The sequence below is a fragment of the Callionymus lyra genome, chromosome 6 (assembly GCF_982586985.1).
Source record: "Callionymus lyra chromosome 6, fCalLyr1.hap1.1, whole genome shotgun sequence".
Taxonomy (NCBI): Eukaryota; Metazoa; Chordata; class Actinopteri; order Syngnathiformes; family Callionymidae; genus Callionymus; species Callionymus lyra.
In genome coordinates, this window is record NC_141823.1 from 22630704 (window position 1) to 22702792 (window position 72089).

General features: G+C 39.0%; 2 protein-coding genes across 2 annotated transcripts; both read left to right on the plus strand.

Annotated features, from left to right (window-relative positions):
• The first annotated feature begins 2468 nt into the window (after nucleotides 1-2468).
• On the plus strand, nucleotides 2469-42499 carry glceb (glucuronic acid epimerase b). The gene is made up of 6 exons (XM_087794308.1): nucleotides 2469-2606; nucleotides 23511-23620; nucleotides 25641-26170; nucleotides 29566-29811; nucleotides 38269-38561; nucleotides 39696-42499. The coding sequence occupies exons 3-6, from the start codon at nucleotides 25654-25656 to the stop codon at nucleotides 40425-40427; spliced, it is 1788 nt and encodes a 595-aa protein (XP_087650434.1). The 5' UTR covers nucleotides 2469-2606; nucleotides 23511-23620; nucleotides 25641-25653; the 3' UTR covers nucleotides 40428-42499.
• A 7746-nt stretch (nucleotides 42500-50245) lies between these two features.
• Nucleotides 50246-58661, plus strand: paqr5b (progestin and adipoQ receptor family member Vb). The gene is made up of 8 exons (XM_087794301.1): nucleotides 50246-50499; nucleotides 51432-51559; nucleotides 53423-53628; nucleotides 53742-53868; nucleotides 55391-55435; nucleotides 55533-55629; nucleotides 56307-56451; nucleotides 57483-58661. Exons 1-8 carry the CDS (start codon nucleotides 50446-50448, stop codon nucleotides 57737-57739), a joined length of 1059 nt encoding a protein of 352 aa, XP_087650427.1. The 5' UTR covers nucleotides 50246-50445; the 3' UTR covers nucleotides 57740-58661.
• The last annotated feature ends 13428 nt before the right edge of the window (nucleotides 58662-72089 follow it).

Consider the following 72089-nt stretch of genomic DNA (forward strand, 5'->3'; position numbering starts at 1 on the left):
ACATCATCATGATGAGAGACTTACTGCATATTGGAGAGGAAGACTTCAACATTTGAAAGTTTGACATTTGTTGCCCCACATTGGAATGAATCAGAAAATGTCTGAAAACCACAGGGGTACCTTTTATTTCCTCCTTGCCAAATTACACAAGCGATTTTTTTCCTTATTTTAAGGACATCGAAGCGTAAAAGAAATGTATAGACATGTTTAAAAGTTGTTGAAAAAAATGTGAAATTATTTCCTGTAATGATTAAAACGTATTGAAATTTTCTTATGAACCACTAACTAACTCCAAATAAGACATTGACTTTTAACAGCCATGGTGGTAACATGCTGCTTCCATTATAAAATGTGTTTTTGAAAGAAAGTAGTCCATCCCAGTCCTGAGGCATGTCCACGTCTCTGCTAAAACATCTGAAGAAGAATCCATCTTAAGATAAAAAATAAAAAACAGATATCATTTTTCATGTCTAGAGGCTCATACATTCTTTCACACACACACACACACACACACACACACACACACACACACACACACACACACACACACACACACACACACACACACACACACACACACACACACACACACACACACACACACACACACACACACACACACACACACACACACACACACACACACACACACACACACACACTGATTGAAACAATCTCTGTGTCAGTGTAATTCCTATTCTGTGATTCTGTGTTAATCTCATACAGAATGTGGTGTCTTCAGGTTGTGCCTCTCCTTTTCCAAAGGCCACAAGAGAAACTGATGCTGAATACAAATAACTGTGAGTCAAATAACTGTTGATTTGAGGTTCTTATCTCACACGGTCCGTCTGGAGACAAGACCACGACCTGGACGATAACCTGACAGAGATCTAGTCAGCTGATGGAAAATGGCTCTTCACATGTTTGTTGTGGCTTAAAAAAAAAAAGCATTCACTGGATTTTTTTTCTTCTTCTCTTTCCTGCTTTATCTGTAAAACTTCTGTCAACAAGCCAACAACCAGCCACATATTGGACAAAATTTGATTTGAGGTATTTATTCCACTAATCCTTAAATGCTTCCGCAGACTCTCTGGGACGATTTCTGACAGGTATTAAAAGTAAAACGGGTGTCTGAAGTTCTTTTTAAACATCTTTGCTAAGCCCACATTTTCTATTTTAAGCTGAGCAGATCTGGAGAGAGTCTGAGCTACAAAAACGACAGAAATGCTACCCAGCTGTGCCGAGTCCAATCAGTCTTTGAGAGGAAATGTTTAAAGGAGCCTCTAATTTCCATAAAATTGTACTTTTTCCCTGGCAAGAGAGATGTGATGGAGACGGTTGCTGCTGCTTGTCAGAAATGTGATAAGGTTTGGAAATACTCTGTGTGGATTATGATATCTCTGAGGCTTTCTTTTTGAGAATGTAGTTCGACAGGTGGATCATAAAACGTCAGAAATAAGAATTGATTTGAATTTATTGAACTTTTAAAATTAATCTATCCCAACACACTTTAGGTATTATATTATGATATTTATTATCCCACCACTTCCACAATATATATTTAAAAAATAAAATTAATTTCTTCCTTAAGATACAATTGAAGAAGGAAACAAATCCGATTTTTTTTAATGAATATAATATACGAATAAAAATGGAAGGAATGCAAAACACCTTCAGGACCAGACTTATGCTCTGGGGCTGTAGGAAGGAGAGATTCTGTCGCTATTTATGAAACAATATAATGTTACCGTTAAATGATCCCCTTTCCCTCCCAATTACTCGTGTGTGCACTGTACTACTGTTTATTGTTATATTGTTATCATTATTTGATGTATTATTTTGTTTATTTTATATTATAGTCATGTTATGTTTTATTTGAGCGTTATTCATTATTCATTATCATCATTATTTATCATTATTGTAAATGTGTTTCTAAATATTTTTCATTTATTATTAGTTTTTTTTTTTTTTAATATGTGTGCTGTATTTCTCAATATACTTTTCTTAATAACTTTTTTTGACTTGACTACTTAAATGTACACAAAGTGGGAATAATAAAGGTGTATCAAACAGTTAATATTCATGACTGCTGTCCTTATATATGATTACTATTGTGTGGCTTTAAGGTGTATTTTTAAATAAATTAAAACATACAAATTGAGATAAGAACCTCAAATAAAATTATTTTTATAACGCATTCCTGAAACATCTGTAAAAGATAACCTTGAGTCTTATCGTCAAAGCGTATTTATTTTACTTCTCTCATAATCGTTTGATTTTATTTTATTTGTAAAGGCGCTTTAAAAATAACCATAACGTACTTACTACTTACTTACTAACCAGCTCAGACACGGGAGAAAGCAAATACTCCTCGCCCTCTGATTGGCTCTCGGAAGTCTCGCCCTCTCTCGCGAGGCGTGACGGAGTCCTCCTGTGAGCAGCAGCTCTGCCTTCAGTCGCTGTTGTGTCAGAGAGAGACACACACTTCTCCGGCTGACCATCGTTCAACCTGCTCATGCCGAACTTGGTTTCTTTTTTAAACTGACCCCCCGAGAGACTCCATCTTCCGCCGCCTTTCTCACCCCAGCTCCCCGCGCTCCTGACAGGTAAGGCTGCAGACAAACCGTCTTATTTTGAGCCAAGAATCAGTGCTAGCGAGCTGTGATATATATTTACCAACATCCCTGGCGCTCACTTCTTCTTCCACTGAGCTGTGTTTCCTGCTGTGGCTCCTAACTAGTTAAACTAACTAGTTCTTGGATCTCTTAGTTGTTATGCGGGAACTTCAAAGACGACTGTCTTAAACCGCTTTAGCTTGCATGCTAACGACTCTACTAGAGTGTAAACTAACAGCAATCTGCGGATTTAAACCACCCCCGAGAAACACTGAATATATTCCAATATGTTGGCTCTTTACTCCAGCAGAGTTGTTTTTTTAAACCAACATATCTAGGATTCTCAAGGGGATTCTTAACTTTTCGCTGTTGCTTTTTTTTGTTCTTGAAGTATAGATCGTGAATGTAATTGTTTGTTTAGGGAACGTTAAGCAAACATTTATTGCTCGGAAAAAAATATCCACCCACTAGTTGTCTTCGTTCCCACAGCTGTCATCCGATGATAACCAGGAGGCAAACAGTCTGTTATCCCACAGTGTGTCATGAGATACAGACCTCTAGGTTTTTAATAAAGTGTTAACATTTAATGTCCACCTTCAATCTTAGCACTCGATGCTAAAATTCAGATTGTAAAAACTCCCTGACTGACTAAAAAGAAACATTCAAACATTACTGTTTATTTCCTTTAATTTAGTATACTACAAACAGTGTTCATTTTAAAAATCATGACATTTTCTTTTACTGTCATTTCAAAACAAATGAAAATGAAAGTATGTTCATCCCTTTTTAATCTTTTAAATATGTAGTTTAACAGTTGTTTTTTAAGACTAATGTCGTTGTCTAGGTTACCTGGAATGGCATGAATACATACACTATTGTTGGAAGTTAACTTTCATCTGTTAAATATCTAATGACACCAGCTAAACTATATCTTTTTAAAGTGAAACAAATTGTCATGTTTGTGCATTACCACCATTTTTCTTCAAACAATAAAAGATAACACTTACAATTTATTATTTGACATTTTTATGAAGTTTTTTCGAAAAAATGTATTAATGTAATTTTATTTTAAGTTTTACAATATATGAAATATGCAATTTCTTTGGAATCTCACAATAAAAAAACAACAACACACAAGTCAATTAACTCTAAAGCTTATTTAATGATATCCTTTTATTTATTTATTTTTATAGGGTTGCACATCATATTAAAAATCTTTATGTGTCTTTTTTTCTTTTGGCTTGACGGTCCCTTATAACAGTCACAGTATATGATGTTGCTCTTGAAGAAATGTATTTGGCCACCCCTGCTTTAGTTGATACTATTAAAAGTGCAACTAATGTGTTGATTTAAGTGTGTATTAAATGGATGTTGGACTCTTTGTTTATATGCAGCAACAGACTGTTTTGGTATTGAGCAACTTTTACATCTACCAGTGTCTTGATGAATTCTGCAGTTCTTGTTCCATCTGTCGATCTGCTATCTTTTTGAGGGTGTGGAGGGGTGAAGAGGGGTTCATCATCCAATCTTCCCCGCAGGCTTTACAAGATGACTGGCTGACATACAAAATCTGTTTAATATTTAACAGTTGTGCGAGAGAACTAGCTGAAGCATGTTTAAATCTTCCCCGAATTCCGTCTCACTGAGCATGTGCCGTCCTTTTGTGCAAGACTGGGTAATCATATTTAAGATAAGGAATGTATAAGAATTATAATGTGAATGTGAAAAAAAGTGATTTAGATTACGATCTTTTAAAATAGATTACCAAAAGCTTTTGAAGCGGAAGGATGGCATGAAGACAGTTTTCATATCGACAGTTTCATATTACTTATCTGAGGATTAGGTAAGATTTTAACGGACCAAAGCACAAAAACAACTAGTGGTTGAAAAGAAAAGTTATCATCTAAAACCAGTCGTCTTTGGAGAGTTTGCCCAACACAACATCTGACAATTAAAATGACTAAACCATATTCCAGGTGCTGGTAAAAGCAGTTAATAATTTTCTTTCTTTTTTAAAAGAATTTATAATAATAAACAGGAAACTTAAACATGTCAATGAGTATATTCCTCAGTACTGAACTGCATCTTTTGAATCTGAGGATTTCCATTAAATATAAATTGAATTACCCTTTTAATAATCCCTGGGTAAGTGGAATAGGGTTGAATGTGTCTGTAGCATGTGGCAGTTCATGCTGTGACCTGTTGTGATAATATCAACTGCCGGCATTTCCTCGGCCTCCCTCTACGCGCTTAAAAAGGGTCGGAAGATGAACGAATGTCTAGATGATGAAACCCGGTGTAACGGTGTCTACATTTAATTTCCTTTCACAATATGCAGCTTTCTCGGAAATAAAAAAATACACTTATGTATGTTTTTTTAAATCACTGATGCTCTATCGTCTTCGTTTTATAGAGACATTTTGGATTTAAAATTGTTCTTTATATGTAGGTATAAATGTATGAATAGATAAGTCTAAGTGTATTGAGTCCAATTAAAGTTTGGTCAGTATTTCTCCAGTCGATATATATACAGTTACTTTGCATTTAGAGGACATGATTATCCGTTCATTTCTACCCGACATCTCCGGTGCCGCCTGCTTGCTCTGCAGTTGGGTGTCGTTTGTGTCTGGTCTCCTCTGGTGCTCAGGAATTTATGCTTCAGCTGCAACGCCAATGGAGTGAAGCCGATGTTGAGCTCATCCTATTGAAGAAAATGGGGCGGAAAACAAACGTGTTTTGGAGGTGAGGTCACAGGATCTCACCGAGTTTAGTTTGCACTTTAAAGTCGTCATTGGGGTTGTTTTCTGTTTTAAAATGTCTGTTATTATTAATTTGATAACGTTTTCCTATAGAGGAACATATTCCATGTCTCTGCTTCAGATATGCTCTGTGAAAATCCTTGATAGAAAGTTCAAGGTATTGGGTGTGTGTGTGTACAAGACAGGGAAGAAAGTCTGCTCAGATAGCCAGACATTGACTGATCACCTGTTGCAAGGGGAAAAATGTAATATATTTCCCCAAGGCTAAGTATGACATATAACATGCTTAAAGTTAGCGAAGCAGATTGACACTGGATCAATAATGGTTTATGTGACATACGTACTTCTATGACATATGTAGCCTTGATCATAATAGCTGTAATTTTGATGCCTTGGCTTATTTTACGTAACTTAAAAAAAAAAATTAAGTCGTTGATGTATAGATTAAAAAATTGTTTCATAGTAATGCATTTTGAATTTTGAAATGTTTTTTCTTGCACTGTCTTGGTTCCCATTCAACTCTTGTGATCTTGTGAAACTATTTCTAATCATAGATCAATAGCTTGATGTCTTAATTAATAAAGACTATAACATTTTCTTAACTTTGTAGAAAGTCATGATGATAACATGAAGCTAAGGTGCATGAGCATGATTATAGTTTAATCAAGTCAGAAATTAACATGTCAATTGTCTGGATATAAAAAAAATACGATTCGTTTTCATTTCTGTAACTTAATTATACATTATTATGGTGTCTCCCTCACTTTTTTTGCCTGATAATTGCTACTTGGTTTTGAGGAAAAATACATTTGCCTTCCTAATTGTTAGTGTGTGTATGATGGAAATGTGAGGAGCAAATTGCACAGAAACGATACTCTCGGTCGTGTTGCATTGTCTTACATCAGCAATAAAGTGGATTTTATGTACAGTCTAGTGCAGGGGTCAGTGCGTAGAGGGACTGAGGTGCCCTGCGGGACTGTGACAGTAGCCTGCAGGCTTGATCCATGAATACATTGTTTTAAATGAACCCTCCAATAATATGTGATTTAATGTTGCCTATCGGATAAAATCATTGTGAATTTTTGTAGGAAATATCTATATCATTTAGCAATACTAATATGTTGGATAACAACATTTATTCCTTGCGTATATCAAACTTGTAGTAGTCTTTTAAGATCACTATTTTTGTATATGTCTTCTTGAAGTAGTGGATATGTTCTGCTTAATATTTGTTTTCATTTTGGTCAAATGATAACATTGTTTGTATGTGAATCTTTCAAAGCGAATTGATTATAAATGTCTTTCACTTGACCTTAATAAAATGTACGACAGATTGTCAAACACTCGAGACATCAGAGCTCGATTAAGACGTTACCTTTTCCTAAATCGGACCAGCAGGGAAGTCCTTAATCCCGATGCTTGCTCTTTCAGGTCCTCTATTGATTAGCTTGTACTGATTAGCCCGCTGTGTTTGGTTCGGATAAAAGTGGGTAGTTTAACATCCGCCACACACGCCGCAGAGTTTTCCCTCTCCCGGCGAGCGTCCTGGTTCGCCATACACTCTTTAACCCTGATGCCTGAGGACATCCAAAGAGGTTTATAATTGCAAAGGAGATTGTACCAAATGTGGTCGTGGCAACCATCTGGTTTCTGCAGCGTTCATCTTGGAGTTAATGATTCTATCTGTGGGAGGTAAAGCTTACAATACCTTCGAGTTTAACGGAAACCTAGTTAACCAAGTTGAGCTAATGAAGACAAATATATTGAAACACAACTTAATGGGTCACGTTTGTATTTGGTTTAGTTTCTTTTGAAGCGGGATTTCAGAAGGTTTGAGTACCGTACTGCGATACTGTAGAAACTAGTATATATTTGTCATTTTCACAAAGTACTATCCTCTGTTTTGCAAAATCGACAGACCACATGACTCTTGAGTCGTAACTGCTTTGATTTTTAAACCCAAAATATGAACAAACATCAGCATTAAAAGCTGCTGGAGTCAACTGTATCCTCTAATCCTCAGGCACCGTTGGGATCTTGCGGGATTTCCATGTTCCTTTAGCTGTGGAGGACATAATGACTGCTACCATCTAGCGGTCGGAAGTGTAATTGCAAACCAAAAATTAAAATGGCGTGAAAATGTGCATGTTAATTGTAATTTAAAAAAGTATATCTACGCACACAAACCATAAAATAACTGAAAAATGAAAAAATAAAAAGACAATATAGTGCCCTTTTTATAGCGATACAATCTTTCGTGGAAAAAAACATTGCGATAAATCAATATTTTCTAACACCCTAATATAGCTGCTGCACAATGGCTGCCTTGGTCTTTCAATTGTGTATTTTGTGTGTATCCTCTCGTAAGAAGATTTTCAAATAATAGGCGGGGTCGGTTGTTGATCTTCAGGTGTTCCTGTATCCTTAAATTACCCGCTGGCGTGTCCTGCCGGAGGTACTGATCATTTGACATAATGAATGACTTGTTGGGTTTTCTAAAGAAGTTACTCTGTCTCAACTAATAGTAGGTGTGTGAATAAAAGGCTGCTTTGTTTAGTACCTTAAACTGTTTCTTCCATCTTCAGCCATAATGCTCAATTTTTTTCATTCAGGAAAATTTAAAGAGTCGTTTCATTATAAAGTTGTCTCTTTTGCTAGAGACACTTTTTTTCCTTCAATGTTGTCGTTCTTGAATGCCAAGATGTAAAGGAAAGTGGATAAGAAAAATGGATAAGAACTGCTCTCTTCTATGGTATTTAACTATTTGCTAAAATAGATTCATTCATTGCAACGTTTGCCAATGTCGGCATCAGTGAAGTTCATTGAGAATCATTAACACGTTACGAGCCTCATTCACTTTTATCAGTCTGTAAAACAAATGCCTGCCTCTTTGTTTCGTGAATCCAGATTCTCGGTGTTGAGATAACAATAAAATGAAATCCAGAGGACGGCAACCCATGCAGCGACTGTGAGCTAACTTTGAGTGGCAACCCTCCCCCATTGCCATTCCTTCAAGCCTCTCCTGTTCTAAATAACTTACCACCGCCCGTCGTAACAAAAGAATCTGACCCCAATCTCCCTACAGGCCTTCACACAAAACACTCAAGAGAGCATGTCTTTTATTCGGCGACTTTGATATGGTGCGACTATTTTAAACCGCAAGACGTTGGAAATTGATCCTGTTTTCCTCCTAGAAACTGAAGTTGTTTAGCTTTGTTTTGTCTTAACATTAGCACTGACTCTAACAATGTAGTGTCTAAATACACTAATAAGTTTATTTTACCAACTAATTATCGTAGCTTTAAAGTACTACAACTATTGATTATGCTTGACAATAATTTAGTTTTACAATCATACCACAAGTGATGATTAAATGTTGTTCATAAAACCCAAATCTAAACACTAAGCCTGTATTTCACCCACTTTCTTGTAACTTCTTTTCAGTGTTTTTTCTTGCTGTAAAAGCAGATTCCTTTCATCGGCTTACTGATTGAAGGACGTACAGACTGAGACACATTATGCAGTAAAATCTCCCTCGGCTGCTGTTTGGCTTCCTCTTCCTAAAGTCATTCACTTAAGCCAGGGTGAATAAAGAATGTCTCAGTTAATTGTTTTAATAGCCGTCTTTACAACTCCACAGGCTTCCAGCGTTGAAAAAACACTCTCTTAAGCGCCCTCATCTTGCCTGAGCGAAAACCGAGCCCCTCGTGACCCCCTTCCCACCCGTGCCACTTTGACATTCAAACGTGATTAGGTTTGCAAATGAAGTATTCCGGCTTTTGAGGTACACGGCGCGACCTTGGCCCCAGAGACGGGTTAAGTCTTTATTGGATTGGATGGCCATAATAAGCTGGTGAATGGCTCTGCAGTGATGTGGAGTAACCGATACAACTGCTTCATCAGCATTCGCTTCGACTCTTCATCATTACCACATCTGCGCTTTAATGACAACGCAATCTGAGTTTATCCTCGGAGAAGTGCTTTGTTTACGTTGTACTTTGGGATTCAAACACCATGCAGCTTGAGGGAAACGCAGAAGTGCATTCTTTATAGTCTTTTTAATAGCCCCCCGTTTCCTGAGTAGTATAGTAGCAAGCTAGTATCTTTAAGTTTGCAGGTATTGGCATTACTTGACTGAGCTATCTGGATGGGTTTTCAGGTGTTTGAAGTTTAAAGGGTCATTCCAGCCTCTTTAAGTACACTGTAAGTCCACAGATGTTGCATTTAGCCAATCTTTTATTTTCCCTTCGATGGTTGTTACGGTACCAAAATCAGACCGCAGAAGGAACTGGGGCAGCCATTGTTGATATTTCATGGTGGTGCTTGGTGACTGGCAGGCTTGCGTTCTGTATGGCAGTCAACGAAATGGGGGGCGGTCAGGAGGGTCAGAATGTGAACTTATAAAACTCAACCCACGAAGTTGCAAGTCGTAAATCACAATTTGGGAGTCGGTGATAGGTGCTACTTAAGTATGACCTGAGTCCCCATATCTGGTAAAAACACCTTCACCAACAATTGTTTACCAAATGAACCAGCAGGGAAGAATAATTAAACAAATGTCATTATCTATCTTACAAGACTGAATGTTTGGTTTTAGCAGTGCATATTAGGTGTTGTATGGACTAGTCGGCTTCACGTGCTGCACAATGATATTTAGCTTGATATTTACTTGGACATCTAGAGGCGTGACTGGAGCTAGCTATCGATTGAACATTTTCCATGCTGGTACCAATACAGATGCCTCACTCCGACACCGGTTCCTAAAAAAGACTGGCTAAGGATACCATAAGATCAATTCTGACATTAAACATAGCACAAATCTCGAGTTAAATTCTTGAGATTTGGTACATTTCCAGTCTAAACTATTTTTTTAACAGAGAAAATAATAGTAAAGTAAGTAAATTCCAGTGCAAAAAACACTTTCTAACAAGTGACAACTCAACCTTTTGTTCACTGCCTTTGTCACGTATCAGCTTTTTCTTCAGAAAAAGCTACACATGATCAAGTTCTGATCATTCGTACTGAAACATGGCACCGAAAGATAAAGCATATTTCGATACTTGGTACTACAGAAGCATTTCAAAGAACCACAGTTCGATAACACCAGCTCTAGGCAGGCCCTGCCTTCAGCAACAGGTGAGTTAAGAAACTCTAGTTCAATGAGATTAACTAAAATCATGTTATTATTGCCCTTAAAGGAATCTGAAGGTCATGGACATGGAGTCTTTAAACAAATATAAATATTTTGGTTGGAACTAAATGGTACATTTCAAATAAACAGCAAACGTGTTGAGGTAGGGTGACGTCTGCTGCGGGTCTTTTACCTTTGAGAAGGAATGTGTTAACCTTTTGTGATTTTGCTTTTGCTTCGTGAATGCGTTTCCTCTGTGTGACTCCCTTTATTCTCCGTGTCCAAAGGTCATATGTCTGATTAGTGATTTGAGAAGGATCCAGAGGTCTAAATACTTCTAGACAACGCAGACTTTATCAAAACCTTTAATGTAAAGATTGTGTCAAGCTATGAAATAATGCTTTACCAGTCGAAGACTGCTGTGCTCTTTTAATAAATGCTTATATTTAGCAGCACATTTGACTTGTATATATGATTTATGTTGTAAAGCAACAGCTCTGAAACCATCTAAGCAACACTGTAAGATTGAAGATTGAACATATTTGTTCATCACGTTTTAGATCGGTGTTCTTACAGTAGAAAATATGTAAACACACAATCTTAAAAAAAGTTTAAATGTTACGTAGTGTGGCTTTAATGTCTGTCTACTTTAAGCATATGGAAACTTTTTTTTTTGCCTGTTCCACATCCAGTCTGTTAAGTTCTGAACTCTGAAAGGGAGAAAAAAAAAAGTGTCAAAAGTAATAATATTTCAAAGTACCAGGGACTTGGCAGGCCTTAACCCGGTTGTGCCCAAAAATTTCCTTTGGGGAAAGATGAGTTTGGAATAAGAAAAAGAAAAAGAAAAAAAAGCTGAAACTCGTCTTATCTAAGCAGGAGGTATTTCCAACTCTGCAGTCTTGTTTCTCGATCAATAAAAGTATGTGATGAATTATTTGAAAATAATTCATAAAGTTAAAATTATGCAAACTTTTTTTTTTTTTCAAAAGATGACGCTCTCCGTTCCGCATGCAAGTTTTATTGCCAACATTTCTTCCATCAATGGAAGAAGTAGTTGTGTGACCTCAATGGAACACATTATTGAGAAGGGTTTTAAAGAAAATGAAGCTAAAAAGTTAGCTTTTTCTGCTTTTAGTGCTTCTTGTGTTTATTATTATAAGCCCTAGTTTGACCAGCACTACTGGTTTGGAGGTTTTTCTGTCCAATCTGGTTCTCTACGAGTAGATGGAAGTTGGTTCTGCTTGATCACGTCATGAAGTATTGAGGCGAGATGCAGCATTATTGGCTTTTATGATTTACAAACGGGAAAATCTGTTTTATATCGCTTGGATTGAGGTCACTGCAACGGTGGCGTGCTGAAGCAAGCTGTATCATGTATTGACCTGCAGGCTCTGTGCCAAAGGGCATGATTCAACATGTTTTTTTTTTATAAAATTACATCACTGCGGAATTAAAGTGACATTCCTTTTTCTTGTCTGAATAAAATTGTTCGTATTTTTTGTAGAGTGTATCTTAATTTAAAACTTATTTAACTGTTAATGCTAATGTGACCATATATGGTACACTGTAGGTTAATAAATTGCCATAAAGTGCACTTGCTAGTAGGGCTAGGGTGTATTGGCAAGAATCTGGCGATACTATAGTAAATGTGTGACGATACAATATATTGCGATACTGTAGGAACAACTATATATTGTTTCTTTAAAAACAAACCAAAAAAAAAACACTTTTCCTGGCTTTTACAACAAAGAAATGAGCGTATTCTTTCTCTAATCGACTGTGAAAGTGCTTCACAAAATGTATATATAAGTGCATCAACAGTCCCAAATAACTTGGGGCAATATCCAGTATCTGTCAGTGTTTAATTGTTTAACTTCAAACTTTGTTTTAAAGCCAAAATGAGTCCAAACATCAGCTTTAAAAGCTCCTGGAGCCTGGTGTATCCTTTTTCAGTCATCGCTGCCATTTCGCCAGTTTTCTTGTTACTTTGGTGAGGAGGAAATCATGAATGTTGCCAACTAGTGGCCAGAGGTTTAATTGCACCACATCAATGAATAAACACTGTTAATATTGTCTTTTATACACACACTATTGAAATATAAACCATAAAGCAACTTTAAATTAAAATAAAATGTTATTTCAAAGGTTAAAAAAACAGTTTTTAAAAATATCGATACAGTATCGGGAATATAAATATTGCGATACATCGTTATATATTGATATTTTTTTCTACCACTAGTAGGGTGTGTTTTGAAGGGATTTATTACTCGAATGCATCACCATCGGCATAACGTCTGCTGCACAACATGTTGGTTTTTGCTCATTTAAAAAATGTACTTAAACTGGTCTAAATATTTGATGACACTAATGTTATGTTACCTTTGTTTTTGAGTACACATAGTCAGAGTCATGAAGTGTTATCTGGTTTTATCTTTGTATATATAAAATACGTAAAAATGTCTGAAAATATGGCCGCAATTTGCAAAGGATGTGGGATTTGTTGGGAAGTTGCAGCCTCAGCCCTATTTTAGTCCTTGTCTCTACCAGTTTTAATACTGTTTTTTTTGTCACTTTCATTTGCATAAAAAAAAAGCCTCTTTCAAGAATTTTATCTTAAACCAGGCTCAGATGTTTCTGCTGTAAAAAAGGGGAAACTGACATTTAATTTTCATGATATTTATCTCAGGGGAGATACCAACATGTGTCGGGGGATACACTTAATTTTTGGAAAGATATGATTTAAAGTCTATGAAAGCTGGAAACCAGTGACCAGATGGACCCTGCAGGCACATTAACTCAGCACATTCATCGACCACATACATTTTGGGATTCTCGTGACTTAGCAAGGTGCTTTACACATCGATTTATTTTTACCTAACATCTCTTAAAATTCAAAAGCTTATTTGAAATGCTGACTTCAGTTGTCTCTGAGCTCTTGTGGTGCAGACTGACAGAAAAAAGGAGGGAATTTGCTCTCTTGCGAGGGATTCTCACATGAGGAAGTTGAGCTGAATTTATAGGCTTAACTACCCGTTCCATCAAGAAGCAAACATGTCTTCCCTCTGCTGCTTTTCAGATTGCCCTGTCTTTCACATTCTTGTAGCATGTATAGCTTATTTGCTATTCAGCTCAGCTCTGACAGCGCCGTTAGCCGTGATGAATCCGATGGGCCAGGCCTCCTTCCTTGTCGTATCGTCCTCCCTCTTCATCTCAGTTTCACATTAGTTGTAACTACCAACATGTTAAGTCATCATCTCGCTCTCATCAAAGCAGGGATTTTATACTTGGATGATTTTTATTGGTTTTGAGTGGTGTTATGCACGGGTGTGTAAAGGTGGAGGAGGCTGATACCTTTCTTGCAATGATTTCAGGGTAGAAAATAATGGTAAATGAAACATTAAGAAAAAATAGCCAATGTAGTTCATCATTAATTATTTTTTCTGACTCTTTTTCTTATAAATGTGGTTATTGAAATAAATAATAGGCTTAGTGCTTCTTTGAAATATGAAGGCTATGACCAATTTTTACGTTTAAATGTGGATAATGGTCATAGCAGAACGTTCCATCAGGGTATTATTTATAAATGTAACCATCCTTTGCCAGATTATTACTGCAGATATACTTGTAGCAATTGAATTACCAAACTAATCAAATCAAGCGTTCAGGTGTGATACTAAATTTTAAACCCTAACTAAATCGACTTTTTTAGTTCATTATCTTTCAAACCTAATTTGTTGACCAGAAAAAGAAAAAAAAAGTCTATAACTGGTACTGTTGTAACAGTAGACATGCAAGTAAACAGGATAATACTTTTATCACTTTGTTTTTTTGTGGATAGGTTTGCATTTACATTCTCAAATTGTACTTGTACCACCATAGTGACAGTGACACGTAACAGGAGATGGATGCATTGAACTGCTTCCCGCAGTATTTTTTATGAGCTCACAGGACAAATCTTTATTTTGTAATTACAATTTTTGCATACTGTTTTTGCACCTAATAGAAAATAAGTAGCAATACACATAATTAAAAGTATAGTTAAAAGTAAGCGGGAAAAAATGACTCTGACTTTGGCACCTGAAGAAGATCTAAGGCTTGTTAGAATATATATTTATATATGTGTATATATATGTATATATATATATATATAAACTTGATTATGAAATCATATTCTATGTGATACCACAGTTTTTTATGGTTTATAGTTCATTAATGTGTGTGTAAAATAATTATATTGTTTTTAAAATGTTAATACAAATATTCCATATCATATTGTCGCACCAGTATCGTAGTTTGTATCGCATTACCAGATTCTTGCCAATACACACCCCTAGTTGACTCGCCTCAATAACTGCAACCTCTAGGATTGTTAACAATGTCAAGCTCTGAGGAGTGAAGGCATCTGAGCAAGTATCTCGGCCGTTTTTTGTAGACAAAGGTCACTAAAAACAGTGATCTTATTATTACTTTACCAATGAGTACAGCCCTTTTTTTTCTTGTTGAGTTTTCTCTTGAACCCGTCAAACCAACTTGAGCAAAAGTAATATTTTTGTAATGCTCCTTTGTCGTTATTCTAAATCCATTTGCAACTATAATAAACTAGCAGTTTCTTTTTTTCCGGATCGAGTTTCGCAGAAACCTTCTATAACAGAACGGTTTCTCAGAAGAGGAAGACTGGCAGACCTCCACTCCATGGCCAGAGCTCCTAATTTGTTCTGTTCGACTGAAGGTAACGTAGAGAATGAACAGAACTACTAAGTGAGTGAAGCAAAGGCAGAAACCCATGTTGTCAATCAAAAGCTCTTTAAACAGAAAAAAAGCTTTTCACTCTGTAAAACTCTATCTCTATCACACCTCGCATTTTTGCCCTTTTCAGTTGATGCTATCTGGACAAACTTGTTTTTCTTGCAGAAATTATCTCAGGCTATTTATTTCAACTTAGGTCATTTATTTAAAATAATTCACCATTGGGAAGGCTATAGAAATAAGGAAATATTGTTATTTATTTCCACCATTTTTAATCATTACTTTACTTAAATACTATCTCACTTTGTATAAAAAAATCATTACAGCCATTTTTTAGACGTTCAAAATAATAAAAATTAATTCATATCCACCACCTCAAAATGGACACGATGCATCGACTAATTTCAATTTAAAAATGAGATATGGAGCAGTATGAGGTGGTAAATGCTGGCACCAAAGCCAACACTTTTAAACTAGCTAATCCAGCAGTTACATTAATTAGTTTGACATAATTGTTTCTCTCATTTAAATAAATGATGTCTTTGTTAGAGCCAGAACATTTGAGCGCTTTGTGATTGTGTAAAAAAAAATGCAGAACGCAAATCCTGATTGATTAAGAAATAATACTTTTCTAAACATAGAAAATACTGTCAAAAGTGTAATTTGAACAATAGAATTGATGAAAGTTTGGCTAAAATCTTAGATGTTATTTGATATAATCCATCTCTTTTAATAGATATTTATAAATTCGGACAAAGGTTGAATCAAATCAATATTTTTTTTTGGTTATTGAAATAAATACAATGCTTTCGGGGAATATGAAGCCCATGACCAAGGGTTGCGTGTGAATGGGGATTATTGTCATGGCCAGAATGTTGAACTCCATCAGGGGATTATTTATAAATATAACCAGATTATTGTCTTTACAAAAAGCTCCATAGCCAAATATATAAGGCAGATATAAATGTTGATTTACCAAACCAATCAAATCAAGTATTCTGGTTTAGTTTTAGATTTTAAACCCTAAATAACTAAAAACATGTATATATCCTTTGTTGTGTATTGGGTAAATAAATAAAAAATCTACTAGAGTTCACCTAGATTGTGTTTTAGGAAACGATACACTATTAGAATTAACAGAAGTCTGCATGGAAGTCACCATTTTTATAGTTTGGATCGTCACACATTTACTTCTCCTACTTCAGTGAGCATTAAAAACACAATATGATGTTGTTGTTTTTTACCAACTAGCTTTATATTTTTGTCTCTAGATACATGATGTTTTCCCAGTGTTCACTTCTTGCCTGAAACTGATTTGAAACATCATTTTAATTCAAATGTAATAATAATGAACTAATGTGGCTTGCCTGAAGCTGATTTGAAATATCATTTTAATTCAAATGTAATAATAATGAACTAGTGTTGCTTATTTAAAAGTGTAATAATGATCAAAAGAGCTGAAACACTTTTATACATGAATAATTTAAAAAAGAATGCATAGCTTGTATTGGTATTACATCGTCCTGGAGAGTAATGAGGCTCAAATCTTTCAGAAGGAATTAGTTTGAAGCTCCTTGTAAGTGCGTCTTCATATTTTTTATACTGTCATATCAGATGAAGATTTTGCGATCCATACCATCAAAGCCCTTTTGAAGCTTCCCACTCTCTACCAATATCCTTTTGATTACCGTCGACATGAGCTACTTAATATTCCAAACTAGTCGGTGGCCTTTTCAGAGGAACTAGGAAGGTTCTGAAGATGCGAGTCTTGACTTTATGTAAAGAGACGCTGCGGCGCACAGGCGGCATCTTCATAACGTCGCACGAGTTCAGAGCTGTGCGACAGAAACACGGAGTCTTGTGTGACATGTTTGTGTGTGTTTCAGTGGCGCACAACTGGATAAAGCAATCAGGCAACCATTTTAAACACATGAATAGAGGGATTTATGGTGCCATCCAGTTCAGAGCTACACAAATGTCGGGAGCGGTTTTATATTCACTCTCATGAATAGGTACACAATGCCTCTGATTTCAATTTTTTTCTTTTATTTTCTTTAGGATGTGTATATAATTTGATGAAACTGGCAATAAATGATTCTGAAAACTTTCTCCTGACTGACCCCATTTGTCATTTATTTCTTAAAGGTTAATTTTTTTGAAGTGGACTTGGGTTGGGGTCATCTTGGTGAACATTTCTTCGTTTTCTCATAGGTCAACGCCACGATTGTTGCTGTAATAGCCATCGTGCTTGTGGGCACAAAGATCTCCAAGGACCTTTCATTCAGTATGAACACCACTGACCATTCAGTAAATCTGAGTGTGTTTTCCTTTTCATCCACATGATCCTTTCCTGCCTTTGATCCTCAAGAATTGATCGTTCAGCCTCTTTTGAATTACCACCCTGAATAAGTTCTTGGTTTATTGCTGCATGTCTGAAACTGTATCTTGTATCACCTAACATCGTAACCACAGAACACCGTCATTGACAACATCCTTCTGAAAAGTCTACGTCTCCACTTGAATGAAGCATTCACCTGCTTTTATACTCTTTCAGGTTAATGAATAAATCATGAGCCACACTTTCTACTTGCAAAATATACCTTTTAAAACTATTATGCTACTAAATTAAGTTCATGTTACTAATCACTAGGGCTTAAGTGATGCCACTCAATACAATATATTCAGCTACAGATACAATTTTAAATTATTATATATTTTTATAAACTTTTATAGTTTTTAAGAATGATTTTAGGGTGAATTTCAGTGATATCTTGTGATTCTTCCACTTACTTTTGGTTGATTCATTTGAATTTAAAGTCAAAATGTGTACTACTCTTCTGTAAACCATCATATGGCCGTTAGTTATTGCCAGGATCTTTCGGGATTTTGCGGGACTTCATTTTTACTTGCAGAGTTGCAGCTTATGTAACGACTCCTGCCATCTAGTGGCCTGAAGTTTAATTGCCAACACCAAAATGAACAAACGCTGTAAATATTTGCATCTTAATTGTTAGTAAAAAACTGAATTCAATTGAATATGTATATATCAATGTACACCAGTCATATGCCTACTAGTCGCCATTCCGGGACTACTTGAAGATAATACAATTTTTAAGACTCCCTTTTTCCATTGACATAGTTGGATAATCTCTTATAAGTACATTTAAAAAAAGGTAAATTTATGTATTATATAATAAAATGGGTATTTGCTCATATTACAACAGGTTTTTACAAGTGAAGTTTTTGTCAAAAAATGCCGTTTATTTCAGCTGACGGGCTGATGCCTGTGTTTTCCCGCAAACAGGCATTAAAGCTGTCTCCTTGACAGTCACCAGGGATCTAGAATTTACTGTCATCTCCGCGTCTTTCTTGCCTCCGCAACTACCTCCTAAAACTTCCCTCATCACCTTTCTTCAGTTGAGTAGAGGAGTATAAAGCAGTGACTTTTTGGTTTAATGTGGCATCTGTCTGTCGGCTCAGCCTGCCTCCCTAGAGGCAGCAAATGTTCGTCCTGCCAGCTTTGGAACTTCAGTATTTCAGGCTCACTTTAGAAGCTAGTGTGAGACTGTGTTGAAAACCAATCTTAACGTGAGTTGTACTCGAGTGTATCTTTTTATCACTATTACTTACAAAATAACAGTTTTGGGAGATTTCTTACCTTAAATGTACCTTAAATTGTTTGATTCTCTTTTTTGCTTCTTACTTTTTTCTTCACGGCTAAATTAAACTAGTGTTGTTTTGCGATTGCAATTGGTTATGAAAAACAACATATTTAATCTTTTAATAAAAATATACAGTAAATATATATACTGTATATATATATATATATATATATATATCAATATTTCTACAGGCCCACAAAAAAGGAAAAGATACTGTACAAATGTAATTGAAATTGTATGCATTTGGATATTTTAATGGGCCTTGAAATTCCCTTCCTTAATATACGATGATGATGCATACATATGATAACAATTTCAGAAAAACGTACGCACACACACAGATGGACCATTACATTTATATAGATGATGATTTACAATATTTTCATCTAACAATGTAACTGCAGTCAAATTGGTTACGTTGTCCATATTTCAAGAGAGAAGATGATTCTCTTGGATGATACCCGATGTGTTGTTTATGCAAATTGTCTTTCCAATTGCGGTGTAGATTGATGTAGAAATTATATAAAACTGTGTCTCTTCATATTCCCCCTCATTTGCAAGTTGTTTCAACAGCCCTGTGTTTTATTCTTGAGACACAAAAAGCTGGAAACGGAGCCCCATAATTTATGCCAGGCTACAGAATTTACTGTCTATATGCCTGAACACTTGTGACAGCCAAAACACTTCACCCAGCTTGTGATGTAGACACACTGAAGCCCCCTTTGTTCACTCAATCCACTGTGAAAATTACCCCCAATGTTTTCAGAGTTGGCGAGAGGCCAGCTCTAAGTACCAATATGCTTAGCATGGGTGACTTGAAACTCATTTGTTTTACTCTGGTTAGAGAATCTCATTGCCTTGAATTAGACGCCGAGGGAATAAATATTTCCACTTGGGGAAGGGATCCTATGCATAGAATAATAAATAAATAAATAACCGTAATTTTATTCAACTTTGTATTGATTGTGCACTGTAATACTACATTGTTCATATGTTAGTATGTGGGTGTACAATAATCTTCTTTATGTATCGATGCTGATCAGTGAAACTGATGCAAACATTCTTTACAAAGGTTTGTTCAATGAAAATTTCTTCTATAGTGATAAATGTCTCAGCCCAATAACCTGCAACCATAGTCTATAATAAATGAATTAGTGAGAAAATCAATACAGTTATAAATTGCGATATTTTGTATTGATATTCAACAACACTGTGTAATTTTTTGTTGTTGTTGAAAATCGGGGTAACAAAATGTTTGTTTACGGCTTTTTCAAATCATATTTTTATTTCTTGTAGCACTGTATCAATTATATTAAAATTCAGTGTTTACAATACAATAATTCTATATTTTTATTTAAAATAAACATGCAAATGGCTACCGTGTTTGTTCATTTTGGTCTTACAATTAAACATACGGACACAAGATTGGACCCATTACATCCTCAGCAGCTTAAGGAACAATGGGATCCCAAGATGACTGAGTACGAGAGGATAAGAAGCAGCCGGCTCCAGCTGCTTTTAAAGCTGATGTTTGGATGTATATTGGCTTTCATTATTTACTGCAATCAAATGAGACTTGTTACATAGAACACTGAACTTCCTGGTCCCTAAAATTGTTCCGAAAAATTAAGTCCATTAAAATATATCGTATTGAAACGTTTCATGAGCCGACTGTATCCTATCGTGAACGAAATGTATCGTTGCGAAGATATCGTGAGATTTTGTGGGTATAACGACAGCCCTAGTATCGACAAATAGTCCATATTTCTCAGGAAAGCTTCAACTGCTACTAAATAAGTGCTGGTCATGTTTTAATCTTTCTGTTAGCGCTTAATAAGAATCAACTTCTGTTTATTACAAAATGAGAAAATAAGAAGCCCTTGTCTCTTTATGGAGAAGGTCAATGATGGCCAACACCATGATGGCGCCTGAGGGGGCGATCATTCACGGAGAGGCCAACCAATGACTCAAATGGATGTGTTATGAATGTCTGAGACATGCGTCCCCTTCCCTCACTTTAACCCAACTGCTCTTCCAGATTGATGTCTTCCCCTGTCCGGACGGCAATAAACCGTCTGTGACTCTGATAATGAACGACAGAAAATCCTTCCATGCCAAATTGGTGGCGGAGATGTATCTGCAACCGTTATGTTTCTAATGTATCCTCAGGCGAGAGTCGTGAGGATGGTGTTCACCGGTCTCCTGCATTCATATGCAAGGTGTCAACTGCGTGGCTAAGTAAGGTCGATTGAAAGGGATTCGTAAATGTGATTGGAACGTGTCAGGAATGTGCAACTTAGAAGAAAACATTGAGGTGATAGTAATCGTTAAAATATATCCGTCCTAACATATCAATGTAGCTGTTTTTCTATAATTAAACAGTTTCATTGATTGTCATGTTTATACAATTACTATTTTATTTATTCATATATTTTGACATTTCGTTGTCAGTATGCAAATTAAGTGTTAATTATATAATAATTAATTAAATAATTATAATTAATTATAATGTGTTTGGTTGTACTGTGTTTACATTTTTGTCAAAACAAAACAATAGAAAAAACAATGTCTCTAATTGTTGCTAATGTCAAAATATATAAATAGCCTCATCATGAAAAGATTAGAAAATATTGCATACAAATTTAAATCAGCAACAGTGGCTGAAACCCAGAGCTCCGGGTCCAGAGCTGAAGACTTAATCTATGAGCTGGTGATGAGAACGGATAAACCGCCAACTATTAATCAAGGGTGTTCGACCATTTTAAGTAGGAGATCCACAGACTTTATCATTTCAGAAAGGATTCTTCCACTCTTCGTGCAGCGTTGATGCTTTATTGCTCCGGCAGCAAGTAGTCTAGTTTTCGAGCTCGACATCGATTGCTTTAGTTTGTTTTGCCTTTCTGATCAATTACTGCTTTAGACGGATATTTGACCCGCCTTCTTAATTTGCAAACTGAAAACAAAATGTAAAAATGTATAATTACATGAATATAGAAAAAAACAAAATGTATAGTGAAAACATTTATATATACATAGAAATAGCACCATTCTACAAATGAAGATGTCAATAATAACTCGACACCCAAACTTGCTTTTTTCTGATTTATGTTATGGAAACACTGGATCTAAATATCAAATACTGTGCTAAAACACCTTTTTGTATGCAAAGAAAAAAGGCCTGTCATCAAGCATTGAATAATATACAGAACATTTTTCTTTTTCTGTTTTTCCTTGCCTCCAAAAACACTCGATCAAGTATTTTTATTGTCTTTTTCAATCTCTTTTTATTAATCCAGATTTACTTTGTATTGTTTCGAAGCTGACATTTTTCAACGCAACCCTCACTCACTCCAGCAGCTAAGTGAACGAAAAAGAACTGGCTTAATTTACTTGCTGTTTTAAATGAAGTGCTTCGTCAATGAGAACATTTCATAAAAGGATCAATACGTTCTGTCAGATGTGTCGATTTAGCACCTTTTTAATAGCCTGTTTTAACAAGTGCTGGGTAATGTGTTAGGCAAATGAATTGTCGGGGAAAAAGTCTCCCTGAAGGTTCGCATGGTTGTACATTATTCGATCGGGTAGAGCCATATGCATTTATCATGAGTGCAATTACAAAGCTGCGTTTGTTTTTCTTTTTTTTTTTAATTGCTTAAAAGGGAATAACTGTTATCCAATTGTAATATACAAGTTATCTTCATTACAAATGCCTCTGTCAGCTCCGACTTGCACTCGTCAATAATGATCTGCAGTGAAACTTTTAACCTTTTAATTCCGATTTAAAAGCTATGTAATTCTAGTTAACTTCTCTGACTGCTTGAATGGAACATTTAGAATATAGCATATGTAATGGAGAGCACATAGTTCTGTTTACTTACTCTTGGATAATACAGTAATTGATCCGTAAACACTGACCTAACTATATTAAGATGTGTAATATTCCTGTGGGGGGGGGTTTCTAGCACACACATGCAAAATCCAACACATTTCCCGCCAACCTTCCAATCTGTTATCCCGTCTGTAGCCAGTGGCAACTCCAAAGTGCTCCCTCCCTCTTCCTCCTGCTGCCGAGATTAGCCTGAGTTGATACTCCCCTGCTGTCCGACACTCGGTGCGAGTTCGGCGCCATCTCTTCCTGTCAGTCCGGCTCCTCCGAGATCTTCCTTAACAACCCCTGTCGCTGTGACGGTGGTTCTCTTTTCCTGGCTTGAACACAGCTTTGCGGCACTTGGGGAATAGTCGTGTCAAGATCAAAGACGAGAAAAATGAACATCTTCAATATGTTACATCACATATTCTTTAGAGATCTGTGTTGCTGTAATAAGACCCTGATACAGGGGTCTCAAAGTAAAGTGGCCAAGAGCCCACCAGAGGGAATTTTGAGGCTGGCTGGGGGGTCCTTAAGCTTTTTTTGTTTTGTTTCTGCAAGTCTTTCACCCAGATTGGAGATATATATTGTTTTTGTGGATCTATGTGTGAATTCGCTGATTTATGGTCCTTCACCATCTGTCATTGTAGAAAGATGCGTCACAAAATGTAAATATCAATGGAGGTTTCTCAAAATATCGACTCACAATCTTTTTTTCTTCTTGTGTAGGAAGTTGTCACTGAAGACTCATTCAGCTGAAGTCTGAAGCAGCTGATTGTATTTGGTGGATGGAAAAAAAAGATGCCCTGCCCACCCATCATTCTTTTTTAATGGACTAGGTAAGTGTCTCATCAAGTATTGCATCTACAAAGTTATTTATGCAATAGTTTGCACTTTCACGCCTACTTTCCCACTACACCACATAATTGAAAAGTGAATTATACTTTATTCACAGATTACAAAAACTCACCAACAGGCTTGCTACTGGTTTAAGACCCCACAGTGACAAGTTGTACTTTCTCTTCCAATTAAAAAGCAAAAAATAACATTGCTTAATCCCTCAGTAGTCTTCCGTTATAAGCTGTCTGGTAATGACCTATTAATCCTCCGAGTAGAGATAAAGTTCACAGGCGCATTAGGCAAAGTAGTTTAATCACTTTCCAGCAGACGCTGAATTGTTTCTGCTTCTGAAGCAAACAAAAGTCCTGTTGCTGAAGTTCTATTGAGTGACTGTAGTCAATGCGCACTTCAGAAGAAAAATGGGGTGAAAAAAAAAAAATGTATAGTTAAGTCTGTTTGGGAGAAAATGTGATCATTTTGCAGGCAAATACCACACCTTTATTGTATATGTGTGTTAAATAATTAAGCAAATATTGATGTAATCCAAAGTTATTATTGATCAATTTAGGAAAAAGCAGATGTGTAGCATTTAGTGCTGCAAAAATATTATAAATAATCTAGTGCTTTGTGTTTGAGAGAAAGTCTTCCCTTGGAATCTTAAGGCAGACTTGCAGCTCCCTCCCTGTGTAGATAAATAATTGAAGGGGAAAAGGAAGTTGGACTAGATGTCAAGATGAGTACATCAAATACCTACGACCCTGTAGGTTAGTGAAGAGAGAAAATAATGGGCTTTTCCTGAGAGATTATATAACAAAGACATGCTGTGATTTTCAGTTTAAGTCATTTATGTTTAAGTCGTATGGGTATAAAAACATTATTTTAGGGCCAGCGGTCAAAATACTTAAATCTTAAATTTAAAGCTCAAAATAAAAGGAAATAAATGTTGAAGAAAAGTAAATGTAGAATCTGAAATCGGATAGAAGTGGTAGAAGTAAATAGGAAGTGGATGCATGAATAAAGTACTTCAGTAGGTAAAAAAAAAAAATGTACATCTCCATCTTTATTTCAGCAATTTTTTACAATACTTGCTCTAAAAGGCCAAGATAAATGTCTTCTGTATTCTTTCAAAATTGACATTTAATGGTATCTTCAGGGACCTAATTCCCAGCAGTGGACCACGTGTTCAGTTATCTTCCTGGATAAAATAAAATTCTTGTTTTTCATTTGCATTTTATTTTGTTTAAGTCAATCGATTGTTTTTCTTATGATTTGAAAACAAATAGTCCTATCAAAATCACATTCAACCTCAGTATATGTTAGGCCAAATTAGCTATGAGAGACTTGTGATGTTGAAAATGATGTTGGCATAGCGATGATCTGGATGGACTTTTTATACATTAGATTCAAATAGGAGTTAACTAAATTGGGTATTTACTTTAAGATGAATTTGTGGCCTACATTCTTTTTTGTTTTATGGAACAACCAGCAAAGATTCAAATGTTTCACTTCAGCTTTTAGCCTCTGAAATTCAACCTTAAATTAACTCTCTAAATGAGTTCTGCTTGTCTGTTACACCAACATATAAGCTGCTGAGGTACTATTAAAATACTTTATTTGTTTGGTGGAGTTTGCAATAATAATTCACTGTAGAGTTGGGTGTAATTCGTTTATAACTTACATTTGTACTTATTGATTTCTTGCTGACCAGTGCATAAAAAAGGAGTAATGCTCTATAAAACTAGAATTAATGTCGTGAAAATCTTGGTCCTTATTTTTATTTTTCATTTATGCTTCCGCAATACAAACTCTCTAGACACATCCTGTCCGCTCTGTATTGACCCTGAAAGGAAACGGCGAGGCGATAATGTGATAAATATCTGTTGACTAAAAACTATGCGTGTCGATATGTTATCTGGCGTCTTGTTAAAATTTCAAAAGGCTGCCTTTTTATATCATATTAGAACAGGTTTGTTTTTCAAGTGTTGCGATATCTTTCAACGTGTGTGTTCTTATCTGCAGGGGAGTGGGCATCATGCGTTGCTTGGCTGCTCGGGTCAACTATAAGACCCTCATCGTGATCTGCGCCCTCTTCACCCTCATCACCGTTTTGCTCTGGAACCGATGCTCCAGCAACAACTCCCTTCGCTTCCTGCCCCGTTCTGCTCTGGTGCTACCAAGTCCCAAAGTAGGGGACGTGAGCATCAGCAGCCAACAGCACCCACCGCAACCCCCTGAACCGCCGCCTGTGGCGGGGAACGTCGGGAGCGTCAAGTACGAGGAGGTGGACTGCCTCATCAACGACGAGTACACGGTCAAAGGTCGACGCGATGGCGGCGACATCTACATGCCCTTTACCTGGATGGAGAAGTACTTCGAGGTGTATGGAAAAGTGGTTCAGTATGACGGCTACGACCGCTTCGAGTTCCAGCACAGCTACTCTAAAGTCTACGCGCAGAGAGAACCTTATCACCCTGATGGTGTGTTCATGTCCTTCGAGGGCTACAACGTGGAAGTACGGGACCGTGTCAAGTGCATCAGTGGGGTTGAAGGTAAGGCTGTTTTCTCACTAGAGCGAGTTTATTAGGGGAGGGAGAATACTATAAAATCCAATTTACTATTCCACAGGTATTCATAAACCTACATTTTGTATTTCTTTTCCAATTGACGTTTTCTGCCAAACGATAAAAGCAGCACAACAGCTAACCAAAGCTATCTGCACCAATTTGTTTTTCTAAAATACAATCTTTCAACACATTTCTTAAATGTAATTGATTCAGTGCTCGCTCCTCTTATCTGAACTTACCTGGTAATGCCTCTTTTTCACTTTGTCTCCCACACAATTTAGCCTCATAATAGTTCTGACAGAACATAATTTGGAGACATTACTTTTGACACAAGTTATTTTATTGTTTCGAACTTGAGAAAAAAAACATTTTGAGAAGCTCTGTTCATCACTAGGCGTTGTATCTATAACATGTATTGATGCTTTTATTCAAAAATCCATCAAAAGTTTAGTGCCCACTATAATAGATCGTCTATTGCCTTGGATCAGTGATTCCCAGCCTGTGGGCCGCGGTCCCCCGGTGGGCCTCGGAGGTATTGCAAGTAGGCCGCAAAATGGTTTCCAAAATGTTATAATTTTTTTGTGGGAGGGTGGATGTAATTATATAAAAATACACATAATAATGTTTATGAAGTTTAAAAGGATATTAAAAATGTTCAAATATTCTTTTCATTATATTGTTTTTCCTTCAAGTATTATACATGTGACAAGGAAATGAGAACACATTATAATGCCTTCGTATTTATAGGGTCAGAGGTCGGCCGCAAAGGATTTCGAGACTTATAAGGTGACCACTGCCTTAGATGTATAAATAAATTAAAAATGAACAAGCATCTAGCACTTAATTTAAACAATGCAAGACAGTTGGAATAAAAAAAAACACCATGTCTTAGACACTGTTTTTTCAGTCATGCATCCATTTTTAAATAAATCATGAACTAAAGAATCAGAATTGACTTGTGAGACACACCGAGATTCACGTCCCTAATAAATATGTTCGCCAAAGTTCTGCTTTTGTTTATTCTTTTCTAATGAGACACATTACTGACTATTTATTTGAACATTCAACTAATCGGCAATAATAATTTATACCTTGCTCAAGTTTACCATTTAAAGTCTCCAGGGCCAAAATATATATTTACTTGTTTGTTTTCCCGCAAATGTCGATTTAATTAAGGCTCAATGGTGAGTGCTGTTTTGTTGTTGAGTCTTTAATGATTTATATCTGCTGTAGAATCACAAAAGTATACTGAACATTAGGCTGAGCCTCTTCTCTTTTTCCAGTTTATACCGACTGGCTTCTAAATCACCGAGCCTTCACCTGTCCTCAAAAGTTGTTTGCTTTTTCTGGTTTCCTGTCCATAGAATTGCCAGGAAAAATCAATAGCTCATTTTCAAAAGCTATTAGTTCAAACCCTTTGTGCTTAATTTGGTCTCCGCTCTGCTGGCTGAAAGCAATGTCCCCATGAGTGAAATGACACAAAACTCGTTTAATCATCTTCGCGTGAATGAAAAGATGGAATCTGCTGGTGAACATCACCTTGTAGAGTAGACTATGGATTCAGACAGAAGTAAGTAGATCGGATTGAATGACTGATGGCTACAGGACATATTTAAAGGTCAAATAGTTGTGCAAAATGTAAACAAAAGTTAAACTTTATTGACTATTTTTGCAAGAAGATGTGGTTATAAGAAGAATTATAAAATGACAGTCGTGATTAGATGTTTTAAACAAGCAGAACGGTCCTGTTTTTTTGAAACGGGAGTATGTCCATGAAAATGTGTTGTTATCTTTTAAAGTAGCTGTTGAAGATGTTGCCCAGACTTCCATCCGTCAAGAGAGCGATCGCACGGCAACACAAAAAAGACAAACCCTAATTAGGCTCAAGGATTTTTTTTCCTGTTCAAGACTCCACATGCACGAGAACGCTGTGTGCACTTGAACTGAGCGCGGTGGTTCAGGTGAAGGAAGCCGGTCATTAATTATCCTTCTCTGCTGAAAGCACAGCAGGCTTTAGAGGTCACGGGCGCATTCGCAGCACTTAAAAAGATATTTAATAGTTTCATCTGCTGCAATGGCTCATTTATATCGCATTACTGATGCCAATCTCACGTCCGTCTGGTTTGTCATGAGTCTCCAGAGCCTTAACGCTATGCTACACTCTTATTCTTCTTAGTTGAAGTTTAGGATTGACTCGAGTGTTGTTTATGTCTATTGTTTGAAGGCGAGTTTAGAATACGCCAAAAAGATTGATACTTGAGATGCATGCTCGGTTGTTTTTGGCAATAATGACAATTTTACGAAGACAATCCTGTTAACAGGTGGAATAATTCTATGAATAAATCTATCCTAAATTTATCAACTACTTGACACCATATAAATGCAATACAAAATATACATGGTACATTTTGTATTATATTTTACATTGTAACTAAGAAAAATGGGTTTTATAGATTTTAAAATGTATATAAAAGTTGGTCTGTCTGTGCTTAGTATCTTTTAGACTCTCAAATTATTATCCCAAATTGCTTGAAAAATAGAATGTAGACCAATATTCCCTCCTAATTTTTTGTCTGTCTGGGCAAACATACAAACTCCCTACGCGTGGCCACTTTTAGCAACATCGAAGAGCACACTGTGGTGACTCAAATATCGTATACATCCAAGTTGCATGGTTTATTAAGATAATCATATTAAACTTCCAATTCCCCAACATTACTTAATAAATGACACTAAGTAAACAGAAATCCAATCAAGGACTTAAATTTCTCCCTTATCACAATCTCTGTACTTCAAACTTCTCATGTGGTTGTACTTTATGTCCAAGTTGATGGTCCTGTCTACTTATTTCACAATGCATGGACATGTCTTCTTCCTTCTATTATCAGGGTGTAGCTTTCAGATATTTAACCATTAGACATACAATCCTGATATTACAGGACAAAAAAACATTTTGCACCATGACATGACATATAAATACTCATTTTTGGCGAAGCAGACCTTTCTCGCTAAAAAATGAAAATACTTTTTTATTCCGTTTGCCTGTTCTCAAATAGCCAATCTATCTTAAAAAATACAACATTTCTTTTCCACATTCCTTTCAGAGTTTTTTGGGTTTCAAAATGTTTGTTTTTTTTACTCCATCCTTTGTCATTTATCTTTGTCTGTTCTACCAGAGCTAGTGTACGTATAAATGTAAACCGCAAACTTCTTCTAGTTTTTTTTGCTTTATAATTACTTTTCTTCATATTTTCCTTGGGAAAACATATTTTATTAAGAGTGACAATCCGGTTTTAAATCTTATTTACACTAATGAAGTCATGTCCCTAAGTATTCTTTATCACTTTTTGCCACATTTTGTCCTTCTTCTCTTGTCACAGGTGTTCCACTGTCCACTCAGTGGGGCCCTCAGGGCTACTTTTACGCCATCCAGATCGCCCAGTACGGCCTGAGCCACTACAGCAAGAACCTGACGGAGCGAGCACCTCACGTGACGGTGTACGATACAGCAGAGGACCGAGATAGTCGGGCGAGCACGGCGCCCTGGAGCTTATCCAAAGGCTCCAGTCTCAGCCGTATCTACGACAAGAGTCGTCTCAGCTCAGTGCGACAGTTCAGCGCTCCGGGTAAGTCAGACCTCTCAGGTGAGGCTTTAATCTCTTTTTTTTTCTACCTGCAATGGGAAGCTTTCATGACGTCTCGGATATAGGATATCTTTAGTTTCTTGTAAACCGTACAGTAGGAAAGACCTATGACAGTATTGAGCTAACATGACCATAATGAGGATGAATGAATCAAACGGGATTATATGAACTTGCACAGATACTTCTATCTAGGAAAATTCCAATTCTGTGTTGTTTTTTTTACTGATTACATATTTACTAAAGCATGAAGACTAACAAAAAAAATCGACGATTTGGCCGACAAAGTGTTAAAAACAACAGAACATTTAGCTGCTGCATATTGTGATAAACTATACTTGTTAAAACCACAATGAACAAACACTGTCTACACCTGATCAAGCTTGTTCGCTGCTGATTGATGATACAATGAGAAAGTTAGTTTTTTCCATCTAATGATGGGAAGTTGCCAGCAGTCCATCTTTTCCCCCAATTAAAATTGGTTGAGTTGTGTCTGGAGGTAACAGTGCTGTGTGGGAGTTTTAGAAAACTAATGATATCGCTTTATTTGTTTAGTTTTTTGTATGTACAACACTTTTTCTTGACATATTGGTGCTACAAGTGCATCACACAGCTGTAGCTTAGTCGTAAATGATAGTTATTATGTTACTTATTCCAACGATTAAATTGATTGACATGATCTTAGTTTTTATGTATGGTTATGTCTTTTGATATGACCATGTAGTGGATTCATGACATCTATTATTATAAATGATATTGAACTGGAGCTGCATGAATTTTGTAGTGTAGGGTTGCAGGGTTTTTTGTTTTTTTTCAATGGCAATTTTGTGTGTGATGGTGTGCTCCCATTTTCAACAAATCCAAAGTCATGTGAAATGGGGTCGTGAAAGGTGAAGATTTTCCAGGAGCTTCAAGAAAAAATATGTCGGCATCATTCGAGGTATCATGTTGTGTTTCCATGGTGGGTCCCCTGCAGGAGAACATTCTGCTTTTTACCGTTCCTACTTTACTGTATATGTATATATATATATAATGTGCAACTATTTGTGAGCAACAATGCCACTGAGCAACATGCTGAGGAAATGGCAGAAAAAACAAATTATACTTCATTACACTCCAGACAAAAAAACTCATCTAGTAGTTGACAATGCAATGCAGAGCAAGCCACTCGCTGCAAAACCGATTCGGTGAGTCAGGGGTTAAAATGCCAAACTCTACTTTGTAAATCAGCTTATTTTTCTCCTCAACTGGAGCTTAAGTTTAAAAATTCTGAGTTGCAGCTAAATGTGCTCAAGAAAGCATTTCTCTTTAAGCACAGAAGGCCAGAAAATGTATGTAATGTAGAGGGAACAAACACAATTTTAAGAGTAATCTGAAGGTGAATCATTGAAAAAAAAAAGAAAAAAAGGAAACGGTTTTTGCACACTTTAAATCACATTTAATTTATAACATCTATGTCTATAAAGCACACTTGGGTCTGTTTAGTTATTCTCTCACAGTTGCTATAAGGCTCCTCCAAAGCTCTTCTTATGCTCTTTATGACTGACATAAACTTCTGTGTGTCTGGACTGAACCTGATTTTCGCTTTGGTCTCCAAAAAGACCGAAAACGGCTATTTGTTAACTACTCCCTTATTCTTAGTAAAAAAAGCTCTTCTTCGGTTCATTCCAAGGATCTAATTTAAGCTTAATTAGCTTCGTGGCTCAAATATTAACAATATGCAGCCTTTAATTTCGCAAGTCCTCCAATGTTTTGACCTTTTTCTTGCACTTTACTGCGTAATTTATTTTTTTTGCGTAACGAGTACAAGGTAAAATATAAATATTAAAAAATATTTTACGTTTTTACATTCAGCAATTAGCATTTCAAATAATTTTCAATAATGATTCAATGAAATCTTTCAGCACTCTGACTCAATAACCGGCCCTTCTAATAAAGAAAGCATTAGTTTCTTTCTCTAACTTGTGGGGTCTGGTCCAATCAGCTGGACCTTCAATAAAGTTGGGAATATACTGGTACTAACGTAATAAAATACTGACGTCAAAGCTCAACAGAAAAAACTGCTGTCTTTTCCAAGAATAATGGGGTTGAGTGAACTTATGGCGTGTGCAGCCTCAGCCCTCTGGTGTGAGTCGCCACAATGCAATTTGAGGCGAAGCAAGCAGCGTTCGGTGTGAGTCCGGGGTAAGTGTTTGAAGTCACTGGTCAGGGCGGATGAACCGAGAGGAATGGAGAAGATTTTTTTTTTTCCCCGAAGTGCAGGACTGGACGGCGTGAAATGCGTTGGATTAATGTGAACTGAGGTTGATGGATCTCCGCAGTATCTCAACAGAGCTCAACCCGTCTGAACCCAACACCTTTTTCCATTTGAACAGTCTTCAAATTCCTCCTCACTCCAACCCGGTCAGTTTGTTCTGTCCAAAAAAAAAAACAGTTTCAGCTGGTTTTGGAACTGAAAATGTAATTTCCTTCTCAGTTATGTGAAATAAAAATGTGATTTGGCAATGTTCTCTTCAGCTTCATCTGATGCTGTTTACTTTTTGTGCAATCAACTTTTATTTACACTGACAACACGCCTACATATCTGGGAAAGTTGAATGTTTCCTTTGTTGGCAAGGATACTGCCATAATGCTCCGATAGTAAATTGAAATATCATAGAATCAACTGCCAACTCAGCAGGACGCTCATACGACCCCTGTTAACTGCACCAACAGACCGCTTGGTATCCAGTCTTGACTCGAGAGCTCTTGTATTGGAATATACGTTTGGGTAGTCTTTGAAACATCGATTCAGGACACCACTGATTTCTGAGCTGCATCTCACAGCAGTGTAGCAGGTCAGTAAGAAGTGGGTCAATAGATTTGGCTCAGTGGTCCCCCCTGACGTCGCCCCTGAAAGCAGAATTGTCTCTTAAACTTAAACAAATCTTCACATGATCTCATTATAAGGTAATTATAAAGATGCCATCTGTTTGTTTATTTTAAAAAATCTGAGGCTATTCAAATGTTTTTGTTGTGACTGCCCTATATTCCACTATTTGTTATTTAGGGCTGATGTATTTAAAGTATTCCAGATCAATTTGAAAGAAATAGTCTATATATTCTTAGTTTGTTTGAAGCAGAAGCTCCCAGTCGCTCAGCTCCTGCCTGAAGTCTTTTCTCACTGAAACATATTGCAGGTGTCAGTGTGCATGTGCGCTGATTTACACTGATGAAAACAAGCTTGAAATATAGACTTGTTAAGGTTTTTTTGGGACAATTCCTCATGTTGAGGCTCCTATACAAGTTGCAGACGAGCGCTATTGAGGTATTTGGATGTTTTTTAAGTTTATCTTTTTTGACGAAGAGCACCAGTCGCTACATTAAAATGGATTTACATTTTTTTTTTCCTGTAACTCCAACTCCAAAAACAGATTACTCTGAAAAATAATCCCAACACTAAGTCGACATGGGTAAGTAGAAAATGAATGAAATAGGAATTTTGAGTGGACAATGGCTTTAAGTTTTAATATCATTTGTTGAATGAAACAGAATAATTTAGCATTAATTTACAATTTTTTGTTTAATGAATGTCTCCATTAGAGTCCATTGAACACTCATTAAGGACTGAGTTGTTCCAAAAGTGAATCAATACTGACCCATTTTTTCAAGTGTCGCACTTTTGTTTCTTGAGTTTTTCATTTCCTATATTTGAGTTTTTCAAAAGCCACCTTATGCACTTTGAAAATGATTTTGTTGTTTCTGTCTTCAAACATCAAGACGAAGAACATGTTGGATCTATTGTGTTGGAAGTCATTTGAGTCCATGTATTAAGTGTGCGTCATAAATCTAACCCCGGCTTTTCCGTCTGACCCCGTTAATTCTCCGAATGAATCAACCCATGTAGATATTATTGGACTCTGGAGAAATCAGTGTCTTGTCGTGACATTTTCTTCCCCCAGATCTCCTGCTGAAATTTCAAGTCTGCCTGCTCGTCATGTTGTAATTTCTCCTTATCTCCTCTTCTTTTGATGCACAGTCTGGGTGTTTCACCCCCCCGCCCTCCTCTCTATTCACCCAACTGCACAGTTCAACTCTCAATCATGTACTTTGCGTCATCATATAGGCTCCCCCGCTCCTCCCTCGGCAGTCTTTTTCTCCCTCCATTAATCCTCCTGCTCTTCCACTCCTGTTCACTGGTTTGTTGTCCTCGAACATCACGCTCATGTCGGCTCCCGTGTTAGAATCGCGCGATTCTGCCCTCTCATCAGAAAACCTATCTCAACTTTCAGTGTTTTCATCCTTTGCTGTCAGATTCCCTTTCCGTCTTGTCTTCTGCGTTCTCTCTTTGTTCTGCACCGGAGTTGAGATTTTGCCTCAGAAGTGTATCTGGGGCGCTAGTGTTGAGCTGCCTTTCAAAAACGTCTGACAACTGGATCAATCGTCCATCCCCAGATGATAACCTCGCCTATCGAACGTCTAAACATTCCATCATGATCACTGTCCGCATCCCAGCACTTATTTTTAGATCCTGCCATTGCACTGACTCTAAAATGCACAAACAACTTTATTCCCATGGTCATTATCATTGATATGGTTTTATTCTAAAGATTCCAAATATTGTTGTTAAACTAATATTTAAAGTGGCAACTCTTAAATATATGTTCTTGTATTTAACAAGCAACAAATTGCTAACTAGAATTGTATGTTAGGTGGTTGTCAATAAAACAAAATTAACGGATTAGTAGAATCAAGTCTTAAATGAACCTATTACCAGTATTTTAAGGTAAAAACCTAAAATATTTAAAGTACCACAAGCCTAAGCTTGTAAACCAATAACTAAAATTCCTGCCATTCGTCTGGTGTTGCTAGAGGGTTGAGGATAAGTATTCAATCAGCAGTGTGTTTCAATAGGACAGTGATATTATATAATTGTTTCACCACTAAATATCTCTTTTGTTTCTTTGAATAATTAAAGTTTGGCAAACAAAATTACACTCGCACGGTTAAAAGCAGATGTTTAATTAAATCGGGTTGAGATGGAGAAGGCTGCTGTTTGCAAGCTGTCTTGAAATGTAGCTCGAATTCCAGCAAATAAGTCATCTTGACACCACTTGGATGTTTTATTTTAAGCACATGCAGTTCAGTGCAGGATATCACATGATACTCAGTATTGAAACCCGTTAAGATAGTTGCAATTTCTTCTCACACGCCTGTTTTTTTTATTGTAAATATTTGACTTATTGTTTTGTTAATTTAAACATTTTTTTTATCTGAGTTTATGATTGCATTATTTGTGTTTACGAAACAGTTTAATTTAATTTTGGGGTCTTTATTTCTATCCTGGTGGAGTTGAATTGTTTAGTATCGTGGTAACCCCAGTTTGTAGCCACAAGTTTAACACATTATCTTTAGTATCAAACACTTAAGTAGAAGAAGATGAATTTGGGTGATAGATTTTCAACGGATTTAGGCAAAGAGAGGAAATGATTCAAGCAGAAGGGATGAAACGAACTGTGCTGACCTTATGCAGGATCTAATGGACCCAAACACTTCCACATTATATAAAGGGCTGCAATTCTGCTTTGCTCAAAAAACACTTTGACCCTCGACGACTTCAGACTTTAGTCGTTTTGTCTCTGAATACCAAAAATCGTTCAGGTGTGAGTAGTTGAACAGCAAAGGTTTGATCCTGTAGGAGTGTAGGAATGTTACTGCAGCAGGCTCAAATGAGACGACGTCAGGTTAGGACAAGCATTTCACCCTCTTCGTGTGGATCTTTAATCGTTGTCATTATAGTTATTATCTTCCGTCCATTCCTCTAACACAATGGCGGGGGATGGTATAGATGGTTGGACACTGTAACTCACAATAACCTTACTGGCAATCAGAGTATTTAGTAAATAACATTTAATGCAAACATGATGACTTACTCCCTAAAACAATATAACAAAATGATTTTTTTTGTGCAGTGAAGCCATTGCTGTAATTCAGTAGATGTTCCTTTCAATTGATTGAGGATGAAATGATTTGCTTCATTATTTAATGTATTAAGCTTCCTATTGTAATACATAGAGCCTGGTACACACCTAAAATTACTTAATACTGTATTTATTATTAAGGACGATAAATTATATTCCTTCAATACACTAATCACAACATCAATTCTTCAATAACAACCAGTGGGACGTCACAAAAGGAAACGCAAAACCAAACGTAATGAGATGGTTATTGCACGAAGAGCATTATATTGTGGGCTACTTCTTTGGTTTCTGCAAGACAAGAAGCTTTTACTGTTGTAGAACACTGAGGCAGGTGCTCATGAGCTCGGATGGATGCTTAAATCCATTCAGATATTTGAACCCGTTTTGTTGAAATAATAAACCTGCCCCACATGTTCTTTTTTTTGGTGAACTTCTTTGTCGAGTCTATAGTCTTTACTCTGAGACCATCTTGGTGACTCTGAATTATTTATTCTAGCAACTGTTGTGTGCACGGAGACTGATTTCATCTCGGGAGATGAGGATAAATCATCCCCGGGTCTTTGGCTCTGTGTTGACAAAAAAATACTCAACATCTGTTAACACGTGTTCGGTTGCTAGGCGTGGTTAGTGCAAATGTTCTCTGCAGCGTGTCACTCTTGTCTCATTACCCAACCGTCTAAAGAGCAGAAGAGTTTGAATCCTGTCTCCACTCTTGTCTCATCCTTTATTGATGTCTGAGTAATCACAGGGCCAGAGTACAAATCCACTTATTCCCTGCAATGTCTTAAGTAATGGATTTATGAGTGCATTAAAGAGCCATAGTCAGCCAGAGGCCCCTGCCAGACTGGCTCCTGCCGTCTTTCTTCCCCCGACTCTCTTTGTCTCAGTTCGCTGCTCCTGCATGATTCGCTCACGTCGTCTTACCTCCCTCATCCACTCCCCGGTCGGATCATTACGGACTTCACATGGACTGGTGGTCGGGTACATTGTCCCTCTTAACTCCTTCATTTGTCCACTTGTTTGAATCTGGAAAGCGATTCGTTTTTTCTCCGTAGGAAAGCAGAGATTATTTTAGGAGGTAAAAATAAGTCCAGAAGTGAAGTGCCTGAATTTGACTCCGGGCTGATGTTGGGTGAGAGAACCAGTGACAGCTCTGAGACGGGAATCTTCCACCCGGTGCCTCAAAAAAAAAAAAAGAACTTTGCAGCTTCCTCCGACACACTGATGCTCTCTCTCTCCTCTACTTCCTCCTTCCATCACCCTAACTAGCTCTCTGTGTGGTGACCCGTCAGCACAGAGCGACACTGGAGACGCACAAACTCATAGATGACTCTAGGAATTAAAATCGGCATTATGAACCTGGAATATCTTGTGGGTGCAAAAAACTGTCATCGCTTTTCCTCGTGAGTTCAAGAAAGAAGATGGAAACCTTGGAAACATCCTCGGATCACATGTCGCATCTGTCTTGGCAAAAAATAATTGGCTTTTATTTTGAAGGGCAACTGGATTGTGTTGTGTGTTGACGCTCAGTTGGTAGAGATGATACTCTGTAATGCTAAATGTTATGTCTTATTCTGACACCTTTAAGAGCTGGGTATCAAACTTCGGTTCTTTTGTGGCACCGACTAAAAATTCTGCGGTTGTACCGACTATTGATGTTAGAAAAACTGAGAAGTGACACAGGAAGTGAACATCAGATTCATTAACTCACTTGTTACAAAGAGTTAATTTATTTTTTCCCTATTTGCCTGGTGTCTGTTGACATACCTCACCTGTTTTTGCTTTCTGTTTTACACACTATTTGTCCTCACAGTGTGTGTGTGTGCAAAACAAAAAAATGAACTACTTTCTGAAAATAAGTGTTTGTGCGTGGTGTGGTGAATTTTGATTTGTTTCACAGCTTGTCATTCAGAGATGAGGCTGGGCCTCCAAACCAGACGCACTGAGAACCACTGGTTAAGATATTGAAACCAAAGCTTTAAGCTGTCATGGCAGAATAATGCAACATTGCTACAGCTCTGTATTTGCACACTGACTTCACAAAGCCTTTTTAAAAGCAGGAAATGTGTCAAATGTCAAGGTTATAAAATCCATATTCATACAGCATTTGTTACACTAAGTTAACTATTAAATCCGGCGAGATCCAGGTGTCGACTGAGGATAAGAGGATACCATACAGCCTGCTTTTAAAGATGATTTTCTTGGCATATATTGGCTTTCAGTTCTATTCATTCAACCAAAGAGATTGAATTAATCACAAGATGTCATTCAAATTCAGCGTCTCCTTTATCAGGTTACGAAAACAATGCAAGTGTAACAGGATATATCGTATCGTGAGCTACATACATAGGTATCGTATGGAATAGTACAGTGAGAGTAGTGTATGGCTACAGCTTTAATTGCCACACTGGAACAAAACATCACTTCTAAACTATTAAAAACATGTTAAATACAATAATGATTTCCGTGTCCTCCACAGAGTCCTCTGAAGGAGTCTCTCTCCAGCTGGACAACTCTAAAGACTTCATCCTGAGTCTCGACATCAAGTTCACCTCCAACGGCAGTGTGTCGGTGGTCCTGGAAACCACGGAGAAGGGTCCGCCCTTCGTCATCCACTACGTCACCAGCACGCAGCTGATCGCGTTCAAAGACCATGACATCACCTACGGCGTCGGCCCGAGGACCACCTGGACCACTCTGACCCGGGATCTGGTCACCGATCTCAGGAAAGGCGTGGGACTGTCCAACACCAAAGCAGTGAAGGCCACAAAGGTCGGTTCGATTCTGTTCGTATTCGTAACAGTCTTTCCACATGTTAATGAACAGAAAGGTAAATTCAATCAAAAAATGTTTTTTCTTTCGTCTCATTTATGATATATTTACGATTTAAATGGACAAATGACAGAAGCATCTGGGTTGTCAACTCTATAAAATGACAAATATACAATTGTGGTTGGATAATTAATTAGCATATTTGCACCTACAACCTATGACCTTGTATTATTGAAGTTTTTTTTCCCATTTACAAAGTTCATTGTCCAGGATTTTTAGCTGGTGTAGTAGTACTGAGCAGCCCGAAATAGACTGTTTATAATAGTATTAGGTCACTTCTGCAGTGAAGTATCATTGTTTATTTCTTCAATGGCAACTTTACGTTAGTTATTGTTGTTGTGATACATATATTATGGCTTTGATAGAATCTGAGCTGCACAGCCTACATTTTTATGTCTTTCAGTGAAAAATCTTTGTAGTATTTTAAAAGATTTATAGTTAGGATTCATGATTTATTCTTAAATTATTAGTTTATATTCATTCTTTCCCATCGGTGCAACTTTAAACTTTGTGTTATCTCAGGGTCAAAATGACCCCTGAAATCAAATTGTTTGTGGATATGCAAATGACCGAGAGACTCAAGGGATACCACAAACACATTTGTTTTCAGGCCTCAGGGTCACCTTGACCCAGAAACAACACAAGAGATGCCACAAACATTTTTTTTATTTGGGCCTCCAGGTTACCTTGACCCAAAGTCAACACAAGGGATGCCACAAACACATTTGTTTTTGGGTCACCTTGACCCAGAGGCAACACAAGCGATACCACAAACACGTTGGTTTTCGGGCCTCCGGGCACCTTGTCCTAGAAACAACACAAGGGATACTGCAATCATTTGTTTTGAGGTCACCTTGACCCAAAGACAATACAAGGGATACCACAAACACAATTATTTTCAGGCTTGCGGGTCACATAGACCCTGAGATAACAAGGTTAACACACCAGTTTCTTTTTTTTTAAATCACAGCCACCATTGGTTATTTGTACCGATGTGTTCCTTCCGATATGTTTTTGTTAGGATCAGTCATTTGTGATAGGGTCACTATCTTGACGCCCTGCTCTCTCCTCCAGATCATGCCCAGGAGGGTGGTGCGGGTCGTCCTCCACGGCCGCGGCTGCGTGGACAACATCACCATCTCCACGACGTCACACATGGCGGCTTTCTTCGCCGCCAGCAGCTGGCTGGTGCGCAACCAGGACGAGCACGGCGGGTGGCCGATCATGGTCACCAGGAAGCTGGGCGAGGGCTTCCGACCCCTGGAGCCCGGCTGGTACTCGGCCATGGCCCAGGGTCAGGCCATGTCCACGCTGGTGAGAGCCTACCTCCTCACCAAGGACCCGGCGTACCTCAACGCCGCCCTCAAGGCGGTGGGACCCTACAAGGTGCCTTCGGCGCAGCACGGGGTCAAGGCCGTGTTCATGAACAAGCACGACTGGTACGAGGAGTACCCCACCACCCCCAGCTCCTTCGTCCTCAACGGCTTCATCTACTCGCTGCTGGGACTCCACGACCTGACGGAGACGGCCGGCGAGAAGCTGGGCCGGGAGGCGGGCCAGCTGTTCGGCCGCGGCATGGAGTCGCTCAAGGCCATGCTGCCGCTCTACGACACGGGCTCCGGCAGCATCTACGACCTGCGCCACTTCATGCTGGGCACGTCCCCCAACCTGGCGCGCTGGGACTACCACACCACGCACATCAACCAGCTGCAGCTGCTGGCGTCCATCGACGGCGCGCCCATCTTCAAGGACGTAGTGAAGCGCTGGAAGAGCTACTTGAAGGGCGGCCGTGCCAAGCACAACTGAGCTCCACTCGCACTTTTGGTTCCGACAAACTTCAGTAGCAGCAGCTCTCGGTCTCTCCCGTGATCCAATACAGGTTTTCTATTTAACGCCACAGTGACTGTAGCTCCCTCTCTTTTTTCTTTCTTTTTTTTTTTTTTTTTTGTTGGAGCTAGTGTTTGTAATTATGCACAGACCTACTTTCAAAAGAGTGTGTGCCCGCGTGCTTGCGAGTGTGCATGTGTGTGTTTCGAGTGCACTTTTGTTGAAAGAAACTGAATCGAGGTTGCCTGAAAAAACACTGTAGATAATCCAGAATAATGTTGATTTAACGTGTCAGGATGTTGTAGGAGGATCCACACCGTCCAAAAAAAACAAAACGAGAATAAACAAGTCAATGCGGAACAACAACAACAACATGATTAATTTAAACGTCATGTTCAGTTGATAGAACTGCATGAAAAACACCAGATAACAACCGTCATCTCTGCTTAAATACGATGTAAATATTTTTATATTTCAAGTGAAAATGTATGGGTGTGGATGTTCTCTACCTGACCTACTATCGTGATCCCATTTCAAGTCCACATTAGCCCCGGAAAAAATCTATTTTTTCCCCTTCACTCGGGGATGATATTTTGTCGCACACACTCCTTGTAGGTGGCTCAGTTATTCATGCATGTGGGCAGCAGATGCGCCGCTTCCTTCTCCCCGCTGTGTCAGTTTAACATCTAAATAGAAGAAGTCAGGAGCGCCGCAGCCCGAGGTGAATCCTTGACAAACGTTAAGAGCCGCTCGGTCCCTGCAGGGCTCCTCCGGAGCCTCCTCGTCGGAGTCGTAGGCGCATTTCCAATCTGTCAACCGGAATAAGCAGACGCTCGGTCTGTCGCCGACGTTTAACCCGAGCCATCGTCTCATTGTTTCCCGCCTGCCTTCGCACACCGCTTTCAAGATGCTCAATTAAAAATCGACCTTTTTTTTCTTTTTCTCCACAAACTTGACCGACCCCCGCACTCCTCGTCCAAACCTTCCCGCTCGCTTGACATTCACTCTTTTGATGTCATTAAGCTTCATCAAAGAGATCATTAAATCCAGGATCATCCATAAGCTACGACGCCGGTTTCCGTTTTGAAAACATTCTCTTTCACAAACGCTGTCGACTTACCGCTAAATAGACGACGCACTCAGACATGTGTTTGGAAGAAAATCTCTCTTCGATCCTGCTTACATTCTAGTCGTATATAAACCTCTATATTTGCACTTGTAAGATCAAAAGGAAAGGATTGTTTTACATGATCGTTGTTTGGTGATCGTAGCGGCGGGACTTGAATGAACGGTAGAAGAATGTTTCTAACCATGTAACAAATGTGCTTCTCCTTTTCCGGTTTTAAGGCATATATTTTATGTACGTCTGCTTCTCTTTTATTTCATGGAGCGTTTGTTTTAACTGGAGGGTTGTCTGGAATGTTTTCAACTATATTCTAAATGTCAGGAATTTCTTTTATATACCAAAGTTCAAGATTTGTATATTTTTGTGCAGAATGTTCTTTTTGGGCAGCGATGAGTTCTCTCTGCATCGATCATAGCAACACTGCCTTTTCTAGAACATTTCTTCAAGAGATCGCAGGATTATTATACAGTGTAAAAATCAAACAACTATTGCCGACAAACTCATCGACGGGTTTTCATTTTGTAAGTGTCGCTCTGCGTGTGTGTGTGTATGTATGTGTGTGTGTGTGTGTGTGTTTGCTTGATAGACTAAAGCACAGTTTGATTATTTTGTACCGTCTGATCCAGAGCTCTGCTGCTGTTCTCCACTGTGTCGTCATTACAACCTTTTTTTTTTTTTTTTTTCTCCTACATTTTTGGACATCCTGATGTGGCCGCCGAGGTCTGATGTGATTTATGCAATAAGACGTTTACGGGAGTGGAGCGCCCCGAGTTTGATGTACAGACTTAAAGTTTCAAGCACAATGTGCGGATATTTCAGTTTTTTTAAAGTGCTAAATAGAACTGAGTTTATATAAAGAGTCCAGACTTTGTGCTGTAAAATATGTAAAAAAAAAAGTAAATAAAATAAAAGTCATTTTTGGTAATTTATGGTCCCAGCTGGTGACGGTTTTGTTTTTTTTCCACCAAACAGAAACATGTTTTCAAGATTCTGTCGATTTAAACACATCTACTAATTACTAGTGATGGTCTGATGAAGCTTTATGACGCAGTCTCATGTTGTTTAGAGGGCAGTAGGTGGCGCCATACGTTTAAAAATGATGTTTCATTAGAACAGTGGAAAAGTGCAGAGACCGCCATCTAGTGGAAGATAATGACACTGCTAATGAAGCTTCATCAGACCATCACTAGTAACTACCCCCAAAACAACGGCTTCATAAATGTTATGATAATCGTTACAATTCTTTGCTTCCAAGTTGAGCTTTTTCTCAAAAAATTATAGTCCCTCATGTCTACTGAATCTTAAAGCAAACTAAAGCTTTCACAATTTTACAAAAAAAACTATTGTAGTATCTTGATAAAGTAATCCCTGTGTAAGCAAGTCGCTAAAGTTAAGTAAATGTACACTCAGCACCCCATCTAGACGGAAAGAAAACATAAATGTAGAAACGTTTGCAAATTAGAAGAAGGAAAACTGACATCACAGGATCATACATGTACGTATTCAGACCCTTTGCTGTGACTCATATTTAACTCATGTGTCCATTTCTTCTGATCCTCCTTGAGATGGTTCTACTCCTTCATTGGAGTCCAGCTGTGTTTCATTAAACTGATTCGACTTGATAAGTAAAGACACACATCTGTCTTTATAAGACCTTCCAGCTCACATTGCATGTCGGAGCAAATGAGAATCATCAGGTCGAAGGAACTGAGAAAGAGTTGTGTCACATTCAGATGCTCTCTTTTGTATGGACTTTAGCTGAAGACATATAACTTTAAAGGATTGAGTTAGTTTTAGATTGGAGCAATTGTTACCGTTATTTGAACTACATCATTGAGTCACAATAATAATTCCGCTTCTCTTTCTTATATAAATAACTTAAGTTTCTGTTATTCTTTCCTCCTGTAATGTCTTTATTGTTTATATGAGCAGGTGACGTTATTTTGACCTGCATTTATTGACTGTCATAGGTGAGACTAAAATATTGTTAAAGTAAAGACTCAAAAATGTTGCTTCCTGTGTTGGAGTTCTAGTTTTACAGAGTATGGAGTGAACAAGAGGTGCTTCGGTTCAGCGAGCGATCTATTAACCCGTGACAACATTGTGAAGCGAGAGTATCAAAAGAGAGAACACATCTTGCCGTTCACACTTCGCTACTTGGCCTGTTTTCTTCCCCAGAAGCAGCAGAGACCTGTGTTTATCTGCTGTTTGTTGCTAAATATAGAATAATGAAGCAAAACCTGGTGTGTCTTGATGAGGCGAAAAACAAAAGTTTTCCTCTTCAAAAACTGCCGAGAAGCGAAACAACACTGATGAATAATTGATCCCGGTTCTGCTCAGGCACCTAAGAGGAAGCGAACCTGCTTTTTAAAATCATGTTTTTAGTGCTGCTGCACATAACCAAGAGAGTCTCCCCCCGACGCCACAGATCGTCTCCCACAGTTGTAATTAACCCGACTTGAACCTGATAAGATCGTTTTATCTCCTCCCCCCTCCGCCAACATCCCGATGCCTCTGAGATGCTGCCGGCTTTATAGTCCTCATAAATTCACCCACTTGGTGGAATAAACACAGATGAGAAGTGCACTATCAAATAAGTGAGGGGTTTAAAACGGGAAGGAGCTCCTGCATGTGGAGCTCACTGGAGATATTGTAATGATGATCCTTGTTTTCCTGCTGCACGTCTTTCTATCCCATGTTGCATCAACGGTAAGTCAGAGCAGAAAGCAAGACAGGCATCTGGAAGGAAACACGAGTTGTCGCAGCTTAATCTCAGAGCTTCTTGTTTTGACTGACGGGTTTAGAGTCTCCCTGCACGATGATGTTTGCTGATGATATAGTGATTTGAATTAGAAAGAAGTAAGTAAGTAATTCTTATTTGTAGAGCGCTTTTCCAGACCAAGGTCACAAAGCGCTTAAACAATCAAAACAATACTCAATAAAGTATATACTTTAAAGGGCAATATAAAACTGATAACACAACAGGAGTTCCAGAAAATCAAGGAAAAGCAGTAGACTCCATCAAGCAAAAAGAGAGAGGAAGATCGTTCCAAAGCTTAGGAGCAACAGTCTGGAAACATTTCTGTCCTCTGGTCCTGAACCATGTTCAGGAACCATCAGTAGATTCTGATCCACAGACCTCAGAGCCTGAGCTGGGGTGTAAGGCTGGATCAGATCAGTGATGTAAGGAGGAGTCTGACCATGAATAGATCTGAAAGTAAGAACCAGAACTTAAAGTTGATCCTGAAAGAAACTGGAAGCCAGTGAAGAGTTTTAAGGATCAGAGAAATGTGAGTTCTTCTAGTGGAGCGGGTTAGAATTCTCGCTGCAGAGTTTCAAAATCAGCCCTTAAAAAAAAAAAACGCTGGTGGTAAAAAGACAATTTAATCGGCATAAATCTTGCTACAAACTCTTTAAGTAGGTAATAGAAGGAGGAGCTCCACCACTGCAGGATTCATCTTTGATCAGGGATATCACTTAAGGTTCACAGCAGAGCCGGCCAGTGGTAGCGCCACACATTTTCAATTATTAAAATCATTTTTAATCATTAAAGGGCAACTAATGAGAATGCGGAGACTGCCTTACTGAAAGTGTCCAGTGACATCATGAGGTCGGCTGATTCGGGTCAATACACTGTTCTGGTTCTCTTGGATCTGTCCTCAGCATTTGACACAGTTGATCACTAGATCCTGCTGAGAAGACTGAGGGATGAAGTGGGACTGTCTGGGTCTGTGTTACAGTGGTTCTCGTCATACCTTTCTGGGCGCAGTTTTAGTGTATCTGCCAATCAAATGAGGTCTGAATCGGCAGATCTGTTGTGTGGAGTCCCTCAAGGTTCTGTTCTGGGTCCTTTATTGCTTTTTCTGTTCTTGATTCCCCTGGGTAAAATTATTCAGAGATTTCCAGATGTTTCTTACCACATATTTGCTTTTGATCAAACCGAGCCCCGGAGGCTGAACAGCTTAGTCAATTGTTTGCTAGAAAATCAAACAATGTATTTTATTGAGTATTGTTTTGATTGTTTAAGCGCTTTGTGACCCTGGTCTGGAAAAGCGCTATATAAATACAAATTACTTACTTACTTACTTAATGTGAAAATCCAACTATCCTGACTCACATGTTTCAAATGTTGAAGTCTTCCTCTTCAAGATGCAGTAAGTCTCTCATCATGACCATGTTTCGAACTTTATAAAGTTCTCCCCCTTCTGAAATCTCAGCGAACAAAGGTTACGAGAGCATAGTCCATTATAATGTAATAATGGTCTTCACTCCTCCAGCCAGCTGTAATCATGCCCACTTTGTTTATACAGCGAGTCCCTTGGAGGTGGATACTTCTGGGATTGTTGACTCGTGGTGACAATCCTCGATGCTTGACCAATCACACCAGAGTGGGCATGGTAATGGTAAATAAGAGTTTATCTCTAGCTTTTCTCTAGTTTATAAGTGTTTGTCAGTGGGCGGGGCTTAAGCACATTTTCTAATGTAAATATTTAAATGAAAAGAGAGTTTTGTACAAACAGACACATACTGATGATACAATAGAGTCCAATATCTATTTAAAACGCACTTAAATTGTATATATTAATTTGGGTGTATACCAAAGGTGGTTGCCTCGCAGTGGACCCCCAAGAGCACACATAAATGATTTATTTACATATGAATACATTTTTATAGAACTAACAATATAATGTTTTGCAAAATATCATGAACCGATGTTTAAGATATGTTTTAAATGGCAGTCAATGTTTTCTGCTGATGGCTGCCTATGACTTCGACCAGAAATATTTGAGTCTTCAGCTCACTTGCTCGACTTGGGGAGAAATGATGCTGTAAAAGAAGCTTCCCAACATGAATAAATAATTAAAGAACTGAGCATCTGCTCCTCGTATGCTGCAGACACAGCAGGACTCCACACTGGAGCCATTTAAAACCACCTGAGACCAATCTAAAATTATTATAACTCTCAGTTAATGATGTCGTTCTCTCTCTCCGTGTGTGTTTTTGAAAACTACGTCGTCGGTTGCAGACTCGAAAAACAAATGAAGATAAAGAGAAACTTAAACGTGGGGGAAGAAACGCAGCAATTATTTTTACTGCGACTACATTACAGTGCATGGACACGCTGGAGCGGCTTGTTCCGCTTGAAAACACTGACCTCTGCCGGTCAATAGAGATATTACACGAACAATATGTTTCAATTGTGAAATTGTATTAATCACAGTATTTTAGTAGATGATAACGCCCACCCGATAAAAATTAAAAATTAAAACTTTTATAACTTTTTATTTAATTAGATTTTATTTTTTTATTAAAGATTTTTCATCATTAAAGTCTTATGAAACATCTTAAGACGTTTCTATTTGTTCAGGCTTTTCCTTGATTTTCTGGAACTCCTGTTGTGTTATCAGTGTTATCTTGATCTTTAAAGTATATATATATACTGTTTTGATTGTTTAAGCGCTTTGTGACCCTGGTCTGGAAAAGCACTATACAAATAAAAATTACTTACTTACTTATCTGGACTCCTGGTCATTTAAGTACAAGCACAACTTGAGTCAAAAATAAGACTTTCTTTCATTGCATTATAATACCAAGATTGATTTATCCAAGATGTTTCTTCATTTTAGGTTGTGATGAGTGGTGACTCACGAACCAAGTCTCCAGCGGATTCTCATGTTTGCCCTCAACCTATAAGTGGAGCTTCTACTCCTCTGAGAGGAAGATCTCAGTGTGCTGCTGGATCAACCGTCCACCAGTCCTCACGCTGTGTTCTGTGAAAACAAAAGAAACACACCTCTCCTACTTTAAGACTCACTGACGTTTGCGGATTAGTCTTTAATGGACTTTTAGGTTCCGTCCAGTGACGGGTGACATTTAGCCTTGACTACAATAGTGACTCATGGGAAGTTTAAGGAAGATATTTTAGTTTTAAATCTCGATTAAAGTTATTTCAAATAATGCATTGTCAATTAAAAGCATGTTACGACAATGATAATATTTATGATTTTTAGTCTGTGTGAGGGCTAAAAAACTGTCACTCTCAGTGTTGTCTTAGACTCACAGAATATATATTATTGAGCAAACAGAAAGTAGCTTAAAATGTCTCAGCCCTTCATGAGACACTGTTTTTTCTCGATACATGGTGCTGGTAAAGAACACGGATACAGGAATGAGTTTAAGAGAAAATGCTTGATTATTGAAATATGCAAAAGTCAGAGAAACAACTTACATGATCATAGACGCTTAGCAAGCAGAAATGTATTGCAAAGACGTCTTCGAGTGCCAAGCGCACGTGTTGGTTGTGGGAAGTTACCGCAGTTTGATGTCGTCAAGAGAGAATCTGTTTATCAGTTGACTTAAGCAGATGTCTGTCCTTGGTCCAGAGACTAGCTGCCACCATCTACAGATTGTTTTGTTTCTCTCAGTTTGAGTGTCGACTTGACATGTACTGAAGAATAGTTAAGCACATGGGTTCTAAAGAGAGGCAATGATTATTTAATGTGAGTTAAATATGAAAGATGATCATATAATCAAGTGATTATTTGAAATGTGTGTTAAATATAGATGATCGATTACAGTAAAGTTGTCATATCCTTACAGGCGCTAACTGTAGTTTTGGTAACATGTTTCTAGCTCCCCTAGTGTGGAGATAGTGTAACTGCAATGTGCTGCGTGAGCGGATTAAGGCTCTTGCTGTGTTAGTTTCTGGTTTTATTTTTGCTGGTAAGTTGATCAAGTCTCTTAGTAGTTCATATAAAACACTGGATCAGGTCAAAATGTTACATATCACGTCTTTAAACCTGAGAAACCTTCCTTCTGTGTCACGTTTTGCTTATGAAGTCATTTCTAATCCACATTGTGTGAGAAAGAAAACCTGTCAAATGACTCTTTTCAGAGGCTTTTAGTCCAACCAGCAAATCTAGCATGTGATTAAATCCTGTGTAAGTGAAACAATTCCAGTGTCAGGTCATTTATCAACATGATTCATTACCTGTGCTTCAGGAACGCTGACAGTGATAAGCATCAGTAAGTGAAGCAGAGGATCTACAATAACAAATAGAATCTATCGTACTTCAAATATTTCAGCACTTGTGTTGAGTCACCAATAACAATATGAATAAAACAACTTCTACTGTCCCTTTAACACGGGATGAATCATCAGCTGCACAGAAACATTTCTGACATGAAAACAATCTCAACTTGAACATCAAACATTAACTTGATTTCCTCCTGCAGCAGGACCGTCGGCGACGACGATCACTCCAGGTCCTGCGGGTGTGTCGGGTCACCGTGAGAGTGTCTAGAAAGTGTGATGGGAGAAACTTGTGTCAACCTTTCTTCCCAAAGTCGTTCCCGCCTTCTATTGTGTCGGGAGGTGATACTCAAGGAAGATCCTTGAGTTTCATGTCATTTATTCACTTGTACTTCTACATTCATGACATGATCTTCCAAACTGATAAAATATACTGTTGTTTGTTCTGATTTAATATTTGTATATCATTTGATTTTGGTATAAAAGTATATACTAATAAAAACATTAAAAGTAATAATTAACAACAGCAAAAAGAAGCAAATATTATAACCTTTCATTTGCTGACATTTCAGGATTTGTTGTTTTTTTTAGCTTTAAATGGATAAAAAATAGCTGATGTTTTAATTTTATTTCAGTTGTATTTTGTCATAATATTTAAAAGGTGTAAGAATCACTGATGAACTGTTGATGTCTTCTAAAGCAAAAGTGTCCAAACGTTTGTTCAAGGACGGCCACATTCGACAAACACACGTGTAGAGTGTTTTCACACTTTTAAGAGTCAAAATGTCTTCAAACAGTTCAAGCTAAAATGGCTAAAGCTAAAGTTCTTACAGGCTGATCTGTATTTTGGAATAAGCGTCAACGTTTCACTTTTTTTTTCATTATCTCAGTTTAAAATCTAGAATATTACAGTTACTAACACGAACCAATGGCCATGTAAAATGATTTAAAGGTCCTTAAATGGCCCACAGAAGGGACCGTTAGACACATTTTGTGGCCCTTGATTTGAAGTTTTTATGATTCCGGCAGAAAAAGAGACTCTTTGTGTCAGATTTGTGAGAGATAAAAATCATCAAACCAAATGTTGTTAATGCTTTGATTATATATTTCAGATGGAACAGATTCTTGAAAAAAATGGTTAAAAATGGTCCAAATTCGCGGTGAATCCAGAGAGAAAATAGGAGGAAAAGAGGAAAAAAATGCATCGAGACCTCAGAGTCCAAGTAAGAATTCACCTCCGGCCAGTTTGAGGCCCTGAATGAGGGCCACATCTTCACTGCCTTGACTTCAGTCCCATCAGAAGCTCTGCAGAAACTGATACTTCACCTGGATCTGAGATGAATCATATAAACAGACTCAATAAAACGTCTTCATACATAAACGTTTTTAATCATCGCTAACTTTTCACTGACAGGTTTATAACACGGTTGCTAACATCCTAAAACATTACTTTTTTAAACTTGAATAGTCAAGTTATTTAAACTAAAAAAGTTTATTTTACTCAAATTGAAGCTATTTTTAAACCTGCTTTGATTGATGGTTGGAAGTTCAAATGCTTCACTCGAGTCTTGAAAAACTTGTCTTGCTTAACAACAAATCTTTGTGCGAGTGTGTATGTGTGAGAGTGTGTGTGTGTGTGTGAGAGTGTGTGTGTGTGTGTGAGAGTGTCCACAGAGGCAACAGTGAGAGGCGTGGCTCAGGTGCACTGGATATTCTCGCTGGAGTTGAGGAGGGCGTAGGTGTGCGACGACATGGCAACTGGACGCTAAAAGACAGCGTCAGGCAGCGAGAAGCTTCAGTGGAGCCTGCAGACGCTGAGGAGTCACCAGGCCGAGGTCATGCTCAGCCTCATCAAACTTCCCAGAGTCGTCAGCGTCAACCAGGTGCCCAAAGTAAGTGTTTTCAGCACCGATCATTGTGAGGAGCTGGAGGAATAAACCACACAACTCAGTCAGAATAGCTTCATCCTTATGTGTTTTAATAGTAGTTACACATTAGCAGCTCTATTTGTGTTGGACAGTAACTTCCTCTGGTGCTCGCTAACAACTCTTACTTGATTCATGTGGACTTTAAGATAAAACTGCTTTTAGTCAATATCAACTTATGAATGAAGAAACATACAAATGATACATTTAAGAACTTTGTTAAAAATCATTAACATGTGACACAATAGTTTGTTATTGCTATTTTATTATAAGGATTTGTTATTTTTATAAACCTCGTAAGAATTCAAATGTAACTTTAAAGGTGTAAAACTATGTAAAACTCTGTGGCGTCAGAATATTTAATGGTTTGATTAACATTGCAAACATTGAAAAGTTTTTGTTCAAACTTGAAATTAAATTCAGCGTTTCTATATGGAAAGGTTGAGATAGTTTAAATTTGTTTTTAATTTGTTGGTTTCTACATTGAAACTTTGAATTCGTTTTCAATAATTTAATTTAGAAAATATATTTAAAATGAAAAAAAAAAAAAAAATTATATTTGGATGCCAATCATTCCAAATATGATTAAAACACAACATTTCAATATGAAAAGTCAAAGTTTCAATGTTTGGAAAGTTAACTTCCACTGTTCAATACTCTGATGTCGTTGATCTACTTCCATAAAGAACAGCAAAGTTCTACTTTAACAGGTTGTTCAACAAAATTCTTGATAAAATTCTTTAGATTATGAGTTAAAATCCAAAGATCTGTAAATTCTGGATTAGTGTCAACAGAACATAATCTTGACATTAAACCTTCATTAAAGCCACGAATCAGCACAATTTTCCAGTTCATCTTTGTTATCTTCATCGTGAATGAAACTCTTCTCTTCATCCCAGGTGTTCCACGAGTGTGGCATCATCTCCGGGTACCGACATCCTCGCAGCTCAGCCACAGACTGTATCCTGAGTCTGTTCCAGCTGACCAATGAGACGCTCAACATCTGGACACACTTCCTGCCCACATGGTACAGCAGCTCCATTAACTAGCAGCAACCTACTGGTCTCTCTCTCTGTCTTTATTTGTGTTTCACTGTGTATGGAAGCCTCACATTCACTTGACACCAGACAAGTTTGAGACTCACATGGACACAAAGTAGAGCTGCTCCATTTCAAAGTCTTGGTTTACCATGTAAGTTATTTAGACAAGTCTTCCCTGGACGTTAAAGTCCTTTTAATCTCATATTGTGGGTGAAGATTGCTGCCACACTTGGACTGATCTGAAATTATTCTTCATAATTCTTAGTGGAAACAAGTCGTTATCATAATAACTGAGCCTCACCTCTGCCCCCAGTTCTGAAGAGACCAGTCGAACCAGCACAACTGGCTCTCAGCGACTATATTAACGTGTATTTGGTAATAAGTGTGTGTTGAAGAACCTCACCCATGAACAGTAGCACACCGTGGTCAACAAGCAACACGTGAGCCGGTTTAGAAATATGTCTTCTGAATTCGTCATGTCACCTCCATGTCACGTTTTTGTGTGTGTTTGTTATTGTGCGTTTGTTATTGTGTGTGAGCAGGTGTGTACGTCTGTACATTTGTGTGCATGTATGTGTCTGTGCGTGTGTGTTAAGGTGTGTGAGCAGGTGTGTACGTCTGTACATGTGTGGGTGCATGTTTGTGCATGTGTGTGTGCTTGTACGAGTGTGTATTTGTCCATGTGCCTGTGCATACATCTGTGTGTGTCAGTGTGTATGTAAGTAAGTAAGTAAGTAATATTTATTTATATAGCGCTTTTCCAGACCAGGGTCACAAAGCGCTAAAACAATCAAAACAATACTCAAAAAAGTACATACTTTAAAGGTCAAGATAATACTGAGAACAACACAGTTCCAGAAAATCAAGGAAAAGCCTGAACAAATAGAAATTTGTGTATGTGTGTGTGTGTGTATATGTGTGTGGGCATGTGTGTTGGTTTGCAAGCTCGTGTGTGTGTGTATATGTGTGCATGTGTGGGTTAATGTTTGTGTGCATATTGTGTGTGTGAAAGTTTGTCTGGGTGTTCATGTATGTGTGCATGTGTGTGCATGTGTGTGTAAGGGTTCATGTATGTCTGTGTTAATGTTTTTGAGCATGTACTGTATGTATGTATGTATGTGTGTGTGAGTGTTTATGTGTGTGTTTATTCATGTGTGTGTGAGTGTTCGTGTATGTGTGCATGTGCGTGTGCGGGTTCATGTATGTGTGTGTTAATGAATGTGCGTATGTACTGTTTGTATATGTGAGTGTTCATGTGTGTGTGTTTATGTATGTGTGCATGCCTGTGTGTGTGTGTGTTCATGTGTGGGTGTCAGGGGGCTGTGGGTCGGTGGCTAATGAGCACATCTGGGGTTCAGGCTGCTTTATGAGCTGCTGCGTTCACTCAACTGTTGCAGTACAAAGCAGAAATAATGACTTCTAATGTGACACAGGACAGGTTAGCATGCTAGCAATACTCTGGACAGGTTAGCATGCTAGCAATACTCTGGACAGGTTAGCATGCTAGCAATACTCTGGACAGGTTAGCATGCTAGCAATACTCTGGACATGTTAGCATGCTAGCAATACTCTTGACATGTTGACATACGATCATGGTAAAGCTTAGTTGTTTCACACGGAGCTCCTGAGGGAGAGTGCAGGTTAAGAACGTGGTCAACATCTGGTTTTAAGAAGAGAACTTGTGTATCTTTTGTTCACAGATGTGAACATTTTGCAGAGGCTGTTCATTCTGTGTGTCAGACAGATGTATTGGAAATTCTGTCAGTTTATCCAAAACACAGATGTGATGACGGCGTGATAGAAAATATATATAAAAAATTAAATGTTTGACTTCCCGTCTCCGCTCACAGGTACTTCCTGTGGAAGCTGATCACGGTGATGCTGATGCAGACGCCATGGCAGGACCCCTTCACCTGGCCTCTGGTCATCTACCTTCTGTCCTGCTGTCTGTACCCGCTCATGTCCTGCTGCGCTCACACCTTCAGCAGCATGTCGGCCCGAGCTCGACACATCTGCTTCTTCTTCGACTACGGCGGTCTCAGCTTCTACAGTCTGGGTGAGTGGGAACGATACTGGACGATGCCTGAAGCTATGATGGGACAGAAATACGCTGGAGGGGGGACTCTTGATACTATTGGACCAGAGCTGAAGTATTCTTCTCCCCCTCAGGGTCAGCAATAACGTACTCGGCGTACGCTTTCCCGGACAGATGGGTCAACAGCTCTTTGCATCAGATGTTCGTTCCCATCGCTCTGGTCAACACGGTCGTCTGCACCGGCCTCTCCTGCTACTCCAGGTTTGCTTTAAAGTATTTTGATTTTTAAAATCTGGTCAAGAGATCCCTGTTTCGTCTGTGAAGAAGGCTCACGATCTGCAGGTCCATCTATGTTCCTGATCTCATCATGGTCATGGACCAACAAGATGGCCGAAATAGGGTTTCTCTCTTAGAGATAATGTGAGGAGCTCGGTCGTTCAGGAGATACTCAGAGTCAAACTCCTTCACACCGAGAGAAGCCAGTCGAGGTGGCTCAGGCACCTTTTAAGGACGCCTACCTGTGGAGTTTTTCCGGGTATGTATATGTACCAGGAAAAGTCCTCTGGGACAGACCCAGGTCACTTTGGAAAGACAAGGTCACCTGCTTGGTCTAGGAGTGCTTCAGTATTCTTCCAGAGGATCTTTCTTTCAAAGAAAAATAACACAAAGACAAAGGATACAAAGACTAACAGAATAGAACATCATGATACTTTTACTCCACTCCTACCCCAAACTCAGAATTAAACAATCTAATAGCACAAGGAATGAATGAGTCCTTGAGTCTATTAGTGTTGCATCTGGGAAGGAGCATTCATTCACTCCATCTGCTTCTCTGCTCACTGATGACAGTGTTCAGAGGATGACTGTCATCATCCATGATGGACAGTTGATTGTCCAGTGATCTCCTCTCAGCAACTCTCTTCTGATCAACCTGTCCAACCTGTTGACACTCCTCTTGGACACATTTCCACCCCAACACACCACAGCATAGAACAGGACACTGGCCACCACAGATTGGTAGAACATGCAGAGGAGCTTCCTGCAGATGTTAAATGATCGAAGCCTCCTCAGAAAGTACAGTCTGCTCTGGACATATCTGTGTCACAGGACCAGTTTGCACACCAAGGTACTTATACTGTAGTTGGGAACTAACTCCACCTCGTCGCTTACGATGGACACTGCAACTGGGTTTGTCCTGGACCTCTCAAAGTCCAAGACCAGCTACTTGGTCTTTGAGGTGTTCAGCTGCAAGTTGTTCCTCACACTCCAGTCCACAAAGTCACGTATCAGACTTCTGTACTGATGCATCCAACAATGGCAGTGTCGTCAGCATACTCATATATATATATAGATATATGTTTGGAAAGTGTCCGATGTACGCTTTTACACCTTGTTTGCTGTCATGTCATCAGTTTTTGTGATTGACAAACCAAGAGAAAAGTCAGAGTCTATCATGCTTAGGTTTTCTTAGGGAGTACCGAGGAAGTACCAGCCCATTCAGAGAGGTGTTGAGACAAAGTTGATGCCAGACAACACATACATTAATAAATGTATATATGTACAAATATACATACATTAATATATGTATATATGTACATATATACAGACCGACAGTATTTGAAATTAACTTATAACCCATAATGCACTGCAACAACTTTCATCAATATAAGATTGTTCTCATTTTCTAAAATGTCTTCCTGATAATATTTCAGTTTAAAAATAAAAAATATGATTCCTGTGCGACTATTTTGTTCGTTCAACAACAGCTTCGTTCTCTGTCCAGGCTTGGTGTTCCATTTCTACATTACGACCGTGACACTGTCAAGAGGTGAGTCTCTCTCTGTACAAGTCTGTGTCGCTGTAACGACAACAGACATATCTCTTCACAGCAGATACTTAACTATGTCCACTGTCTTTTGTCTCAGATTCCCAGAATGCCAAGCCCCGAAGTTCAGCAAAGTCCTGCGTGTTGTTGCCTTCGCCTTCCCCTACTGGTTCGACAACATTCCTCTCTTCTTCAGGGTAGGGCCGCTCTCCTCTGCCTCACACTGACACAACACACATGGTTGGACGACAAACCTTAACATCAGGACAGTTTAAAACATTGTCACATGGCAGCATTCGACTCTTGAGGTTACTGCGATACGAGGAGTCTCTCAAAACAACTTCACGTGTTGGATAATAATTACTCAGAACTGAGGCAATATTCCTGGAAATCATTTCCCTCACTTTAAATCAATGATATGTGATGTCAGAGCCCACTGAAAATTAACTACACCTTTTCGCTACTATCGAAGAAGATTGTTATAAAAAGTATTTCCAGCCTCCCAATCACAAAATAATTTAATAGAATCTAATGTTTCATGTGATTTATTGATATTTTTATAGTGTATTCATTATTTTTAAAACATGTATGTGTCATTCTATATGTGATAATGTTTTTTTTATTATACAATATTTAAAACACATACGAAAATAAATCAGCAATACAGAAACCGTGAATATCATCATTGTATTATGGTTGTCATTAATTACTCCTTAAATAGCAGTCAAACCTTTCAAATCCCATTATGCACTGCATTATTTGAAGCTCTTATAAAAAAGTGTGTGTTTCCGAGTTTGTCCAAAATTAATTAAAAATGGGAGAACTTTGTTTTTTCCGTGCGAGTGATTTTTAAATCTGTGACTGTATTTTTTAGGTGTTCTTCTGTGTAGGCGACGGATGTAATGACATTGACACGAACGTCCTGCACTTCTACCACATGGGTCTGGCCCAACTCACCGGCTTCCTGTTCGCGACACACCTCCCCGAGCGCCTGTCGCCAGGCAGCTTCGACTACATCGGTGAGATACGGGGTCATTAGTTTGGCTGAACGGTTGGAAATGTATGAAAGAATTTGAAAATACAGTACAGGCAGTTTGGATAAAACCTAACGGGTTCATTTAAAGTGTTTGCAATTTTCCAGTCTGGCTGACCTTTCGTTTCTTAAAGAACTGTCACTTGTTTATCTTGATTTATCTGATTGGTTCTTATCATAACATGAGTTCTAACAGTTGTTATAACACAAAATAAATAATGCTGTGTTTTTCAACCTGACGTCTGCACAACACAACTGATGGACCCAACTCTATTAAAAAGTCAAGAAACGCCACAAAGTAACCCACACAAGAATGGCTGGTGACGACGTCTTGAATAATCAAGAATAGTAGTTAGAAAATGGTGGCTACTTTGAAGGAAGCAGACGATAAGAAATATCAGTTATTTAAATTCACACAATTCCACATGTATTTGTTCATAGTTTCGATGCCTAAAGTGATAGTTTACAATCGAAATATTAATACAAATAAAGTAAGCACATTGACTGAAAAGGGTGTGTCCAAGCCGTTGTCCTGTGCTGTTTATCTGTACTGTGATCCACAAATGAACTGGATTGACGAATGTTTAACTCGATTGGTAAACGTGTAACTTAAAATAAATATCAAATCAAATTACAAAATAGGTTTTGAACACACACGCTCTCTTTAAACACGTGAGTTTTGCAACACTCCTGCCGCGGGTTACGATTGGTTGATGTGTAACAGGGTTTGTCTGTAAATTTGTAAATGTGTTGCGATGATGCAGTCCATCCAGCAGGGGGCGGAATTGCCTATGTTCAGCTAGACGAGCAAGAATCCTCTGTGAAGACCACCCACATTTCAAGCCCCTTGATCTCTCCTCTCAAGCCCCTGCTTCTGCAGACTCCCACCTCTCCTCTCAAGACCCTACACATTAGCTGCTTAAAAACTCAATACTATTGTAATATGTATACAGTTTTTTCAGTTGTGATCTAGGTTTGATTTCTGACTTCTGTCTGATGAATCGATGTCTCCTGTAGGTCACAGCCATCAGCTCTTCCATGTGTGTGGGATCCTGGCCACACACTTCCAGATGAAGGCCATAGAGCAGGACATGAGCACACGGCGGTCTTGGCTCCTCACACACTCCATGCCCATCACCTCCTCCAACACCGTCGGGGTGTCTCTCCTCTGCCTGGTGGTCAACATCGGTATCATCGTCCTCTTCAGCCTCCCTCTCCTCCGATCTCCTGCCGGCACCAGCAAGTCCTCCACAGAAGCCAAAGTGAATCGATGATGTCATTAAGATGGGCCAGCCAATATATTTATGATGAAATCGATTCCATATGAATGATATATTTAGGGCTTTTCTCAGTACAGATGACAATCTTACCTGCACAAAGATTTGAAACTGGGATAAGGTTTCCACACTCAGGATTTTTATCGTAGCACAGCGCCACCAAGAGGCTTGGAGTCAAGTCATCAGATAGATTTTGGAATTCTTGTTAAAACTTCTGCTTAAATTGTAAATTCAGTATTTATTTATTGTTTGTTATTTCGTGAAATGAGGATCAGCACCTGGAAGTTTTGTTTGCAAGAGAAGAGTACTTACCTGAAAACTGTGTTTGTACACAAATATTAATGTGTTAAAATATGTTTTACAGTTTCTTAACCCCCGAGTTATCTCAGGGTCATGGTGACCCAGAAACCCCAAAACAAATTGTCTCTGGGTCAAGATGAAAGACCTCCACCACGGCGTATATATTTATGAAAGCCAGGGATGTCGTTCACCTTCACCCAGAGACGACACAAGGGATACCACAAACACATTTATTTTCAGGCCTCCGGGGCCCCTTGACCCTGAGATAACACAAGTGTTAAGAATAAAGCAGATCCAGTTTTGCACTGAACTTTTTAAATGGATCTTCAGTGAGTTTAATGGACACATGTTGATGGTTTTCAGAGAAATAAACTGCTGTATCTAAAATAATGTTTAACAGAGTGTCAATGTGTTGGTATGACATGACTGGCACATGGTGGCTCGAGGGAGACATTCTTTAGTCAGAGTGATCAAAGAAACATCATTTGAAAAAAACCCAGCAAAGATGTCTATCATGCCATTAATTGCAATCTTATTTCGTTATAAACTTTTTGTGTATCTGCCTCATCATTCTTGAAGGGGCATGAAAACTACATTAAAAATATTTGTTAAAATCAAAGTTCCTTTTTTTGGTTCCCTTGTTATTTTACTTATCTTTAATGTTTCCTATTTCCCCAGTTTGGTGGATGCTTTGGTTCTTGATTCTTGGACTTTGAGATATTGGACTCTGGTTTTGTTTTTTGGACTTTTGTTATTGGATCGATTAAATGTTGTGTTACTACATCGTTGAGACTGATATGGGGTCATTAGTGTGGCTAAATCTTTGGAAATGTGTGAAAGCATTTGCAAATACAGTATAGACTAAAGCAAAGACAAAACTAATTGGTTCATTCAAAGTGTTTTTTATTTAGCCGATTGGTTCTTGTCATAACATGAATTCTAAAAGTTGTTATAAAACTAGCACAATAATGCTGTGTTTCAACCTGACGTCTGCACAACACAACTGATGGACCCAACTCTATTAAAAAGTCAAGAAAAGCCACAAAGTAACCCACACAAGAATGGCTGGTGACACCCCTTGAATAATCAAGAATAGTAGTTAGAAAAAGGTGGCTACTTTGAAGGAAGCAGACGATAAGAAATATCAGTTATTTCAATTTAGTTTGTTGAGTACACAATTCCATATGCATTCATTCATAGATTCGATGCCTTAAGTGATAGTTTACAATCTAAATATTAATGAAAATAAAGTAAGCACATTGACTAAAAGGGTGTGTCCAAACCTTTGGCCTGTGCTGTTTATATGTTCATCTCTACTGTGATCCACAAATGAACTAGAACACGGGTCGACAACCTTAACAACTCAAACAACCATTCTATTTCGTCCCTACTGACCGCCAGAGGCGGTGCTTCAAGCACTGAATGTATCCATCTCGCGCATGCGCTGTTCGAGTTTAATACCAACAAAGTCACCTGTGACCCCTGATGACCCCGGATAGGGTATATCTTCCGGTGACATCAGAGGATCTGTTCCTTTTTCATCTTCTCGCTGCGCAAGTAGCATGTCACCGAGCTAGCTCAAGGACTAGCTCTTTCGTTGCTGGTAGTCACGCGACTTCTGTCGGAGATGCGAAAATTTCGCCCTCCAGAGACTGCAACGAACTTTTGACGCGGAGAAGTTGTAGCGGCTCGCTGTGGACACTTCGGGAGATCGTCTTCGTTTGGCAAAGTACACATTTTCTTATCGTTGAATATCAGTACAACCTGTGGTACTCGCTTTTAAGGTAAGGTAAGGTAAGGTAAAACTCCTTCGGGAAATTGGTTTTCCCAACAGCCAGCAATTTTCCATAAACAATACAAAATAATAAATAAAAATAAAATACTAAGAAGAACATAAAGAGAAAAAGAACAAGATGACACAATCTAAGTCTAAAGTGAAGACAAAGAACATAGGTCAAAGAAAAACAACAAAGACAAAGGATACAAAGACTAACATAGAACAGAACATCCAGATACTCTCACTCCACTCCTGCCCCCGAACTCAGAATTGTACAATTTAATAGCCCGAGGAATGAATGAGTCCCTGAGTCTATTAGTGTTGCACCTGGGTAGGAGCATTCGTGCACTCATTCTGCTTCTCTGCTCACTGATGACAGTGCTCAGAGGATGACTGTCATCATCCATGATGGACAGTAGTTTGTTCAGTGATCTCCTCTCAGCAACTGTCACCAGTGAGTCCAGCTCCATGCCAACAACAGAGCCAGCCCTCCTGATCAACCTGTCCAACCTGTTGACACTCCTCTTGGACACATTTCCACCCCAACACACCACAGCATAGAACATGACACTGGCCACCACAGACTGGTAGAACATGCAGAGGAGCTTCTTGCAGATGTTAAATGATCGAAGCCTCCTCAGAAAGTACAGTCTACTCTGGACCTTCTTATATACATGGTCTGTGTTGCGAGACCAGTCCAGTTTCGGTTGTTATTTGATTTCTTTCGGTGACGAAGTGGGTTCGCTCCCTCTCCCGACATTGTATTCTTTATTTATATATCATTGAATATCAGTACAACCTGTTGTACTCGCCATTGGTTGTATTTTGATTTATTTCGGTGACGAAGTGGGTTCGCTCCCTCTCCCGACATTGTACTCTTTATTATACATCATTGAATATCAGTACAACCTGTCATACTCGCCATTGGTTGTATTTTGATTTCTTTCGGTGACGAAGTGGGTTCGCTCCCTCTCCCGACATTGTACTCTTTATTTATATATCAGTACAACCTGCTGTACTCGCTTTTGGTTGTATTTTGATTTATTTTGGTGACGGAAGTGTTTTCGCTCCCTTTCCCAACATTTATACCGCTGACATACAGCTACCTTTGAGTGCCGGTGCAACCTATTGCACTCTCTTGGTTATTTTTTACATTTGTTGGTCACGGCAGTGTTTTCGCTCCCTCTTCCAACATTTGTACTGCTGCCTTTTCAGCTACTGAAGTGGATTATTTTATATTTGTTGGTGACGACTTCGCTTCCTCTCCCAGCATTTGTGCTACTTCTATCGCATATGTGTAACACTCGTTGGTGAAGGCTGTGTTTTCGCTCCCGCTCCCAGCGTTTGTAATACTTCTCTCATATGTGTAAACACTCGTTGGTGAAGGCTGTGTTTTCGCTCCTGCTCCGAGCGTTTGTAATACTTCTATGTCATATGTGTAACACTCGTTGGTAAAGGCTGTGTTTTCGCTCCCGCTCCCAGAGTTTGTTGTTCTTTCTCTGTGTGGCCTTTCGCCCATTGCTAACATGCTTGGCGGCCACTCTTGCTCAGTCTGTATGGCTTCTCTGCAGCCTGAAGATGGCCATGATATGTGTCCCTCATGCCTTGGTCTTGAGCATCTGAGGGAAGGTCTTTCAGAAGATCCCTGTATGAACTGCTGAGGTAGAGCAACTGTTGGGCCTCGTTTCATTGCCTGAGCAGTTAACCTCAGCCCAGCGGCAGACTCCAGCTCAATCCCGCCGATCTAAACGGCGGGCTGCTGAGACTAGAGGCCCCACTTCTAGGAAGAAGGTTAAAGAGTCCGGACTTGCTTCCAAGGTGGACCAATTAACGGAGGAGGTTGATCAAATGAGATCCTTCTTCCTGGCCTTCAAGTCTGGGACTGGTGAAAGAGAGTTGGGTGATCCTGCTCCTCCTCCAGCCATCTTGGAACCGGAGGAAGATGTAATCTCCATGGCAGCTTCAGCCACTGAGTTCGCCGAATATGGAGAGGAGGTGGTACCACAGCGTGTAGCCTCCCACGCCTCTGCGGCGGGCTCCCGTTCTTCAGCCCACAGCTCTACTGTTGGTTCTGAAGACAGCTCTATGGGGGCCATCATTCGTACGGCCCTGGCTCGCCTGCAGTTGGATATACCGCAGGCTCAGCCAGCTTCGGCCAGTACTTTTTTCAGACGCGGATCAGCTCCCGTCAACTTTACTGTGCCTCCATCTAACGAATATTTGAGGGAGTTGCATGATTGCTGGAGGGACTCTAGAGCCCTCTCTCATGCAAACTCAGACGCCCGGACCCTGGCAGCCATGCAGGATGCACCCAAGTTTGGGTTGGGCCGCATACCAGTGGTTGAGCCGGCAATAGCTGCGTTAATTGTCTCACCTGATGAGGCTCTGAGACCGGATGTGAGGTGTCCTCGTCCCCAGTGTCGGGTGACGGATGACCTGCTCTCCAAAACCTATGACGGAGCGGCACGCATGGGATGCATAGGTAATTCTATGTCCCACCTGATGCTTGCTTTATCAGCATCCCTACAGGAGACCCCACTGGATGCTTCTGTCCATAATTTCGACGCTTCCCTGCAGGCATTCGCGCTGATGTCTAGAGAGCTGGGGCGGTTGATGTCTACTCTTGTCCAGGCTCGCCGCCAGGTTTGGCTGGCACAATCACCTCTGACAGAGGCATGCAGGAGAACCCTGCGCAGTGTTCCAGTGGAACCGGGGGAACTGTTTGGACCTGCAGCGCTAGAGGCACTTGAGCGAACTGTCCAAGCCAGACAAACTCAACAGCAGCTGTCCGGGCTTCGCAGGAGTGTGCCTCCTCCGGGCAGACCAAGGGGATCTTCAGCTTCCCCCCAGTGCCACTCTCATCCACAGGCTTACCCCAGAGGCTACCTCAGGTCTCAGCGCCCACGTCCACAGCCTGCTCAGCAGGCGGCACAGACTTTTCGAGCCCCTGAGCGGCTGCCCTCTAGGCAACCTCAGGCCCCACGTACTGTCCGTCGTACCCCCAGAGCCTTTCGAGGCCGGGGGACCCGGCACTGAGGCATTGGGGTCGGCCGTCGGCTGTTTCCACCCGGGACCCTTGGGTGCTACCCAACCATTGGCCGGGTCAATATGACCATCATACGCGACCCGGCAAAAGCCCAAACCCTCACCCAGGAGTTGTCCGTCCTCCTGGACAAGGGTGCAATCGAGCAGATAGATCCCCTGTTACAACCAGGAGGGGTCTACTCGACTTACTTTCTGGTTACAAAGAAAGATAGCGGACTCCGTACTATCCTCGACTTGAGGGGACTTAACAAGTTCCTGAAGGTCTTGAGATTCCACATGCTCAGCCCTGCATCACAGGTTCTGCGCACTGTTTCCAGGAAGGAGTGGTTTACTTTAATAGACCTGAAGGATGCTTACTTTCATGTGCCCATAGCACAACACCACAGACAGTTCCTGAGGTCCGCCTTTCAGGGACGTCATTTTCAGTTCAGGGTGCTCCCGTTCGGCCTCTCCCTTTCGCCGCGGGTATTTACCAGGGTTGTGATGGCAGCCCTTTCGCCCCTGCAGTCGCAGGGCATGAAGATCCTGCCCTACCTAGAATATTGGCTCATCTGTGCTTCGTCCGGGTCTCGGGCGACCCTGGACACCACAAGCCTTCTTTCCCATGTGTCTCGACTAGGTCTCAGGGTGAACTCTACAAAGAGTTGCCTAGTTCCCTCCCAGAGCACAATTTTTCCCGGGATGACACTCGATACAGTCTCAATGAAGGCCTGGCCTTCACCACAGCGGGTGGACGACATCCTCCGCCTCCTTCCCCTCTTTTGCAGGGGCATGTGGTTGCATTACGTGGAGTTCCTACGATTTCTAGGCAAACTGACGGCTGCCGCCACCGTGGTCCCTTTGGGGCTGTTGTCGCTATGCCCCCTTCAGAGGTGGCTGAACAACTTTTATTTGGATGTCAGGTGGCACTGGCACAGGAGACTCAAGGTTTCACACCGTTGCCTCCTTGCTATGGCTCCGTGGAGAGAGAGACATTTTCTCCTCCAAGGCGTGCAGATGGGTTCGGTTGCATTCCGCCGAGAGGCCATCACAACAGACGCCTCCCTCTCAGGGTGGGGTGCAGTGTGGCAAAACCGTACAGCCCATGGGCTGTGGTCTGCTCGAGACTGGTCGGAGCACATCAATGTTCTAGAGCTTTCTTCTGCAGCCTTCTACACGGCTGCAGTATGCAAATAGGTGGCAACTGTTTACTGCATGGTGTTCAGACAGGGGTGAGGACCCTGTGCACTGTTCAGTCCCAAAGATTCTGGAGTTCCTCCAGTCACTATTGGACAGTGGCCGGTCTCCTGCTACACTGAGGGTATACGCGGCAGCCATTTCCCCTCGACATGTTCGGGTAGATAATAACACAGTGGGGTCCCACAGACTGGTCTCCCTTTTTCTACAGGGCGCATGGCGATTACGCCCCCCACGCACACAGCGTGCCCCAGCATGGGATTTGCACCTGGTGCTCGACGCTTTGTGTCTGCCTCCCTTTGAACCCCTGGCTCAGGCAGAGCTGAAGTGGGTTTCTGCTAAGACTGCTTTTCTCCTTGCCATTGCTTCAGCGAAGCGTGTTGGGGAACTACATGCCCTGTCTGTGAGTGAGTCATGTCTGCGGTGGAGCTCATACGGCTCAGGGGTTACCCTCTGGCCAAATATGGCTTTTCTCCCAAAGGTTCTGTCATTAAGGTCATGAACCTTAACCGTCCCATTCAAGTGGCACAATTTATTCCCCCGGAAGGGGAAGACAGGTTGCTGCTGTGCCCTGTGCAGGCTCTGAGAACCTATGTAGCTGCAAACGCAAGTATAAGACGGTCGGACCAGCCCTTCCTTTGCTATGGTGGCCCTAGGAAAGGCTGTGCTCTTTCCAAACAGCGACTGTCTCACTGGATCGTGGATGTTATTACCCACGCATATAAAGGAAGTGGTCACCCCCTGCCATTCGGGGTGAGGTGCCACTCTACCAGAGCGATGTCTACGTCATGGGCAGCCCTACGCGGGGTACCCCTGGAGGACATCTGTGAGGCAGCATCATGGGCCTCACCAAGCACTTTTTTCAGGTTCTATCGGGTGAACGTCGCCACTCCTCATCCATTAGGTGTGGTCCTGTTGCCCGACTCTGTTGCTTCACCTCAATGAGGTATGTACTGGGATTCTTTGTGACCTTGTTGTTATGGGTCATCCAGTGCTTGAAGCACCGCCTCTGGCGGTCAGTAGGGACGAAATAGAACGAAAGTTACGTATGTAACTACCGTTCTATGAGTCCCGGATGACAGCCAGATCGTTCTGTCACTCAGAATCCTTGTGACTTAAGATTCTGCAGGAACAGATCCTCTGATGTCACCGGAAGATATACCCTATCCGGGGTCATCAGGGGTCACAGGTGACTTTGTTGGTATTAAACTCGAACAGCACATGCGCGAGATGGATACATTCAGTGCTTGAAGCACCGCCTCTGGCGGTCATCCGGGACTCATAGAACCGTAGTTACATGCGTAACTTTCGTTTTACCCATTTCTTACATGAAAGAAAACCCTGGGAGCCGCAAACCCCTTTTGACTTTAAAAATAAATATAATTTAATAATATTTGCTTTCTCCGTAGCCTTTTTGCTATATATAAATAAACTATAAATAACATAGTTAGTTTGTTCTCTCAAAATTCAAACTAAACTAATTTTCTACTCTCATGTCGACTAAAGATTAGGGTTATTTTCAGAGTAATTGTATTTTTTTTAGAGTTATGGACAAAATTGTTTGTTCATTTTAATGTAGCGACTGTAGCTCAGTTGTCTTCGTCTAAAAAGACATTTGAAAACATCCAATGTATAATGTATATTTTAGGCTTGTGTTGCGCGGATGATACCAGGCCGTCAACCTAAATCTCTTATGTCCCGGCTTCATTTATCTGCATCATCAAGGGGCGTGAAAACTACAATAAATATATTTGTTAAAATCAAAGTTTCTTTTTCTGGGTACTTTATTCTTTTACTTATCTTTCCTGTTTCAGATTTCCCAGTTTGGAGGACTTTTGGTTCACCGTTCTTGGTCTTTGAGATATTGGACTCTGGTTTTGTTTTGTTTTTTACTATTTTTATTGGATCGATTAAATTTTGTATTATCTATTCAATTCTATTTATTCCATCCCACCTGATCGATATATAGATCGTGACAATTCTACTAAAATATTCTGAAGTTTGACTTTGACTTTTACAAAGGACCAGAGCTATTTCCATGGTCCGTTATTGTTCTCCCATATCCACAACTGAAATCAGATACAAAATATAATTTCCAGAAAACGTTGTCTTCATTCTATCTTTTCTTTTTTGTACAATTGATGCTACTGAGTGTTGTATCTTGCTTCACGGCAACTTCAGTGAGACGTAGCTGTGTGATTGTTATTCTTTACTTTGAGCTTCTCTGGAGAAAAAACACGAGACACCATCGTTGTCTTTTTTTTTCTTCTTAGAGACCGTTATTGACCTCATACTTTATTTATACTTGTGACACACCAAACATAAAACGTATCCCACAGCGCCATCTCTTGGCTAGATTTCCACATAACATCTTCAACGCAGTTGTAAATACAATAACAAAGACATGACATAAACATTCAACAGATGCCTCTTTTTCAACTCTTCTTATGAGTTTGTTGTTTTGTTTAAGATCTTGTGAATTCCTTTTGTCCTTCCACACCAAATTCTTTTTTCTTTTTTTTCAAATTTATGTGGAGATTTTCTAAGATTTACACACAGTGATGGGAGTAGGCTGTGACGCAGCACGCCTCGATTACATCATCAGGAGTTATCAGGGTGACTTTTTCAGAGAACTACACAACTACACCTCACTTTTGTAGTTATTGTTATTAAGATGCTTCACTGTTTATTAAGTGAGACGTCTTTGTTGTTACTGCTCTTTTAGTTGGTATGCTTTTTTTTTCAAAGGGTAAAAGTTAAAACCAAAACTTGCAAAGAAAATGACAGTAAAGATTATTCTGCCCGGAGGTTCCCAAACTTCACCATGCCAACAGGGGCATATGACAAACACAGCAAATGCCTCATAATATACTGTATTATGAAACCTCAAGAGTGTATTTCCTTACTTTGAATGTACTTTTCAAAATTTCAAAATGCATAATTAGCCAAAACACTCTTTAATGTCAGACAAATGAGGATCAGAAATGTTTATTACCAGTATTTTAAAACCAACACAGGATTTATGTGTGGTGTTGTGGATACAACATGAATTTATTTTATTATTTTTATTATAGTAATATTAAATACAATACGATAAAATTAAATGATAATAATAAAAACATATTTAAAGTGAGCATATACAAATAATTAAGGCATATGAAATAAAAAACAATCAATTAAAAAAAATTACTATATTGAAGTTAAATAATTGTATCTAAACAGCAGTCGGGTAAAAACTGTTTTTGTATAGTCTTATTTTTAATAATAATAATAATGAAAATTATTAAAGATACATTATTAGAAACCTTTCAAATTTGTTAGCTAATGAATCTGTTTCAAGCGTGAGGTGCAATTGAAATTAGTATTTATTAAATTATTGAATAATTATATCATGCAGATATAGGTATAATATAAATTACATTTTTTGTTCAATTTGGGAAAAATAAAAAAACATGAATTGAATTGTTATTAGAGGCAGATGAAATGAACGCCATTGCTTAAGTGTATCTGAAATTAAAACACTTTATTATGACCTGACAAGAAGGAAATCGTTTTTATCCTCAAATTACTTTGCTAGCGACTGTGTTTAGCAAATAGCTATTAGATATTAGAACACAAGCTTAGTGAGCTTTTGTGTTTTCGTGTCGTTTACTTTGCACACAAAGTAACTTAAATACATGAATAAGAAGTTGATTAGTGATCAATGCTGCAAAATCTATGGCTACAGAAAGTTACTTCTGTAATTCACAACATTACCAGTAGGTGGTGCCAAAATGCACCAACGAAATTCACAGAATTGATTTACAGTAATAAAAATGTGTCGACAGTTTTTAAATTTCATATTTCTGTTTCATGTTTGGCAAAATTTGGGTCATTATAATGTTATACTTCTGTCTTGAAGTTACTTATTACACATTAGTATATACAGGTGTGTGTGAGTCTGTCCACCAGAATGTGTTATAACTCAATAACTAGAACAGAGGGTTTGTTTTGAAGGTGGCACGGCTTGAAACTTAGAGTGAGTCCATCAGTCAATCTCAACCTTCTTCTTCACAGCTGCCTGTGAAAACATTGACTCTTCCTCCGGCTTGTTTAACCAGGCCCGAGCAAACAGCGCATGACAAACTGCTTTGTTAAACCAAACACCAACAGCTAATAGCTTCTTAAACAGCTGAGGCGCTGACATCTGCTTTGTTTGACATCATGACATCACAGTCGCCGGGCCGGGTTAAGAACAACCGTCGAGAGAATTATTTAAGGATCATCTTGTGACATGTTTCCTTCCAGGAATAGTTTATTATTCTTTAATAAAATAATTTACTTTGTTTTTTTCTAATCATATAACTAATAATAACTTTCTGTTGAGGATGTCCCTTCTGTAGAGTCTCTCGTCCTCCCCGAGTCAGTTAAGCCTCCATGGTGTTGTCAACATTCCATCTGAGAAGTGTATTTAACGAGTACACTAGCTTGTGTTTCCCTTCATAACCATGTGCTCTCTTATGACCGTCTTTCATCGGCCAGTGTGTCGCTCCTGTCTGGAGTCGAGCCGTGGTTTCCTCTGCATGTGACCTCAACTGTTGACTGACTTTGAACGCTGCTGAAAGCCTCTCACACTCCCTTATTAAACACACACACTAACAGACACAGAGAGAACACCAGCATGTGTACACAGTCCATACACACACACACACACACATCAATGACAGCTGTAACGTCATTGTTCCTCTGGTGCTCTTCAGGTCACACCTTCAATGTTTGCTCCGTGTACTTCCCTTCTCACACCGACATGTCTACTCCCAGTTGCCCTTTAACCAAACATTGATTTAACAACCTTAAAGTTTCTTTGCAGAGAATATTTATTTAATAAATAGTCAGCATTTGCTTGAAGATATGGACCAAACAAACAAGAGTCAAATGGTAAAACTTGGTCCCAAAATGTGTCCTTGTGACAACCTTATGTGGTACAAAATTGAATACATTTCTCCTCAAAACATCTTGTTGATCTATTTTTATCTTATTATAACATACTTTTGACATGCGCGTAGTAGAAATATACTTTAAAATACATGTTAGGTAATAGTAAGACAGCAAGACAAACCCAAACAACAACAACACACCAGTTTACTTCTTGATTTATTTTGAGTTGTAGGTTGCAGAAGTGACATGAAAGTGACCTCCAATAGCCTGAGCCATCATCTCCAGTTAGAATAGATGAAACGCTAATAAGCTTTTGAAAATATTGTTTCAGGCTCCCAACCGGCGACAGAAAAGTGCTACTTGCTGAAACTCGAATTATTTCCAGATGCCCTGCATTTGTCTAAAAACAAGAAAAAACATGTTTTCTCTTAGGAGTAGAAGCCTCAAAAAGTCACCTTATAAATAAAATAATTTAGTGTAATTATAAGATCGATTATTTTATACACTAGGTTGTTGAGTAATAAACTACTAAACGGTTATTATGTAACTTGAATTTTGTGAGTTCTTCCATGGAATGTAACGTTAATATCCATGAAAACGACTCTCGCCACAGGGGGTCACTGTTGTCCACCACATGTGTCTCGGTCGCCACAGCTCTCGACGTCAGTTCCTTCTCTTAGCAATAGTAAACAGATGGAGACCTCTGCTCTAGGCTGCTGTCAAATGGAGCAGATTCTCATTATAGCGTCTGCGAGCTCTGTTTACCTCCCGCCCCCCCCCCCCCCCCCCCCCCCCCCCCCACCTCAGTGCTGCTAGTCCCCTTTGAACCATTTGTTGTCTCGGTGTTAGTGATTATTTTTGTGTCCACTTAGGTTAACACTTGTCAGCAGCTAATTAGAGAGAAAATTATAATAATAATAACAACTATATATATATAATCATAGATATTTACATGCCTACTTCATCTTATTAAGTCACAGTAAATGCAGAATCAGAAATATAATTATTTTTATTGCCATTTTCAGTGCAAAACCACCAAATAGGAATTTATTTTGTCATTGTGTGAACACTATTTACATGAGATTACAAGATGTAGTGTGTGTTTTTACAACTTTGTGTTCAAGAGTCTTACTGCGGAGGTTGGATTTGATTCTGATATCAAAAATATTGTATTTAAAGTGAATTTTAAGTGAATAATTGCCATCAGGGTTGATAGTAACAAAGATCCAGAAAAGCTACTGTATATTCAATAATCAATGATGATTAATTGCATATAATGTATTTTTGTACACATGGTAGCAAGGATCAATAATATTGAACACTTTAGTAGATCTTAATTAATACCTTAAATAATGTGCAGCTCAAAAATGATCATTTTATAGACACCTCAGGACTGAGAATCCTTGTCTGCCTGTTCACTCTGTTGCTGTTGCTCTGTTGATAACATGAACATCATCACCACTGACATCTGACCAGGTGAGTTCTTCTCTACAGGACCACCTGATAAAATAGCTTCTTGATTGGTCTTCAACGGTCATTTAAACAGCTTCTATACTCACATACTACACTACACATCTGTCGTATTTATAAGCACCAGGGATGACTAAAATCAATGATGATATTTTATCTCTTGTACCCCAACATCCCAAAGCGATGTCAGAACTGGAAGTGACAGAATGGATAGAATCTTGGAATTAAAAAAAATATATAAAATATCTATTTTCGAGCAAATAGATGGAATTTTTTTTAAAATAAAAATAGTACAAAATAGAGTCATTCGTCATTTATTAAACTTTATAAACTACATTTTCTTTATTTGATATAAAATAATGTTTTTTCAGAATATTTGTTCAATTTACATAAAAAAGTGTTTTGAGGGATTAATACTCGCAACAAATACAAATAAAAAAGAAAGGACAACAGATCGAACACAGTGCTGTGAGCACACCTTCATGTGGTTCCTCCCATCACTTTCAATCTTTAAAATAGTCCCTTGAGCAATGCCTCCTTTATCATCTTGTTCTCTCTCCCGAGCTGCTCTGTTTCATTTTTATCAAAAAGTTTTCGGTCCCCCCGTCTGGGTTGTCGGCGCTTTTGGATGAATATAAATGACATTATTATGTAATATTCAATCAGTTGGCAGCAATATCCTATTCCACAGTTTGCCCTCATACCCAGTCTATCGCACATGCTCTGGACTCACCGGTCTGCGGCGCTTCTTCCTGGAGAATATTAAAGAGTTATTAAATTAATCTCTGCTCTCTGGCGCATGTTATTGCAGTGCACAGATTTGTGGAGCGAGGGAAGCCATTAGTCCGCAGCCTAAGCTGATTTATTAAGGGTGCGAGGGAATCACCAAATAGACCTGATAACCAGTTTTATTTTGCATAAGTGAACACTTTCACTCAAATCCGCTTATGCGCTCTCACTCCACCAGTGCACTAACCATTCTCACTCCTCCATTTCAAACCAGTCATGGTGGCTCCCTGAGCTTGTTTCTGCTTTAATTGAATCTGGTCACAAGTTTATTTTAATCCCAGTGTTCAGCATTAAACATCCTCATCTTTCTGATGCATCAGTGATAGGTTTGTATTCAGTCAATTATTAGTGACGTGTTACTGTGTAGCCAACAAGCTAGCATCCCTCCAGTTCATCGTCATCTTTAAAAGAACCTCTAGACCAACGTCTTCCTCATGATGATATTTCAAGATGAGCGCTAATACTTCTTTCACCATTGGGATGACGATGAACTTCTGTTCTTGAGATATTTCAGGTCTGAGTTCTTCAACTCATTTGTGTATTCCAGCATGTCGACACTTGATGTATTGTGAGATATTCTGACTACACTTTCATTTCAGAGCCTCCAGAAAAAGTCAGACACATGATTCTAAAAAAACCAAAAAAAAAACTCAGAAGGGTCATGTGTGATTTATTATTTAGGATGTCAAACTTAGAACTATTCCTAGAATGAAGACACAGACAAAGGCGGGAATGGCAGCTTCAGTGATTTAGGACTTCTGAAGTAGCTCTGCCCTTTAAAAGTCAGCTAGAAGCTCCATCTAGTCCTGAGAGGAAGTGACAGAAGACTTGAAAATATCCGAGGCCAGTTTAACACGTTTTAATAGGAGAGCA

Coding starts and splice junctions, on each gene's coding strand:
- glceb (XM_087794308.1), top strand. CDS start 25,654: ATGCGTTGCTTGGCTGCTCGGGTCAACTATAAGACCCTCATCGTGATC. Junction 26,171..29,565: donor GTGCATCAGTGGGGTTGAAG/GTAAGGCTGTTT, acceptor CTCTTGTCACAG/GTGTTCCACTGTCCACTCAG. Junction 29,812..38,268: donor GCGACAGTTCAGCGCTCCGG/GTAAGTCAGACC, acceptor TGTCCTCCACAG/AGTCCTCTGAAGGAGTCTCT.
- paqr5b (XM_087794301.1), top strand. CDS start 50,446: ATGCTCAGCCTCATCAAACTTCCCAGAGTCGTCAGCGTCAACCAGGTG. Junction 55,630..56,306: donor ACATTCCTCTCTTCTTCAGG/GTAGGGCCGCTC, acceptor TGTATTTTTTAG/GTGTTCTTCTGTGTAGGCGA. Junction 56,452..57,482: donor AGGCAGCTTCGACTACATCG/GTGAGATACGGG, acceptor TGTCTCCTGTAG/GTCACAGCCATCAGCTCTTC.